The sequence below is a fragment of the Arachis ipaensis genome, chromosome B5 (genome assembly GCF_059453495.1).
Source record: "Arachis ipaensis isolate K30076 ecotype BB chromosome B5, ASM5945349v1, whole genome shotgun sequence".
NCBI classification, from domain to species: Eukaryota; Viridiplantae; Streptophyta; class Magnoliopsida; order Fabales; family Fabaceae; genus Arachis; species Arachis ipaensis.
In genome coordinates, this window is record NC_142440.1 from 145,126,937 (window position 1) to 145,182,494 (window position 55,558).

A 55,558-nucleotide genomic window follows, 5' to 3' on the forward strand; every position below is an offset into this window, starting at 1 on the left:
TATTAAATGTAAAATTTGTTACAATATGGATGTTCATTCAGTGTCTACTCCGCATAATCTATTCTTCCATGCAAGTACTATTGGGAAGTGCAAACATTAAAGAATAAACGGTGCATGTTTTCTAACATTTGAAAAAGTGAAACCTTGCACATGTATAAATAGGGGCATAGGCTGAGGCTTTTGATACAAAATAAAAATATAAAATATTTTCCCTCTCTCTATACGTACAATATATAAAGTTCTTCTTTCACTTCTCTCTTCATATACTACAATATCTAATATTAGTAATATATTAATACATTTCTATTAGCGTGAGATATTGATGTGGTGAATATTAATACTAAAATTTTCTATTTACACTTTCTTATTTTATATTTATTATATCTTCCTTTGGTTATTTATTTTACAACACGTTATCAACACGAGACTCTGATCAAATTTTTGGAAGACTCAGGTAACAAATTTTCATTATGTCGAAACTCTCTCATATTGAATTTAATGCTCTTGATATATCTGAAAATAACTATTTATCATGGATACTAGAGGCTGAAATCCATCTTGATTTAATAGATCTTGGAGATACCATTAAGGCTGAAAATAATACATATCTCGGAAGGATAAAGCCAAAGCCATGATATTCCTTCGTCGTCATCTTGACCAAGGATTGAAAAATGAATATCTCACATTAAAAGATCCTGTAGATCTGTGGAAAGACCTTGAAGAAAGGTATAATCATCAAAAGATGGTGATACTTCCTCAAGCCCAATATGAATGGACGCACTTGCGTCTACAGGATTTTAAATCCATAAATGAATATAATTCAGCAATGTTTTGAATCACCTCATGAATGAAATTATGTGGAAAAAAGATAACTGATAATGATATGTTAAAGAAAATTTTCTCGACCTTCCATGTCTCGAATGTGCTCCTACAGCAGCAATATCAAGAAAAAGGATTTAAAAAATATTTTGAGTTAATTTCTTGCCTTCTTGTTGCTAAACGCAACAATAAGTTGCTTTTAAAAAAATCATGAAGCGCACCTAGCTGGTGCCGCCCCATTCTCTGAAGCAAATGCGGCAAATCATTATCCCAGAAGAGGTAAATGGCAAGGCTTTAGTAACAAAAAAATTATGGAAAGAAAAAGAATTATGTTCACAAGAAAGGATCTCACCAGAAGTGGGATAAAGAAAGAAACTCTGGGCAAAATAAATCAACAGAGGATAAGTGTTTCCGTTGTGGTGAAAAGGGCCATTGGTCGCGTACCTGTCGTACCCCAAGGCACCTAGTCGATCTTTATCAAGTATCTTTGAAAAAGGATGACAAAAGAAAGGAAACAAATGTTGTTTCAAATGATGTTGAAAATTCCACCACTCATTATGATGTATCTGATTTTTTTTTTTGAGGATTATGAAGGAAATATTGGTCATTTGTTTAATGATAGAATAGTTTAATCTGTGAGATTGTTAAGTATTCATGTAAATAAATAATGTAAGAAACTTATTATTAAGTTTTACTTTCTATGTATTTAAATTTCAAATATGATGTATATAAATAATGAAATATTAATATTTATGTTTAAGAAGTTTGAAATTATTAAATGTGTCAAGTTTTAAAAATAATAATAATAATAGTGATAATAATAAAATTTTAGTATATGACATTATGTACAGTGTTTTTAGAAAAATAATCAAGATTTCAATTTGACTGTGCATGTATTTCTACTCATTTTATTATTATTTGTCTTTGAAGAGAATGGCAAGGACATATAGTGGAGATGTTTGCCTTGCGGATAGTGCAAGTTCGCACACCATTCTCAAAAGTAATATATACTTTACCCATCTTGTGCCAAAAGAATAATATGTTAATACTATGAATGAGAGAAGTCATGGGTACTTATGTATCACAACTCATGATTCAAATAAAAAGGTTATATTAGAAAAGTTGCCATCACTTTCATCTGGGTTATATTATACCAAGATTAGTGCATTTGAATCACATGCTGTTGTAAACCAGAAGTTTACTAACCCAAATGAATTCATAATTTGGTACAACCGATTGGGTCATCCGGGAACAACCATGATGCGAAGAATTATTGAAAACTCCCATGGGCATTCACTAAAAAACCAGAATATTCTTAAATCCAGTGAATTTTGTTGTGCTGCATGTTTTCAGGGAAGTTAATTTTAAGACCATCACCAGTAAAGATTGGATTTGAGTCCCCTGAATTCCTAGAAAGGATTCAAGGCGATATATGTGGACCTATTCATCCGCAATGTAGATCTTTTAGATATTTTATGGTTCTAATAGATGCATCTTCGAGATGGTCACATGTGTGCTTATTGTCTTCTCGCAACTTGGCATTTATGAGATTACTGGCTCAAATTATTCGATTAAAAGCACAATTTCCAGAAAATCCAATCAAAGCAATTCGTCTTGATAATGCCGGTGAATTTACTTCCCGAGCTTTTGATACTTATTGTATGGCTAATGGAATAAGTGTTGAACATCCAGTAGCTCATGTTCACACACAAAATGGGTTAGCAGAATCACTTATTAAACGCCTCTAATTAATTGCTAGACCATTACTTATGAGAACAAATCTTCCAACCTTGGTTTAGGGGCTTGCTATTTTACATGCTGCAGCACTTATTCGTTTAAGGCCAACAAGTTACCATCAGTTCTCTCTTATGCAATTTGCTTTTGGCCAGCAGCCAAATGTTTTCCATTTAAGAATATTTAGGTGTGAGATATATGTTCCCATTGCACCACCTTCTCGTACCAAAATGGGACTCCAAAGAAAATTGGGGATATATGTTGGATATAATTCTCCCTCTATAGTGAGGTATCTTGAGATACAAATTGGAGATGTATTAAAGCCCAGTTTACGGATTATCATTTTGATGAATCAAAATTTCTAACATTGGGGGAGAGAATAAGCTTCCTGAAAAGAAACTTAATTGGTATGCATCATCTTTAATGCATTTGGATCCTCGATCAGGGCAATGTGAACTAGAAGTTCAAAAGATTATACATTTGTAAAGAATAATAAATGAATTGCCTGATGCATTTTCTGATACAAAGAGGATAACCAAATCTTATATACCAGCGAAAAATGTCCCAATTCGAATTGATGCCCCAGTCGGACAAATAGCCACTGAAACAAATTCACGCCAGAAGCGTGGTAGGCCTATCGGTTCCAAAGACAAAAAATCCTCGAAAAAAAGAGGTAAATACTATTCCTGTTGAAAAAGACATAGTAAAGACACCTGCAGTTGTCCAGAATTTTGATATAACTTTAACGCCAAAAGACGTTCAGGTACCTGAAAATTGTGAAAATGACGAGATATCGATAAATTATGTCTTTACAGGAGAGAAATGGGACCTAAATAAAACAATTGTCAATGAAATATTTGCATATAATGTGGCATTGAATATCATACATGAAAATAAGGATCTTGAGCCAAGATCAGTCGAAGAATGTCGACAAAGAAATGATTGGCCAAAATGGGAAGAAGCCATGAAGGCTGAGTTAGACTCACTTGCAAAACATGAAGTCTTTGGACCTGTAGTTCGTATACCAGAAGATGTAAAACCTGTTGGATACCGATGGTATTTGTGAGAAAACGAAATGAGAAAAATGAAGTTGTACGCTACAAAGTTCGACTTGTGGTACAAGATTTTTCACAAAAGCCTGGTATAGATTATGAAGAAACATATTCCCCTGTAGTGGATGCAATAACATTTATGTGGCAGTTTATCCGCATATCATAAACTACATATGCATTTAATGGATGTGGTAACAGCCTATTTATACGGATTATTAGATCGTGATATTTATATGAAAGTCACTGAAGGACTAAAGATATCTAAATCATCCAATGAATATTCACAGGGATTATCCTCAGTTAAATTTCAAAGATCTTTATATGGTCTAAAGCAATCTAGACGAATGCGGTATAATCGTCTTACTAAGTATCTGGCCAAAAATGGATTTAAGAATGATGATATCTGCCCATGTGTTTTCATAAAGAAATCTACATCTGGATTCATTATAATTGCTGTGTACGTTGATGATTTAAATATCATTGGGACTCTTGAAGAGATTCCAACAATTATAAAAGCTCTAAAAGAAGAGTTTGAGATGAAAGATCTTGGAAAGACTAAAATTTGTCTCGACCTGCAGATCGAACATACAAAAAATGGGATCTTTATTCATCAAACAACATACACAAAAAAGATCTTGAAGAGATTTTATATGGATAAGTCACATCCATTAAGTATTCCAATGATTGTAAGATCTTTGGATGTGGAAAATGATCAATTCCGTCCTAAAGAAGAAAATGAAGATATTCTTGGTCCTGAAGTACCATATTTTAGTGCCTTTGGAGCACTGATGTATCTTGCTAATAATACACGATCCGATATATCATTTGTTGTGAATTTACTAGCAAGATATAGTTCTTCTCCAACCAGAAGACATTGGAATGGAATCAAACAAATCTTTCGATATCTTCATGGAACGGTTGATATGGGATTGTTTTATCCCTATGAATCCAAGTCACAATTAGTTGGCTATGCAGATGCTAGATACTTGTCTGATCCACATAAAGGGAGATCTCAAACAGAATACCTATTCAGTTATGGTGGTACAACTATATCATGGAGGTCCACGAAACAGACGATTGCGACAACATCCTCTAATCATGCTGAAATACTAGCGATACATGAAGCTAGTCGCGAGTGTTTTTGGCTCAAGAGTTTGATCCAATATATTCTATCATCATGTGGACTGATTGATCATAAGATAGCTCCAATTGTCTTGTTTGAAGATAATACAGCATGTATTGCTCAACTTAAAGGCGGATATATCAAAGGTGATAGAACAAAGCATATTTCTCCCAAATTCTTCTTCACTCATGATCTTCAAAATCAAGAGACAATTGATGTCCAACAGATCCGCTCAAGTGATAATCTGGCAGATTTATTTACAAAGTCACTCCCAAAATCTTCCTTTAAAAGATTGATACATGAGATTGAGATGCGCCGATTTCGAGACATTAAATGACGTCGACAAGAGAGTGAAACTGTACTCTTTTTTCTTGGTCAGGTTTTTTTTTCTATTGGATTTTTCTTGACAAGGTTTTTAATGAGGTAGTCCCCATCACAAAGGATTTTGTACTCTTTTTCCTTCATTAAAGTTTTTTTTTTCTATTGAATTTTTTTTTAGTAAAATTTTAATGAGGCATAATCCTAAATGGACATCCAAAGGGGAGTGTTATAATATGGATATCCCATTCAGTGTCTACTCAACGTAATCTATTCTTCCATTCAAGTACTATTGGGAAGTGCAAACATTAAAGAATAAACGGTGCATATTTTCTAACATTTGAAAAAGTGAAGCCTTACACATGTATAAATAGAGACATAAACTGCAGCTTTTGACACACAATAAAAATATAAAATATTTTTCCTCTTTCTATACGTGCAATATATAGTTTTTCTTTCACTTCTCTCTTTATATATTACAATATCTAATATTAGTAATATATTAATATATTTTTATTAGTGTGAAATATTAATGTGGTGAATATTAATACTAAAATTTTCTATTTACACTTTTATTATATAGTCCTTTGGTTATTTATTTCCCAACAAAATTGGTTTATATTAACAGAGAGAAAAAAGAATTGCCGCAGTTGCAAGCCTTGACAAAATTCCGTGGACCTGCAAGCTCTTGATTCTGTCCCAACTCTGCAATAAAATAAAGCTAACAACTAACAAGAGCTCCAATACAGAATACTTCATCTTTCAGAAAGCGAAACCTCTTCTGTTTATAATTATCCCCTTTTTCATTTTCAATGTTTATCCAACAACACTGAAACCACTCCTCCCTTTTCCTCTTTCTCATGAACCTTAATCCACACTCCGATTCCAACATTCGTAGTTTACATGTGTCTAACACAACCACCTACCCTCTTCTCGCTCTTTCTTCAAATGAGTTAGTTTTTAGTTCACAATCCCCCTTTTCCCCTTTCTCCGTGATCGGTGCTCGGTTTCTTTGAAAAATTCATCACAATTTCAACTTTTCAAGCCACGCCATTTCCCAAAGTTGAGATTTTTCGGGGGGCATTTGAAGGTGGATCTCTTTGGATTTTGGTTACTGCTACTTGTTCGGGTCAGTATTCCTGATTCAATGCCTTTGTTTTGTATCTAATATCTGTTCAAGAGTGTTGGATCATAGTGAGGTTATGATGGGCAAGATTGTTTATTTGCATCTTTGGTTTTGTGAGGGTAATGGCTCGGTGTCACTGTGCTTTGATCCTAATTCTTGTTAGAACTATTGAAATTGTTTCACAAATTTTGTAACTGAAAACTGTTGAAGAGAAAGTTTGATGCCCTTCCTCATGGGGTTTATTGAGATATTGCTTGGGTTTTCTGAAAAAGTATGTGTTCAGTTTGTTCCAATTGCAACACCAACATATCAAGAAGATAAGATTGGACGTGTCATGAGAGTTTGTTGGCCGCTGTTAAGTTGTTAGTATGAAGAGTAAAGACACTAGAAATTTTTTTTTTTAAAGTTACAATTTATATTTTTCCTTAAAAGTCTTTTTTTACTTAAGAAAAAGATGTTTTTAATATAATAAATGAATAAAAAGTATTTTTATATTGTTGTACTTAAATATAATTGTTAAATAAAAAAATATTTTTACATGAAATATCTAAACATGAAATTATTTTTATTTTTCTAAAATATCTTTTAAGAAAAGATCACTTAAAAATTTTTTTTTAGAAACTCACCCAAACAAGTCGAGAGTCTTGAATGATTAGGATTCAGGAATTAGATGATTTGGCTTTGAGGATTCATCTTGATGTGAGTTATTTTATTGGCAACATTTTTAGTTTCAGTGGATGCTAGAACTTTTAGGAAAGCTGGGATATTGAAGTATCTTGTTTGTTTCTTTCAACCTGATAAAGCAGTAGGAAGGAAAAAAGATGGCTGTAGCTAGCAAAACAAGAAATATGCTTGAAGGTTTGGTAAAAGAGGGATCATTTAAATGGCTTCTAGGGAAGAAGAGCTACTTTGATGAAGAGCTTGAGGAGTTGGAAAATTCACCTTCTGCTGGGAAGAATTACATACCAGAGCTCTCTCCAGTTGCAAACCTAGTTGTTCGTAGATGTTCAAAGTAAGTGCATTTCTCAGAATTTGATCTAGTTTGTTTAGGATATATTGCTTCATACTGTCTTTTCACCTACTTTGGTTTAGTTTGTAGATTTGCTATCCTCAGAACCTTCACATTTGTTTGTTTGACATAGTGGCTAATATTTTTTATTGGAAATTCAACTCTAATGAAAACCAAATAATGCAGAATACTTAAGGTTTCTTCAAGTGAGCTTCAAGAGAGCTTTAATCAAGAGGCTTCTGATTCTATAAAACATCCATCACGATATGCGAGGAACTTATTGGAATATTGCTGTTTCAAGGCACTTTCCTTTTCAACACAAATGACTGGCCATCTGTTTGATAAAACATTCCGACGCTTGACATTTGACATGATGATAGCTTGGGAGGCCCCGGCTACAGCCAGCCAACCGTTAACCAATGTATGTTTTTTCGAGTATGAGTGAAATTTTTCTTGGAGTCACGAGTCATGTTCTAATGGATTGATAACATGTTCAGAGTTACTTGGAAACAATTTTGATATTATATAGAGACTTGTCTTACATAATGTTTTTAAGTTGCTTTGATTGGCTGGCAAGCTATAGTGCTATATAATGAAGTGTGGTGGACAACCAAAATATCCTTAAAAGAACATGTTTCTTTCCATGCTATTTATTTCTGTTCATTTCTATGGTTGAACATCTATTTCCTCTTTGCTATTTTCTGAAGTTCTGAACTTTAGATTTCAGTGACTTCCATTGTTGTTATGGTCATATCAAATATACGTAACTTATTAAGTGGACCTAATTTTGTACGCCCTTGTATTATACCTATAATATAGGTTTGTCTGTGCTCATTAGTACTCTGGTCCTTCTTAATATTGACGGACCTCAAATTTTCTAGAAGGTCGAGGAGGAAATGTCTGTTGGTTTAGAAGCTTTCTGTCGAATAGCTCCTGCAATTCCTATCATTGCCAACGTCATCATTAGTGAAAATCTTTTTGAGGTGCTGAGTTCATCAACTGGTGGTCGCCTTCAGTTTCCCATTTATGACAAGTACCTTGGCGGCCTAGAAAGGTATCAATCTTAATCTTTGAATATGCTATTGCTTCCCCCTTCCTTTGATATTGCAATCCTCTAAATTGAGAAGACAATAAAACTGTAAGATAGTTGGCTTTCAAGGATATGGTAGGTACTACTCTGGTTTGCTTTGATTCTTGTGATCTTGTTATAATTTTGACCATTACTTGGGAAGAGAAAGAGAGATAGAGAAGGAACGATGTCAAATGTAATTCACCGAGTGCTTTGGATGGTTAGAACTGCACACTGATGTTGCACCTCTACTTATAATCTGTCTGTGACCATGAAATGGGCAATATGCTGTCTACTTTGGTCATTACTAGCACCTACTTAATCTAGGACAATATTACTAATAACTAAGAAGCTTTATTAATGAGCTGTATTTTAGGAGAACATCCATGTAAGTTGTTACTTTATTTCATATTTCATGAGAAATTTTTCATATTGAGGGGGGAAAAACAGTGCCAAAAGCATAGGCAGCATCGCATCCACTAGAAGTCTTAATTATACTTAATTTCCTGTGGCAAATTTTAGAAAGTAGTTTTAGAGGAATTTACTGAACCCACCCTTGGACTTGATATTTATGATGGTTATTTAGAAGTCGTAGGTTTTATCCAAAAAATAGAATAATTTTCTCACATAAAGAATTCCAAACTTAGTTGCATTTACTAATATTCCTTAACAACAGCAAAAGTGGGACAGTATCATTCTACAACTTAAAGTTATATTAAAAATAATTAAACAATAACTCAACAGTAAAGCTTGTTTACTTAATATGTAAAAATAAAATAAAAGGTAAAGCTAGTCATTAGAGTAGGCCTTCCCCTGTATTTGTGCATGGACCCTTACCAATTGAATGCTGAAGTATCATGTTGTGTGTATATTGGATTGTTATTCTGCCAAATAGGCTTGTGGGCCAAATCCCTGTCTATTTCTTATAATCTCATCCTAGTTAACAAAATTGTTACCGTATCAATACTACATGAGGATGCAAAGTTTCACTATGCCTTTGTATTTTATAGCACTTGTGCTTTGTATCTTATAATTGATAACTTAAATGGACAGATCTTCTTTCCATTTACATATGTATAATTTAAGGGGGTTTCTGATGCCATATTTGTTATATGGACTTTTTTTCGTATTATTTGGTTTTTGTTATTTACAGAGCAATAAGAAAAATGAAGAGCAATTCAGAGTCATCTCTCCTTTCTGCTATAAGATCCTCTAGAGGTGAGAAGATTCTCGAGATTGATGGAACTGTCACCACACAGCCAGTGCTTGAGCATTTGGGAGTATCCGCCTGGCCTGGTGAGTGCATGAAAAACCCGATTTATATTTTGAACGATGAAGTAAATAAAATGTATGGACACTAGTGATCTCTTCTTTGTGGCTTGTATGCAGGAAGATTAATTCTCACAGATCATGCACTCTATTTTGAAGCACTTCGTGTTGTTTCATATGACAAACCAAAAGTATATGACTTATCGGATGATCTGAAACAAGTTGTTAAACCTGAGTTGACTGGACCATGGGGTACTCGGCTTTTCGACAAAGCAGTCTTCTATAGCTCAGCATCCTTGTGAGTACTTGCGGAAATTATTTTTATTGATAATGGATATCTGGTGAAGCTTAAGAGAACTTCCTATCAACTGCCATAAATATTTCTCTTGTAGATCGGAACCAGTTGTACTAGAATTTCCAGAGCTTAAAGGTCATGCTCGTCGTGATTATTGGCTTGCTATCATCCGAGAGATTCTTAATGTTCACAAATTCATTAGCAACTATAGGATCAAAGGGACTGCACGAGATGAAGCACTTTGGAAGGCTGTTCTAGGAGTTTTGCGTCTACAAGCAATCCAAGATATCGGTTCTGTGACCCCTATACAGCATGATGCTCTTCTCTTGTTCAACTTTTGTGATCAGCTTCCAGGTGGTGACTTGATATTAGAAACCCTAGCAAATACGTCAAACCTAAAGGAGTCAGATCGCCAGAATGGTTTCAAGGCTGTAAGTGGAATGTATTCCGTCTCAGCCTTGGACATGGTTTCTAACTTGGGGTTTGTGTTTGGATCAAGCCCAAACAGCTCAAATGAAAACACAATATCTGTTGGTGAAATATCAGTTGGAGCACTGACTCCATTGGAAATAGCAGTTAAAGAGTCTAAGAACAACTATAAGAAGGTTGTATCTGCACAAGCTACAGTCGATGGTGTTAAAGTTGATGGTATTGACACTAATTTGGCTGTCATGAAGGTACTAGTTTATCTTCCTCTTCTACCATTTTAGTCAAGGTCCATAAAAAGTCTTGCATTGTTAGAGTGCCTTTGAATGAGATTTTGAAAAAAGAAAAAGGAGAGAGAAAGGGTTTATATATATATGAAATTTGGTAAGTTATTTAAAAGTCATCAAATTCTCAAAAGAATAAAAATCTGAAAAAAAGTTTTCAGTTTATATATATGAAATTTGGTAAGAGTAACTAAAAAAAAAAAAGAGTTTAGCTATGTCATTTTTATAAAAAGTTTTAGGTTATAAAATCACTTTGTTTAGAATGTGAAACAAACAAACTTTAGTGTTACATTGCAAAACAATCATCCATCTTAATCTTGTCAGGAGCATGTGCTAGGACCTGATTGTTATATGATATGCATGTTTGCAATGCACTATCTTGCTATCTTCTCTTCATTAGTAATGTGAGAATAAATTAATTGAAGTTGTCTAAAACATGCAATTCTCCTAGGAGAGATAATTTGGTTCTAACTTCTATGGCCTTTGCAGCTCCTACATATTTTTCATTCACAATATTCTAAGCTAACTTCCTTGAAATTCCCTATTTTGACTTGGATACTTATCGTGTACCACTTCTTTCAGGAATTACTTTTTCCTCTAAATGAACTTGGGAAGTCTCTTCTGTCTTTGGCATATTGGGATGATCCATTGAAGTCTACTGGGTTTTGTTTGTTCTTCAGTTACATGATCTTCAGGTATAACTTCATAGGCTGATCAATATTCTATTCACATGTTATTTGTTGAGGCAGATAAAAGAAAGTCGAAGTTGAAATATCTTTTATTGGGAGACTAACAAAGTACAACACTTCATAACTAGAAATATTTAGCGTGGAAAAAGCATATGCAACTATAGAATGTTGAGTTCTTTTAAATTTTTCTTGTGTGTATTCTAATGACACATTTGTCGTATTTTGATAATCTTTGATCAACTGATCATTGCAGGGGTTGGCTTGGGTATGCAGTGGCATTAGTGCTTCTTTTACTCTCAGCATTCATGTTAATCACCCGATATTTTAGCGATGGTAGGCCTGCCGAAGTCAAAGTAATAGCCCCTCCACCAATGAATACCATGGAGCAACTTTTGGCTGTTCAGAATGCCGTCACTCAAGTCGAACAGCTTGTACAAGATGTCAACATAATTCTGCTCAAGTTCCGCGGCTTGTTGCTTTCAATTTTTCCTCAGGTTAGATGCTGATTCATATATAAAGAAGCCCGAACAAATGTATGCCTCTTGGTGTTTGCGAGTTTTGATTGTGTAATGGAAGGGTCAGAAGGGGATGGTCTTGAAGCGTAAACTGAAATCTCTTTTACACTTCAAACCCTTCTCTTCCATCTTTTTCCCTCCAAAACTCCAACTACCAAACACATCCCTAGGCCCCGTTTGGTAAATTGTCTTAGGACAATATATTATTGAGAGACCTTGAGACAGTAGAGATGGGTAAAAATGTCTTTTCTAGGCCAATGTCTGTGTCCAAGGCTGCATTTAGTTTTAAGAATAGAACAAAACAGGACACTAAGAACAAGACACAAATAATAGAAACACAAAATTTAGTGTTTTTGTATTTTGTTTGGTGATAAACTAAATATAAGAAATAACATATTAAGAGAAGTCTAATTTACTCTTATTTTCTTCCATGTATAAAATTTATGAAGAAAAATATAATGACAAAAATGTAATTATAAAAATTTGATAGTAGTAATGAAATGAAAAATGAGAAACTAAGTTGTTGTCTCTTATTAGTATCTCGGTGTCTTTCCTATCAAGGACACAAAATACACTAGTTCAGTATCTCAGGACACGATATCTCTATCCATGTCTTATCTGCCGAACATGATTTTGTGTCTTTATGTTCGTGTTTCAGTGTCTCATGGTAGTAAACATACGCAGTCCAAATGCAAGCCTTAGAGAATTACTTGAGATGTTTGTTCTTATATCAATTGCCAACTACTTATGTCACACATTATAAGACTTGGTCCTTTCTATGTGATGAACAGGCCACAGAGAAGTTGGCATTTTCTCTTCTATCAGCAGCATTGATTCTTGCTCTCTTACCCTCTAAATGCTTAGTTCTGCTAGTTTTCTTGGAGATATCTACAAGGTATTCACCTCTAAGGAAAGCTAGCACAGAGAGATGGATGAGGAGATTAAGGGAATGGTGGTTTAGTATACCAGCAGCACCTGTTACACTTGAGAGAGATAAAGAGGAAAAGAAAAAGAAGTGATGTTGGTGAATCTGTTGTGAAATTATGTACATATTTATGTTGAATAATGCTTTTTTTTTTTTCCTCATATACAGAGGTTTTAGGTGTAAAATTCAAGAATGGAGTCAATGGAATTAGAAAAGCACATGAATCAATAAGCTACTGCTAACGACGTTATTTTGACAAATTCTAATCATAAAAGATGTAAATCAATTCCACTAAAGATATGATTAGTTTGACAAAATTATTTAAAATGAGTAAATTGTTAAGTGATTTGTTTAATGTTTAGGATTAAATCTTTCATTCCAAAATTTGACTTGATTTTATGGACATGTTCGTCCAAAATTGTTCTCATTTTTAGCTAAACAAAACTTTTAAATTACGTGAAAGATGTAAAGAACTCTAGGTTCTTGATAACTGATTTTTCTGCAAACAAATATGAACATTTATAATTGGATGGCTTTAGTTTTGATGCATGGAAAGTGTATAACATTTAGTATTGTCCTTCTTTTAATCATATTTATATATTTAGATAATTATTCAAATAATGAGTTGGAGAATTAATACTTCTGTTGTCGTGTAAAATATTTTAACATTGAGTACAAAACTTAAATCCATAATTATATGTGCACGTACTAGAGCATAAAAACAGAATTTCACATAATATTATATGATTTAAATTGAAGTCGAGTTTCATAACTTAGATTTAAAATCTAATCCATGTAGTTTATAAGAAACAAATTGGTTTCATTGAATTGAATTTCAACAGAAATTGTCCAACACTTTGGCGGATTTTTTTATTTAAATTATTTAAATATTTAATTTTACTGAAATATATAATTTATAGTATATTTATGTTTTTACACTCACTTTATACCTCTTAAGTACACGGTGTCAAAAACCGTTAAACATAGAGTTTGAGTATTGTGTACCGGAAATATGTAACAATTAGAAAAAAAATTTGGTTGCACTGGTGCAACTGCGTAGTTATACATATTCAAGATGTTGAGTACCTGAGATATGTGTACAAATTATCTAGGTGTCTACATCTTAAATGACTACATAAAAAAATACTCTATATAAGGAGCTTGAAGGCTCTAAAGCTAATCACAATATAACCATGCCATATTTGCTATTCTCTTTCATAAATATGGCTAGTAATCAATTTTTTTTTGTGGTAGTTTATTTCTATGGGATCATAAGAAACGGTGAAGAGGGAGTGATATTTGAGTGCAATTCACCTGTGATGTGTTGCTCACTTGTCGTCTTAATTTTCTAGATACACTGAAAAATGTTGTTATCTTGAGCAACATGGGGGCAATAAGTTCCAAGAAGGTTGGGAGAGTTGCCTATAAATTCTTATCAGCGGTGCCGAATTGAGGATTTTTTAACATGACATTTTAGGTCAAAGCTGATGAGCATGTAAGGGTAATATTTGACGTATATCCTAGGATAATATCAAAATATGTGTTGGATGAAGTCTATGCATAGTCCCATGGTGGTGGAGTCTGTTGTTGTATGATAGGAGCCATAGATGACCCGGGTCTATAGGGTTCCGTCGACAAAGTGTATGTGGAGACCCAAGATGTATGTAGATTGCTAACCTCCCTGATAAATCAACTGGTCTCTCCTACCACGATACCGATTCGCCAAGTCATCCATGACATCCCCAGGTGCACACATAAGGTCATACAACTCGTCGAATGATACCTTCTGGGGTGTGTTTAGATCAAAGTCATTATGATCCCACTGCGAGATCTCCTTATGCTATTATGCTGCCAAGGAGGATGAATCGTGTTGCTGTGTCCCTGAGGAGGATCCTGGCATGAACTCCCTTGAAATGTCCATATCATGCCCAGCAAAGAAGCTAGGTGATGGTATGTCCTGTTATGTCATCACCGGAGGATCCTCAGGGACACCCTCCTGGCGTGCATACTCGGTTTTCTCATTTAACAACTAATCATCCGCAGGTGCATGCCTCCCTCGCTAATCCTGGACTTTTCAAGCTGGTATCCAGATATCATCTCTGACCTGCTTCCTTGCCCATTGTCTGCGATGTGGAGCATCCCATGGAAGGGCTAAAACATTCCTCTGATCGAGACAGCCAGGAGAATGTTCACAGGTAGGACCACAACTCTCGGATCAGCTCACACGTCCTTCATTGATAAAAACATAACACGACATGCTCTCTGCCATCATGTAAAGTACTTCTGCGTGGGTCAAGGATCAAGGACACTGTCGATGATTACCATGTGCTGCTATTGGCCACGGGCCCTCCATAAGTCATACCAGTCATGGTGTACCTTGAGCCACCACACATCGTTGCCTCAAGTTGTCTTGAACAAAAACTTGTCCATATTGACCGAGTCCTTTGAAGCATGCTGCTGACCCCAAATTGTCTCTTGACTCTATCCATGTGATGAAATTCAACAAAGTGGAAGCACAACAAAGGCACCATGACTCTCCATGTACAAATCTACCCAACACTCCTAATCCAGTTAGGAGCCATGTGATGTAGCTAGAGATCGTCGTAAGGTGTCCACCGAAACTGGTAAAAAAAGGTAACCATGTAATTTGCCATGGAAGAACAATATATATATATATATATATAACACATAAGAAACCTAAACTGATTATACTTTATCAAGTCTAAGAGCATCCAGCCTATGTCGCAAACGTAGTATCCTATCCTGATAGTGGTCTCTACACTGCTGTTCTAGTCCTACCAACCTATTCATGGAGGATAAATTACTTTCAATAATTAATATTGCAAATAGTAACAAATAACAATTCATAACAAGCATTAATTACCTCGCTGCAGGCAAGACTCTGAGTACATCGTAGCCAGCTAGACAGAATGAAGGGAACCTGTGGTAAATCCACGACAACACAAGTACTATGCACCCTGCAATGTTTGTCACATCACGCCTAGATGCATAATGAATGGTAGGTGTGTGCTAGTAATGCAGACCCCAAGACAACCGTCGACAATTGTCAAAATCCTCGAAGAGCAGCAACCACCTAAGAGGGACAAGGTTGACTGACTTGTTCGTAAATAAATATCCCCCAATCAACATCAATAAGTAACACTGAGCATATATCCAGAGAGTATTTGCATGACTGCATCTACCCCTGGTGGAATACATGGGATGGGACACTGTTTTTGAGCCATGTCATCCTCAGACTAAAAAATCCTACTTCTTGTCCTCTAGCTGAGGTGGAGGCCTATCACCGATCAAGTCCTTAACCTACTGTCATGTGGGATGGCCATGATACTGCTGAAAATCTCTAGGCAACCACAATCAGCTCACCAATTGTGTGCAAAGCAAGATGGTAAGCCACATCTTAGAGTGTAATGATAACTTCATCCAACAGAAGGTGGAAGAAAATTATAAGTCTCGAGCCTCCACTGCTCAACAAATGCATAGAGTAAAAGATTCTCGAACATGAAATTCCTCAACTCAACTGCGTGTCCTAATCCGACTTCCCTAATATAAGGTAGCAGGATGTTAGACGATGGGATAGACATCACACGATGTTGCAAGAACAACCGAAGTGTCTATAAAAATACAATTAACTAGTCTTTTTGTAATTGCATATTACAATGCTAACAATAACTAATTCATGAATTTCGAGTATTTAATGTAATTAAATATATATAATCAAGTAATTAAATAATTTAATTAAATAATACTCTAATTTATGAATATAATTATATAACAACATAATTAATAATATCCTAATATAATTAAATTAAATAATCGGTAAAAAAGAGAACTTCATCTAAATTTAAATTATTAATTAATTATCTTTTAATGTTGTCTTTTAACTAATTAAATTTAATTACCCTAATATGTCAACTAATCAATTACCTCAAAATAATCTAAAATATCAATATTCTAGATGGTACTCTAACTACTTAAATCGAATCATCTTAACATGTCAATTAATTAATTAAATTAAGTTAATCTAATATTTTATTATTCTAACATATCTTCTAACTAATTAAAATCAAAATATTCTAACATGAACAACTAAAACTAATTAAATCAAAATATCTTAATATATCAACTAATTAATTACTTAAAATAAGATGTAGACAAACCAATCTCAAAATCCAATGCTCCGATTACATGCCACTTCGTATTGAGTGGTTGATGTCTCCTGAGCACATATATTGTCGGCGAGCTATATGCTTTCATTACTTCACAGCACTTTAAGAAAAGTGTAACCAAACTTTCCAAATTTATAAAATTCTCTAAATGAACGTTGATCTTGGATGCACCCTATATATAGCTCCTAACGTACATATCCCAAATATTGAAACTAAAAAGAATTATTCTCTACATACAAGCATTTTTTCTATACAATTTATAGAAGTCATTTATATTCACGCGCGTACATTTTTTTTTGGTGCCGTTACTGCACGTTCTTCTTCTTTTTCTTCTTCTTCTTCTTCTTATTCTTCTTCTTCTTCTTCGTTATTTTTCTCTCTCATTATCGTCGTCACCAACACCACCACCACCACCTCCTCCTCCTCCTCCTCCTCCTCTTTCTCCTTTTTTCATTGGAATTTCTTCTTCTCCTTCCTTTTACTCTTTCTCCTCCATCATCAGTTATCTCGTTGCTGAAGATAACGAATAATTCAAGTTCAGATTGTCAATTGAACTAAAACGAAATTGATTATTGTTTTGAATCCAAATCAAGTAGCTGACGTGTGGTTCGATTCTAGTTAATTTTTTTGTTGGTAGTTTATGATTCTGTAGGTGAATAATGTTTCATCATTGATGGTTTGAATTGAATGTAATGTAAAAGTTCTGCATTAAAGAAAATATTTTTCTGTATTTGCAACAAATTTGGGTGTAACACGAAGGTATTTGCGTGTAACACGAACATATTTGGGTGTATTCTTTAAGAATTTTCGGTGTATGTGTCCTGAAATTCTGCATAATTCAAAACTCTTCTTCTCCCTCCTCCTGATCTTCTGCTACTTCTTCTTCTTTTTCATCATCATCATCACCATTTTCTTTTCCTATTCATCTTTTTTTCTTGTTTTATCTTCTCAAGTTTTTTTTTTGTTTTACTCTTTTAACAAGAATAAAAACAAAAAAATCAAACAAAGAAGAAGAAGAAATACATAACGGTACAAAATTACTTGGAAGAGGATGAACTTACATTCATTCAATTAAAAGAAAGAAAGAAATAAAGAAAAAAATACAGCATTAGAGAAAATATTTTTCTGTATTTGCAGCAAATTTGAGTGTAACACGAAGATATTTGGGTGTATTGTTCAAGAATTTTTGGTCTATGTGTGCTGATAAGTTCTGCATAATTCAAAACTCTTCTTCTTCTTCTTCTTTTATCTTCTCAAGTTTCTTCTTGTTTTACTCTTTTAATAAGAATAAAAACAAAAAAATCAAACAAAGAAGAAGAAAAAACACATAATGGTATGATGAACTTACATTCGTTCAACTAAAAGAAAGAAAGAAACAAGAAAAAAAAGAAGAACAAAAAAAATGCAGCATTAGAGGAAACAATTTTCTATATTTGCAGCAAATTCGAGTGTAACACGAAAATATTTGGGTGTATTGTTTAAGAATTTTCAGTGTATGTATGCTGATAAGTTCTGCATAATTCAAAACTCTTCCTCTTCTTCCTTCTCATCTTCTGCTGCTTCTTTTTCTTCATCTTCTTATTTCATATTCTTATAATTCGTCTTGGGGGGAAAAATCAAACAAAGAAGAAAAAATACATAATGTTGCAAAATCAATAGAAAGAAAAGGAGGGAAAAAATGCAACAACAACAACAGTAATAAAAAAATAACGATGAAGATGAAACACGCAAAGAAAAGGAGGAGAAACGCAAAGAAAAAAGAGAAGAAGAAGGAAGAGGAGGAGGAGGAGGAGGAGGAGGAGGAACATGAAGAAAAAACGACGGTTGTAGTTTTGATCGAGAAAGAAGAAGAAGCATCTTTCGTAATAGTGAGTGAGCGCGCTATGGAAACCATTGAGTAACACGCTCGTATGGGTGAGCGTCCTTTTTGTTGGATTTGGCCCAACTTGTATGACTTGTAAACCAAAAAGACTTATATGTATAGCAGGTCTGATTCAAAAATATTTTGAAGCATATCCCGAGTGCACTCCATCCGATTTCAACATTTATTACATAACCTGAGTGCATTAAGAATCTGTAACATTTGATTCTCATGTTTCGATTACTGAATACTCAATATATTATTTTTTCTTGGTTTGACTCTCAATATCCGAAATGTGTAGCATGCACTACATAAAACCAGAAATTAATTTAAGAATGGAAGTAATAATGGAGATGTGCAAGTATATTGTGATTTAGCGTGTATTCCATAATGTGGATCTGTTGAAGTCAGTAACCTGCAAAATGCAGGTTACGTTTTGCCAAACCAAAAACCAAAAAGCTGAGTCACCTGCAAAATGCAGGATATGTTTTGCATGATCCAAAATCAGAAAGCTGCAACAACCTGCAAAATGCAGCTTCCAATTGGCAGAGAAGCAGATCGACGGCTCAAAAATGTGTCCCTGTCCCCTGCATGCAGACCGGACCTGCTTTGTTGACCATCTTGGAAGTCCAAAAACGGAAGCTGTGTTTGGCAGCTGGCCAGGCCAAAACACAGGTTGCGTTTGGCAGTCTTCCCAGTTGCATGCACGCCACGTGTTGGAGAAGAGTGTTGAGGGGGGTGTTTAAAACGCAAGATGCAACGAGAGGGGGGGTGTTGCTGAAGAGTGAAGAGTGTTGTGTGAGGGTTGTGCAGATAGGGGTTTGTAAAGGTGTGAGGAAGCTTGTGGGAGGAAGAAAAAGGGTATTAAGCTTAGGTTCATTTGGTTCTTAAATAAAAAATGGTTCGTGATTTTACTAGACCTGAAGATCACATTATTGAGTACTTGGATCATCTTGAATGGGTAAGTAAATTTTTTTAAAAATTTTATGATAAATAAATATATTTATTTGAATTTTGTTTATTTATCTTTTAACAAACAATTTATTTTCGTTATTATTATTATTATTATTATTATTATTATTAGTTAATAGTCAATTTCGTCCCTGAAAGATATCTCGATCTCCATTTTCGTCCCTGAAAGTCAAAATTAATCAAAATCGTCCTCCAAAGATACCTTACCTGATCACGTTCGTCCTTCCGTCATCTCCTTAGCTGAGTTGGCAAACGTCCGTTGACGTGGGCCGTTAACTGCCAAGGTGGCAGAGAACAAAAACGACGTCGTTTCGGTAGAAAGCGCTCCTAGGGTTGAAACGTCGCCGTTTTGTCTTCAGAGGAGGGATTCAAACGTTGCAATGCGTTACCCCCGTGTCATATCAACCATCGCTCTGTCTTTCACCATGGCAGCACCTTCACCTTAACCTTCTCCTTCTTCTCCTTCAATATGCCCACATCGACTTCAACTATGTTAAGAGAGTTCCATGGAACCCTTCAGCATGTGAGAATTTCCACTCTTTATCGTCAAACTTGAGCAACTGTTGCACCTTGCTCTTATCTCTAATCAGAATAAGGTTCGCGCAGTATCTTAAAGAAACTACAAATTTCAACCTCCCAAACCTTGAAATCTCAACCTCATGCGTCCATGATTTCCAGTCTCAGCTCAATTTCTTGTCTCTCCAAAACAACCTCGTTGACTTGTGCTTTGACCCTCACTAGTTCGTCATGTCCCGAAACGTCTGCGCAGGAATTGAAACCCTAACTAAAAGATTGGGACAAGAAGCTTGGTCAAATCACGCCTCTTGATACTAGTTGCAAACAAGACCTCACTGATCTTTTGCTATGTGATGTGTGTCTTACTGCGGGGTTTCAGGTGCAGCATAAACTTGTCTCCATTGATGGTAATGCTTCTCACTCTGAAAATTGTTTCAAATTTACTATTCTATATGCTGCTGCGTTTGGGAATCAGTATGGACCTGAAAGCAATGGTGCCATGAGTTGCATCTTTGGTATGTCACTTTACCCACAGGATGGTGGTTCTGGTGGAAAAAGTCACCAGGGTTTGGTTTTTGGGTTAACTGGTGTTGGTGTTGCTTTGTTAGTTATGTCTTGTTTGTTAGGGGTTTATGTTTGGTATGATAGGAAGGTTAGGAGGAAGAAGTTTAATGATGATGAATTTGATTTTGATCCTGAGGAACAAAGGTCTAGGCGTAGGTTGAGGCTAAATACGAGATCTATTTGGTTCAAGATTGATGAGCTTGAGAAGGCTACTGATAATTTCTCAACCAAGAATTTCATTAGCAGGGGTGGATTTGGGCTTGTTTTCAAGGGGATTTTGTCCAATGGTTCGGTCGTGGCAGTTAAGAGGATCTTGGAATCTGATTTTCAAGGGGATGTGGAGTTTTGTAATGAGGTGGAGATTATTAGCAACCTGAAGCACTGGAATTTGGTGCCACTTCGAGGCTATTGTGTAGTGGATGATGATGATAAAAAATTTAATGACAGGGGAAGCCAGAGGTTTTTGGTTTATGATTAGATGCCGAATGGAAACCTTGAAGACCATCTGTTTCTGGTGAGTGAGCAGCAAAAGTTGAAGAAATCGCTGACTTGGCCTCAAAAGAAGAGCATAATCTTGGATGTGGCAAAGGGGCTGGCTTATCGATGCATGTGTTCACGGCGATGTATTTATCGTTCATATTGGGATTAGGGTTTATCCACTCCAAGGACTAATTTGACGTCTTAAACAAGAGTTATCTTGTCATCAACAACATGCTACAGCCTGGTGTCTGCCACCTTGGCAGTTAACGGCCCACGTCAGCGGACGTTTGCTAACTCAGCTAGGGAGATGATGGAAGGACAAACGTGATCAAGTAAGGTATTTTTGGAGGACGATTTTAATTAATTTTGACTTTCGGGGATGAAATGGAGATCGAGGTATCTTTTAGGGACGAAATTGACTATTAACTCTTATTATTATTATTATTATTATTATTATTATTATTATTATTATTATTATGATTGTTAGCTATTATAGAATACTGTATAATATTTATTATTATTTTCTAATAATAAATAATAAATAAATATTTATTAATTTTAATAATTTATTATTATTTTTTAAGATAATAATAGTAATAATATTGTTTAGTTACCGTTTTTATTATTATTATTATTATTATTATTATTATTATTATTATTATTATTATTATTATTATTATTATTATTATGATTGTTCGCTATTATAGAATACTGTATAATATTTATTATTTTTTTTAAGATAATAATAGTAATAATATTGTTTAGAGTTTAATAATTATCATTTTTCTTTTTGCAGGCTAACAGGAATTTGTTGCCCAGAAAACTCGATCCGCTAGATACCTTTAACGAGGTAGCTGCAGCGACACTGGCATTGACTGGGTTTCAACACGTTTCGCGTGTAGGCAAAATGAGAGGTCATTCTGCACTACTGAGTGCCTTGGTGGAACGCTGGAGGTCGAAGACTCACACATTTCATCTTCCGGTCAGTGAAGTGACGGTGACGCTGGAAAATGTGAGCTATATTCTTGGTCTCCCGATTAATGGAGAGGCCGTTACGGGTAGATCAGACAGCAGTCACCAATTTTGGTGTGAACTGCATTGCGTATTTTGGTCGAGAGTCCGGTCCGCAAGATCACGTGTTGGGGAATGTTAATCTTACATGGGTCCGGCAGTGCAGAGATACTGAGCCGTGTGACACTCAAGAGTCTGTTGAGCAGTAAGTCCGGGCACACATTTTCTACGTGCTCGGTTCAGTTGTTTTTTCGGATAAGTCGACGACTTCATTGAACTCGAAATTTCTACCGCTACTTCAGGATTTCCATCGGATTTCAGCATACAGTTGCGGGGCAGCCAGTCTGGCACACCTATACAGATCGTTGTGTCGTGCATCATAATAGAACTGTAAAGAGATGAATGGCCCACTGATACTGCTTTTTGTTTGGGCGTGGGAGCGTATGCCGCTTCTGGCACCTATACCCCGCGATCAGCTCGGCGATGTTGGTATTCCACTTGCGTGACGGTATTGTTTTTATTATTATTATTATTATTATTATTATTATTATTATTATTATTATTATTATTATTATTATTATTATTATTATTATTATTATTATTATTATTATTATTAATAATTTGTTATTCTTATTGTTATTATTATCCTGTTTTTGTTTAGGTGGAGTCATTGGCACCGACATACAAGATATATACGGAGGCCTACTGTGCATTTTAGGCAAGGACTCGATGACATGGGAGTTGACGATGTAAGTTGTAACCATCAATGTCCAATGTTTTTATTCAAAAGAATAATTTTTCTAATCAGCCTCTTGGTAACTAATGTGCAGTTTATATGGCGGCCGTATATGGGAGTGGGGGTTCCCAATGACCTCACTGCCCAGTTGGTTATGTGCTCCACCCAATCGCCGCTATTGTCATTCGAGTGCATAGAATGGTACCCAACAGACCGGGTTAGACGACAGTTTGGGATGCAACAACTTCCACCAGGCCCGGCATTCGACCTTGGTCGTGATCATTGCAAGCGGTTGACAAGAGCACAGAACCATGAATGGAGAGAGATTTACAGTCAATGGGTTCACAGGTGGAGATCTGACCACTATAACACATTGCACTTAAGCGAGGAGATTATTGACTTTCATCCTCTCCCAGTGTACTACGAGTGGTACATATAGTAGTATGGGATTCACCTACGACTGTCAAATAGAGTTGCAGGTGAACATATTAGCGCCAATGAACCACAGCAGCAACAGGAAGAACCAGCTGGACCTCAGCAACAAGTCTTGCCTCATGAGCACCACTATCAGGTATTATTATTATTATTATTATTATTAATTTTTACCGTTTTAAATTATAATTAATTATTATTGTTTAGATTTGTCTATTATCATTAATTACTATTAATTGTAATTAATTGTTAACTAGGTTCTGGTATATGAGCACCACTATCAGGTCCCGGCATATGAGCACCAGTATCAGATACCAGCATATGCCCAGCAGTTTCAGTATCCGGCATATGCCCAGCAGCTTTAGGATCCGGCCTACGGCCAATAGCAACAGCAGTGGCCGGCATATGAGCAACAGGCACCATATATACCAGAACCACAACCACATCAGGACCCTGAGCCCTACATACCACAGCTGATAATTCCAGCCGAGGGTCACTTTAATCCGTTGGGTGGATCTGACACCATCAGCTTCTCTCAGGTCTTGAGAGATACAGATTATCTATTTCCGACGCCACCACAGGAAGGGCCTACTCCATCTCAGCAGTCTGGAGGTTGTCGCGCCATAGCAGGTCATGCTAGTGACTTCGACTTTGATCAATCGACGGGTCATGTAGATTCGTTCGGTCCTTCCGCACCATCGCGTACCCAGTTGTTTGATTTGAATGAGTACCCGCAGTAGAAAGAGGGAGATTTGGGACATGACTTGCAGCACTGGTATGATCTTGGTGGAGCGAGTGGTCCGGGGATGAGTGGTTCCGGTTTGTATGACACTGGTGGTGCCAGCATGACAGATTTCGGTGGTCCTAACGTTGGCAGTGGTCTGGATGCCGGTGTGTCTCAGGGTCATCCGTATAACTTACGGACACAGACTGCGCCTCCAGACAAATACACCCCATCCTTGTATTCGAAGAAGGCGCCGAGGAAGTAGTCTGTTGCAATTGATCTTATATTCAGTGTTGTATTCAGAGTGTATTCAGTGTTGTATCTTATATTTAGATTATTTTGTTTAGTATTCTTATCATTATATATTTAGCTTTGTTCTCGTATAACTCTGTTTGAGACGATCATATTGCACTTTTGTAACGAAATATTTATTTGTTAAAAACTTTATTTATTATAAATTGTTAACTAGGTTAACAAACATGACGAGATTACATAAAGAGTTACATATAATTGTGAAGTAAGATACCAAGGTTACATTGAAAAAGTTAACCACTAATGACCTCCAGCGGTGCTTGGACCTGCATGCTGAGGACATCGACTGCGGCTATGTCCCTCGCGTCCACATACAGTACACCGGCGAGGACCACGCATATCCCGCGAATCCATCTCATTCAAGTAGCGGGTTGACTTCGGTCTTTCTTTTGTTGCGCGCCTCAATGTCCAGTTGGCGATCACCTTCGCTCTTTCATATCTATCCCACGTAGATGGGTCACCCATCAGAATAAACTTGCCTCTGTACACCTTGCAAATATCAGACATCTTGTACACGTCGTGCACATATACTTGCCAATCAAGACGCTGGTTAGCGCAACATGCAAGAACGTGGCGACATGGGAGTCGCTCGACCTGGAAATGGCCACAGTCGCAGTGCCGTTGCGCAAGGTTAACAGTGTAAACGGAACCATCTTGCATTTTGTGAACCTCAAACATCTCATTCCGCCTGTCAAACCAGTTGACCACAATATTTTCTGCACGTCGAAAGCTTTCTTCAACTCTCTTCGTTGCAAATTCTAAATACGTGAATCCGTTGCAGACACGCTCATGAGCCTCGGCGCTCTTCCGAGTAAACAATTCATTCAACTGATAGAAAGTAGACCTAACAATGGCAGCCACAACAAGGTTGCATCACGTGTACCCTTCACACTACAAGAAAAAGCGTGTTTTTCGACGCCAAAAATCGACGGCTATTTCTGCCGTCGATAATTTTCGACGGCCTGCTGTCGATATTACTAAAAAAATAATTAAAAATAAAAATATTAAAATTGACAGTCTGGTCGTCGATATTTTTATAATGCATTAATTTATTTCCTTATTATTGTCATATTATAGGCGAACCAGAAGTCGAAAATAAAATCGACGAATATGGCGTCGATTTTATTATTTTAAATATCAACAATTTTGTCGTCGATAAATTTGAACGGTCTAGATTACTTTCTAAAATAGAATGAACGGTCTAAATTTAATCTATATAATAGACGCTATATGTGTTATTTTTTTTATATTAAAATCGACGAATATGGCGTCTATTTTATTATTTAAAATATCGACACCTTTGCCGTCGATAAATTTGAACGGTCTTGATTGCTTTCTAAAATGGAATGGACGATATAAATTTAATCTATAAAATAGACGCTATATGTGTTGTTTTTTTTAAATTAAAATCGACAAATATGCCGTCGATTTTTATCATTAAAAAAACATGTTCTCGCGTGAGCTCCCGTTTCCAAAGTTCAGAAACGCAAACTTCCCCAAATTCAAGCTAGGTATTCTTCAAGCTAGGTATTCTTCAAGCTAGGTATCCTTTGGTTGACTTCGCTTCCTTTTCACCACCGCCTCCGTCCGACACCACCACCGGCGACCACCATCACCTACCCTCTCTCTCTTCCTTTTTCTCTTTCTTCCCCATTTCTCCATTTCTTCGTTCCTGCGTGCGACACCCCTGTTCGTGGAGTCACCTCTGTCCGCGTCTTCAAGAACCGACAAGCAACCACCAGCGGCGGCGACCTTCTGTGCCACCGCGACATCACCACCACCCCACCGCCTCTCCTTTCTTCTTCCTCCTTTCATCAATGCAGGTTCCCTTCCCCTGTTCCCTGTCTTTCTTTTCTTTATTTTTATTGTTTTTTAATTCTATTTTTAGAAATTTTGGTTAGGCTTAGGTTTGTTAACACTTGTGTTTCTGGACTGAAATTGTTGTTGGTTGTATCTTTCTAAAATTACTAGGTTGAATGCTGCTTAGATTGGACTGAAATTTACTCTTTTGAACTCTGCACACCACATGTTCGGAGAAATGCCTGAATAGAATTTTTTATTTAATTTCTATGTCTGATCAGCATAGGCTTTACATTATGGAACACTTAGCTTAATTAAAGTAAATGTAATATTGCTGGTGACTTATGTAAGCTAAAGTTTCTTTTGAAAGTTTTCAACACTTTGATAAGTAAGCGTGGATAACTTATTAGGACATATACCAAACAAACAAAGGCGAGTGACCTAAAAATTTAATTTATGTGAACTTTTTTCTAACAAATGATTGGTATAATGTATGCACAATTAACTTGTATTGTGCCTTGGTATTCTGTTGTATTTGTATTGTGTCTTGGTCCTTTTGGGGTTATAGTGACTAAAATCTTTTTTTTTCTGACAACTAATTTGTATGTCTTTAGGTGTGTATTTTGTTGGAACAAAACAAATAAATAAAAGATAGAAAGTAAAATCCGATCCATGAAAAAAAATATCATTCAATAAACCTAGAAAGTATATATTTCATCGTTTAAAAGTATTGATAAGAACTAAAAAGGTTATCGGTTTAACAACATGGAACAGTTTATTTTCTCTTTGTAGCTTAAACATGTAATGAGTTGATGAGATAATTTCATTATGATTTTAGAATTTGTATATGTGAACATTTATTCTGTTTCTTCTTTGTATATTTATTATCTATTTGATCTTAAGAAAATTGAGGTCATTGAGTTTGAAAGATTTGTTCGATTATTGAGTATAACTTTTTCAAATATACTCATGAAAAATAATCAAATGTAAGATACAACTCCTAAGACATTATTATTTGCACTACTTTTATAAGAATGATTAGTTGTATAAATTTTTATTTTTACGTTGATATTTATTTTATTTTTTTAAAGAAAAATCAAGATGTTTCTTCAATATGTGAAGAGAGTTTATATTAATAGTATTTTAAATTTTAAATTTTTTAGTTATAATAATTGAAAAAGCTTTCGAATCTTCTAGTTATACTTATGTGATTTCTGATTCTCTCTTTTAAATACAAAAAACAAAAGTTTTTGCATATATCTTCTAGTCTATTTTAAATTTTAAATTTTTTAGTTATACTTATGTGATTTCTGATTCTCTCTTTTCTTTTTTTCTAAACAAAAATAGTATTCATATTGTTATAATAATAAAAATAAATATTTCAGTGTATACCCATTGCTATTGCCATTGCCATATTTTAAAAAAAAGTAGTACTTGTCTTAGTCTCAGGCCTTCTTTTTTGGTTTTGCTTCTATTCTTTGCACTTCATTTGCTTTACCCTTCCTTTTTTTTCCAATTGCTTCCCCTTTATTTTATTTCTGACATGCTTTCTATCGTGTGCCCATATAGGCCAACACCATGCATTCACAAGGTAAGAGAGATTATTTGACAGGGGACCTTGACACAATTTCACTTATATTACCTCTTCCCACATTAAATTCACCCTATCCACCTCTTCATATCCATCTCTAGATTTAATTTTATTTGAATCAAGATAACATACTTTAAGACACATTAAAATGGCAATACCTTATATATTTTTCATGGTATTATTGAAACTAACTATGCCCTATTTCAAATGGCAATACCTTATAGTTTATATAGTATTTAAGACACATTAAAATTAAAATGAGCTATTGTACCTTATCAGATTTTGGAATTAGTTTTCTTAGACTTGTAAGCTGTGCATTGATCCGGTCATTGCGCCGCTTCTCGGCCTGGCTATGGCTCTTGGAAGCACTAGCAGCTCTGTCTCCGGCCACCATTTCGACCGGTGCCGGCCATGAATGAAAACTATTATTGTTATCATTATGATCATGACATTGTGGTTAGAATTGTGATGATGAACCATTTTGCAGCTTCAAGTTCATACCATTTTAGAAGACTATTATGTATTGTTTTTAGTGTTGATGTGCCTGTATATATTTTTTTTTGGCAGAGTTGACATAGTCACAAATATTATCAAAGTTCCAGTGGCATCCATTTACACTATCACAAGTATTGGTAGAGTTTAAGACTCCCAGAAAAGCTATTCAAGGTTTAACCTTCTACTTTTTTGTTTATTTATTATCTCTGTTAAACTATTGAGTTTTATTTTATCTTTATCTTTATTATCTCTATTAAATTATTATGCATGCTTATCTATACTTACTTATGTATGCTTGTTTGTGTAAAGCATTCATGGTGAAAGTATAAATTATATTGATGATAAGATTTTTATTTGTTGTGGTTTCTCGTTGAATAAAAAAATTAAAAAGTGAATATTATCCCTTTGATATGTAGGAAATTAAATTCATTAATAATGGAAAACCAGAACCGAAGTTGGATGTACGATAGAACGTATGATCATAGGCAGGGTCTTAAACCCAGTTTTATTAAAGGGGTAAATGAATTTGTGGATGTGTGTACTAGAACTCATGAATTTCTCAGAGGAGGTTTAGTTAGGTGTCCATGTGCCAGATGTCAATGTGGGACGTTTAAACAGTTGATCGACATTAAGATTGATCTATATACTCATGGGTTTAAACCTAATTATTGGGTTTGGACAGAGCATGGAGAAGAGATACCCACAGAGAATCATATTAGGATAGAAGAAGATATTGAAAGTAGCTCTGAATTAGGTGGTGTTACATGGGAATAAAATTTTGATCGTTATCATCAGATGGTTGTTGATGCTTTGCAACCTGAGTTTCACATGTACATGCAACCAACAGTGGAGGAACCAAATCGAGATGCTAAGAGATTTTATAACCTCTTAGATTCAGTTAGTAAATCCTTGTGGGAAAATTGTATTCATTCACGATTGTCACTTGCTAGTAGGATGCTGAGTATAAAATCAGAGGGAAACCAATCCCAGGGATCTTTTGACCAGTGGGAAACTTTGTTTAGAGAAATGCAAACAACTCCAAATGAAATTCCTGCTAATTACTATGAAGCTAAGAAAATTGTTTCCCAACTTGGGTTTAAGGAGGTTAAGATAGATTGTTGTGTCAATGGTTGTATGATATATTACAAAGAAGACAAAAATCTTAGACAATGTAAATTATGTGGGGAGCAGCGATTTAAGCCTAGGAAGGAAAAAAATAAAGAGGTGCCATATAAAAGAATGCATTATTTGCCATTGATTCCAATAATACAAAGGTTGTATGCATCAATTAGTACTGCCCCTCATATGTTGTGGCATCACCAAAATCGCAGAAATGACGACGTGATGACACATCCTTCCCATGGTGAAGCATGGAAATATTTTGATACCAAGCATCCTCATTTTGCAAGTGAACCACGTAATGTTAGACTTGGACTTTGTTCTTATGGATTTTCTCCTAATGTTCATTTTAGCACACCGTACTCTTGTTGGCCTGTTATAGTTACCCCTTATAACCTTCCACCTCATATGTGTATGAAAGACCCTTTTTTGTTCCTAACGTGCATCATACCCGGAAAAGAAAATCCCAAAGCAAAAATTGATGTTTATCTTCAACCATTGATAGATGAACTTAAAGAGTTATGGGATGAAGGCATCCTAACATACGACATTCATAGCAAGAGGAATTTTCAGTTAAAGGCTGCATTAATGTGGACAATTAACGATTTTTCTGCTTATGGAATGTTGTTTGGTTGGAGTACGGGGGGAAGATTAGCGTGTCCAGTATGCATGGAGGATACCAAGGCCTTTTGGTTAGATTATGGCGGAAAGAATTCGTGGTTTGACTATCACAGGAGATATTTACCTGAAGGTCATCCTTATAGGCGTAATAAAGTTGGTGTTAAGAAGAATGTTGAGGAGGATGAAGAACCTCCTATTAGGCTTAGTGGCGAACAGGTCTGGGAAAGAGTTAGACACTATCCTAAAATAGTTGACACAGTAGGACAAGTGAGATTGAGCGGATATGGGGTGGAACACAATTGGACCAAAAGGAGTATATTTTGGGATCTCCCATATTGGAAAGATCATTTGGTTCGTCATTGTTTGGATCTAATGCATATTGAGAAGAATATTTTTTATAACATAATGAATACCGTTATGGATACTGAAAGAATAAAAGACAATGAAAAGGCAAGGTTAGACATGGCTGTACTTTGTAAGCGACCAGATTTGAATTTGGTGCAGGTACGCGAAGGTCATTGGGCAAAGCCTAAGAGCAACTATGTCTTGACACTCCAACAATAAAAAAATATTTGTAAATGGGTACAAGAGTTGAAAATGCCAGATGGATATGCTTCAAATTTACAAAGGTGTGTCGATGTCAAGGGAGGAAAATTGTTTGGGATGAAAACTCATGATTGTCATGTATTTATGGAGTGTTTGCTTCCATTAGCCTTCAAAGAGTTTCCAGACCACGTGTGGAAACCGTTGGCCGAAATAAGTCAATATTTTAGGGACCTTTGTTCATCTACTCTTCGGGTTAGCGATCTTGTACAAATGGAAGCTAATATTCTTGTATTTTGTGCAAGTTAGAAAGAATTTTTCCACCTGCCTTTTTCGACGTAATGGAGCATCTACCAGTTCACTTGGCATATGAGGCACGTGTTTGTGGACCAACTCAGTATAGGTGGATGTATCCATTTGAACGTGAAATAGGCACGTATAAGAGATCAATGAAGAATCGGGCTAGAGTAAAGGGTTCAATTTGTCAAGCATACCTAGCTAGAGAGACATCAAGTTATTGTTCTTATTACTTTGAGAACAGGAGCCTCAGATACATATGATGCCTACTCCGGTGTGCCAGGATCATGCACTCAACAAGCCAATGAACCTTCCAACACTGCCTCACATGGTGTGCAGAGTGATACAGCTATTGTAGCTCCCAGTCGAGCAGGATCTTGTGAAGAAAGACAAACCACATCTAATAGTACCCAAGATGCTCAGGGTCAAGGAACATCCACTGCCACTGGTCACTCCAGCACAAGTGCTCCGAAGCTCAGATATGATGGTGCCAAATGGTTTGTTATTTTCTTTAAATTTTATGAACTAAGCATGCACTTTAAATGGTGTGCTTTTATTTGTTTAGTTGGATATTTGTTAATGAAAATATTTGCTTAACTATTTGCTTTGATTCGATATGCTATCTTCTTAGTTCCTTTAGTTGTTATCAAAGCTAGCTTAACTATTTGCTTCCTGTGTCCAAGATCCATATATTTAAATGGTGTGCTTTTATTTGTTTCTTTGAATCGTCATTCCTGCACATTCACCTTTTCTGTTTGCTTCTCTATTTGTACTGTTTGAGGTAACTGGTAGCAGTGCGTGCAGTATTATTTTGACTTGTTAGTATCTGATGTAGTTTTGCCGTGCATGATTAGGCTGATGTTATTTTGTTTTTTCGTGGTTTGTAATAAAAATCTCATGCTTTAGTTCTTTGAGATTTTAGCTACACTTTTTCTTTTGGTAGTTTGGACATAGATTTCATATATTAAGATATTTTGAGCCCACAAAATAGAGCATGTTTGCTTCTTTCATGTCAGTTTTAAATTTTATAAATGGTGTCATTTGGTTTTTGATGTAGTTAGCACCCACCTAAGCCTGGATTGAAGCGTATTTCTCAGGTTTTTAGGAAAAACTACAACAAGCCTTGGCTGAGTTTTGATGAGGCAGATGATGATACTCGAAAAATATGGTGGACTAAGTGGAGGGTAAATTCTATCTCCTTATGCTCCTTATGAATAGCATTCATTGCTCATTATGTTCTATATATTCTGCCTTCTTGTTATTCTCTTTTTCTTTTTTAATCAAATAAAGTGTTGTTATTCCCAATGAAAAATTGTTACGAGCTTGACTCTACAGGATTCTCATTTTGTTTAATTACTATAGCTGTTTAAGTAAACAGAAATTAATAATTAAAAACTACCCTACATAACTAGTTAACGTTTTCTTTATTAGAAAGAAAGAGAGGAAAACATTATCATTGTGCATAATATTCTTTATGATATCTACCAAAAAAATCTCTATAAAAACTGTAGTCAGTAAGAAGCTTCCAATTGGCAAATATTTTAGTAGATTTTGGTGATTTAAAAAACTGTTTAATTATACTGCATATTCTGCACTCCTTGAGCTAGTCTTTCTTGACATTTTGGGACCCTCTAGATCAGGATTTAAATATTATCTTAGTATAGTTGATGCTGACACAATGTATACTTGTCTATATTTACTTTACTCTAAATCTCAGTTCTTGCAAATCTTAATGCAATATAAGAATCTCATGGAAACTGAAACTAGTTGTAAACTCAAGCGTATACAAATAGATAAATGCTAAAGAATTTACTTCTACTGCTATTAAAGAATTTTTGCATCTCCATAGCATTAGTCACAGGCTTTCATGCCCTTATACACACCAACAGCAGGGTGTAGTTTAAAGAAAACATCGCCATATAACTAAAACTGGCCTTGCTTTACTTGCAACTGCTGATTTACCTAAACAATTTTGGGAAGATACCTTCCTCACTGCCACATTTTTAATTAATAGATTACCAACTCCTACATTGAACATGAAGTCACCTTTTGAAATGCTAAACAATGTTAAACCTAATTATACTATTCATAAGGTTTAATTCATACTCTACAATCTATATCTTAGCATATGTCGATGATATTCTCATTACATGTGATAATGATTCTACAATCTACACTCTCATTGCTGATATAAAGTCTTTTTTTTTTTGCATTAAAAGATCTAGGCAGTGTTAATTTCTTCTTAGGCTTAGAATTTAATATCTTATCTGATCATGATATTCACATCACTCAATCTAAGTATGTTAGGGACTTACTTGAGAGAGCAGGACAATTATGGTATGTGATATACTACTAGTAGTATACTTACTAGTTAGTTTAGCAGTGTTTTTGTCTCAACAATTTTAACATTTATTTTAAGTGATATTGTAAAATATGATTTTTTTAAAAATAGAAATGCTTTGACATTATTGATACGGAGGAGGATGATATGTATCAAGCTTGGAGGTTTAGGGCTGCCAAGCACTTGCGAGGTATGCTCCATGCCATTCGCAAAAAAGGTGCCCGTCCATCTTGGATCCCACCAGAAGTTCTTGGTGAATTGATGAGACGTTGGAACACTGATGCCAATAGACAATTACAGGCGAGAAATACAGCTGCCAGAAAATCGACTCGAGGTACTTCCCTTCACACTGCAGGAGGCACCACCTTTCCAGAAGCGAGATTACGCTTGGTAAGTTGCTTATAGAACCCTCTTTTTTACTTAAAGACAATCTTTACTATGATATTTGCTGTTCTAAAAATTTCTTAAGGCCAAACAAGTAAGAAAAAACTCACAACAATTCTAATATGTTTGTTTACCTTATTTATTTCATTTATAATTTTTCTTATTGGAATATCTGAGTTTTGAAGGTCATGGTTCATCAATTATAATCCCTTGTCCATACCCTGCATGTTGTTATTTGTGCTTGTGTTATGATTTATTGAAACAAAATGAGCTTGATGGATTATTAAGTTGCAACTAAATGTGAGTTTTGACCACTGATTGTGACCTTGAAGTCCATTAAACCATGTCTAGCTTCTTATTGTCACGTCTCCCATTGAGGTTCTAAATAAAATGAGCTTGTTCTATTCTGCTTTTGCTTTTATTTTGCTTTTTAATTATTTTTAATAATTTTTTAATTACTAAAATCTTATTACTAAAATATAGACACAACAAAACTAATCATATCTCAACAGTACTATATGCAATTTTTTTCCTTAATCAGTGACAATGTGTCATATTGTTTCTCTCATTATGTAGAATCATTCGCTTGGAAGACCATCATGTATGGATGAGTTTTTTTAGTATACTCATACTCGCAAAGAGGATAGGACTCAATGGGTTGATGAACACTCCCGAAAGACAAAGGTAACTTACCTTTATTAATTGTAACTATTTTGTTATCTAATTGTTATGCCTTATTAATACTTATAGTAGTTTATCAATCATTTCTCCTCATTGTAGGATATATTTCAAGAGCGTATGCTTCAGGCTGAGCAAGAACGGAAGGCTACTATAGAGGCTGGTGTAACGGATCCACCGCCTGTCTCTGAGGAAAGCATATGGATTGAGACAGTGGGTGGAAAACAAAGAGGTAGGGTATATGGTATGGGTGAGGTAAGGGACTCTTCCATGGTGCGGCCTCGAGTTGATGGGCCAACCACGACCACCAGCGCTGATGTTTTGGATCTTAGAGAACGAATCATAATACTCAATAGGAAAGTTAAACAACATGCCGCTAAATATAGAGAGCTTGAAGACCGCTACCAAAGGGAGAAAAGAGAGTGGCAATAGACAGTTGAATCCTTGCGTGAGGATCTCAACACCAGTAACTCACAGATGGATCAGTTTAGTCATCAATTGAGCAGCTTGACTGAGTATGTGAGAGCCATGGGTCTTAGTAATTTTGGATCACGTGTTCCCCCACCTCCTCCTTTTACTTTTCCAAGTTCTCAGAAAAGCACAGCTCCAGCCCAGTCCCAACCCCAACTTCAGGTAGAAAACTTCCATCTATTCTGCAGCGACCAGGAAAACCACAGAGTTCTCAAAGGGAGGATGATTCTGATGATTTTGATGACTCGGATAATTATTTAGACGAGTATGAGTAGGTTATTTAATTACTTTACTTGGAATATTTTGTATTATTAGTAGATTGCAATTTAAACGAATATAAGTCTAAGTTTAGTTATTTATCTTGTCTAGAGTCTTTATGTTAGAGGATTATTTATTATTTTGATAAGTTTGTAAACTTATTATCTAATATTTAGTATAAATTTTATTTTTATATTTAAAAGTTTATTTGTCTTGTTATCTATATTCTGTATAAATTTTATTTTTATATTTATTTGCATTAATTGTTTATTATTTTTCAAATAAAAAAATAATTAAAACATATCTATTAAAATTGACGGAATAGTTGTCGCTTTTTAAGTTTAAAATAGACAAGCAAACCCAAATACAGACATAGAATTGTCGGTATATGAATAATAAAATCGACGGCAACCGCGTCGATTTTATTGGATCCAATATCGACAGCAAAGTTGTCGATTTTAGTAAACATATTATAGACAAAGGTATCGTCGATTTTATTTGTATCAAATATCGACAGTAGAGGCGTCAATTTTATATAATAATATCGACGCCCTTGTTGTAAAATTTTAGTAAGAATATAAAATTATCAAACTCATAATATCGCGGTCTTGCTGTCGATTTTTTTAAATTATTATCGACGGCTAGGCTAGCAGTCGATTTTATTAGCATTTTGAAAAATCGACAAGCTTTATAGCGACCAACTCCGCCGTCTATTTTGCCGTCAAATTTCAATATTATAGACGGCTTAGCCGTCGATTAGCCGTCGATTTTAACAACGTTTCTTGTAGTGTCGGGACAGAATTTATATACTCTACCAAGTTTGTCATCATATGTCCCCAACGATGACCCCCATCAAATGCCAACACCCATCTCTCAACACCGATGTCATCACACCATTGATTATATGCCTCACCCCACTCTTTAAGCCTCTGGTAGTTTTTGTTGTACTCTTGTTCCGTCCTAGAATAGCCTGCTCAACAATTCATTTAATCGTAAGCAGATGTCACAAAATTACTATGAATAGAACCATAACAGTGAAATGAAATACCTGTCTTCACCATGAGTTTATGCAAATACGAAGCCTTGAACCTCCTTAAGAAGTTGAACCCAATGTGCCTAATGCAGTACATGTGCCACGCTCTTGGTGGTGACCATGCACCGTTACTGCGAGCTATTGCAGCGTCGATGGAGGTATGGTGGTCAGAAATAATACCCACACCATCCATGGTAACAACATATCTCCGCAAATTGGTTAGGAAAAACTCCCATGCGTCTGCCGTCTCGCCCTCGACTATCGCAAATGCAATTGGTACAATATTTTGGTTCCTATCTTATGCAACCGCAACCAGAATTGCACTTTTATATTTTCCGTACAGGTGCGTGCCATCAACCTGCATTAGTGGCTTACAGTGTCTGAATGCTACAATACACGGATAGAACGAAACTCCAAAAAATGCGGTGCAGAACTCTTACAACTTGAACCTCCTCACTCTCACGATAAACGGAGAGCGTTTTTATTTTAACACGAGACCTCGGCATTTTTACAGTCATTGCTTTCAACCATACTGGCAGAGTTTGGTAAGAAACTTTCCAATCATAGAAAACCTTTGCGACAGCTTTCTGCTTTGCCAACCAAGCCTTGCGGTAACTCACAGTGTAGTTGAACCTGGATTGAACTTCTGTAATAATAGATTTCACCTTTATCGAGGGGCCTGCTTCGACCAACGGCCTAATGGTATCTGCAACTGTGTCTAAGTCCAACTTCGAATGGTCTTGTGAAATCGTGCCCATGGTGCACGTGTGCTTGCCATTGTATCTCTTGATCTCCCAACATACTTTCTTTCTAATCAAGCTAGCTCGGATAAGCCAATTGCACCTGCACCATACCCTTTGCATTTCGCATAGAATGTCTGCGGCTCAGACTCATAAACAATGTAATCAACTCGTCTAGAGATAGTGTAGCTTTTGATTGTAGATATCACCGACTCTCTCGAACCAAATTCCATTCCGACACTAAACTCGACATCCTCCGCCGCAGCGTTGCCTTCACCTACGACATGCGCACCACCATAAGTCAGACAAGGCAAATAAAATAAACACTATAGGAAACTTGAGTTAATAATCATAACATACCCGTATTCGCATACTCAGAAAATTCCGGGGCATGCATGACTTCGAGATCTAGAGTCCGCATAAAAGACGGAACACCAAACGGGTGCTGGCTTACAATCGCATCCGCTTCATTTTGCACCGCCGGATTGCCTGCCAAATCTCCGTCATCATTTTCGTCATCGACTTTATAGTTGGCTTCAAACTTCTCTTTACTGTCATTATTATCTTCTTCCCAATCTATATCCCCAAGCTCATCAATATTGACCTTCTCGCCGACCGCGCCCAACCCTAACTGCTATTCAAACTCAACATACAGCTCTATCATCGGCACGTGAAATCGGGTTTGTTGATAAATACACAATGTCTGCTGCATACTCGCATCGTTAGTGATGAGCATTATTTGAAACTGTATCAACCCACCAAATACTTGCACAGGATTTCTGTATAAAAGGTTGCTCACCCTTTTCAAAATGTGGCTTTGAATGTTACTACAAAGCCCATTTTGCAACTCGACAAAACTCATGGTACATGGAATAGCAAATGACAACAGACATTCACAAACAAAAGTCACTCCTTCATGTGTGTTTGGTATAACTTCACCGTTATAATACACTCGCAAATTTGCAGTATTTTCCATAACTTCAACCTCACCTAATCCGACTTTTTGGACACACCTAACTGCCAAACAAAATTTAGAATTATCAGATATGTGCAACAAAGAAGAATAGGAGGAGGTTGAAGTGGAATGAGTCATTTTGAACGAGTGTTGCTTCGTATTTATAGGCAGGCTTCTCAAATAAAATATATTTTTTAAACAAAACGCAACGTGCGTTTTATGTTTTCCAACAAAAATTCTAATATCTTTAAAACGCAACCTGCGTTTTGGGTCTTCCAAAAATAAAACTGGCGCAAAAAGTAAAACGCATCCTGTATTTTGTTATCTCGAAAAAAAAAAATAAAAATGCTCATCACTAAATCTAACCTGCGTTTGGCCTTTAATGAAATAAAAAAATTAAAAAACTTTCAACAATTAAAATGCACCTTGCATTTGTTTCGATATGCTGAAAAAAATAAAAATAAAGAAAAAAGTAAAACACAGGTTATGTTTTGTGCTGACACCATAACAGTAGATATTTTGTCCATTAGTCCATTTCAACGCACTACACCAAAACCTTTCCCATAAAAAAAAATGAGCCACATAAAACGATAAATATTTTATGCATTACATATTTCGATAAATATAATATTTTAATAATTTAAATAAAAATTTTCACTTTGGCCTCTGATAAAAAGTAAAAATGACATCCTAACACTAAAAAGAAATGTCTCAACCTCCTTTAGCAGTGTTAATAAAAAATGAGTTTTAACATATGATTAAAAAAAACTTCTAAGTCTATCAGAATTTATTTTTTTGTTATCACTTTTAATTATTAATTCAATTTATTTAATCTAATAATTTAATAATATATTTTTAGACCATATTTTTAAATATTAATGACTAATTATTAATAAAAAACAATAAATTCTACCATTTTTCAAAATAAAAAAGAAATACTTAATATAAAAAAGAACCGAAAAAAGGAGAATATAAAATATATTAATTGTTGAGAAGTGGAGCAATCATAGATATTTTGCCCCTTGAAGCACCCTCATTCTATCTCTCCAACACTTCTGCATATTGTTTGACATATGGTTTGAAATTGCCATCTATAATTATTGATAATTGTAACTGCAATATTATTGTTACAATTATTAGTATTTTAAACCACATATCACATCATTTGATTTTGCCATAATCTTGTAAAGGTAAAAACAAATTGTATCAGGATCTGAGGATTATCATAGCAGCATGATGACTCCAATTTCAAGTTGCAAATATACAAAAAAGGGAGCTACTCAAATGAAGATGCAAAAAACATCTTTTTATAAAGATGCTTTGTATAAAAGTGTGATTTATTAATTTGGCCACACTTTAAATAAAAACAACACTTTTATAACATATCAAAATCTAACCCTACATTCCATCATCTAAGGGTCAAAAAGAAAAATCATCATATAAAGACAATTATAATATCTTCATGGGAGTACCCACCTACAAAAAATATTAACACTGCAACGATCCCAATACCTAGTTGGATGGCTGTAATACTCGGCAATCACAACACAAACAACAAGAGTCCTGCTAGGGAGTCAATGAAATATTTGTATAATGTGTATAATGAGTTATATGAGTTACAAAATGAACATTATTCATACATAATATCCAGAATAATCATCCGAATACTAGAAAAAATAAACATCTTATATTATAAAACCCCTCATCCCAAAAGTTTAAAATAATTTTGGAATTCACTAAGAATCGAAAATAGTAAATGAAACACAAACTAACAAGAACCACAATTATCAAAAAAATATTTATATATATTGTTTCACACCCTTTAATATAGGTGGAAGCTGATTGATAGCTAAACCATTAAGTAATAATTTAATTAAATCTATCAAATTATTTAACGTTATCAACTATTAACTTTATATAAAATTAACTACATTTAAATTTCACATTCAACATATATTTTGTATTTAAATATTATTTTATACGAGTGTTGATTGAATTTTGGTATAGGTATAACATGATTGATTAATTAACATAATCATATATAAAGATATAATAAATATATTCTTTCTTTATTGTTTTGAATTACAAATCTATATAAATCTCTACCTTTATAGCTTCCTTGCTAGCTGATAGCCTCATACAATTTTTTTCTTACAACATCAACCCCAAAGCCTAAATCATTATTCCTTACAAGGTTGTTTATAAAAAAATTCTACACCTTGGAAAACTAACTCTTATTTGGTCTCTCAGGATTGAAACCGGAGAAAAACTTTGAAAACAATCAATACTCACGAAACTCATTCACCGCTTCCAAAGAATCTAAGGTCCTCATGTTATTGTTATTATTATCATCAGAAAAGAACAAAGAATCTGAATAATTCAGAAATGACTGATGATGATGGAACTTTGCGGTGCTCGGCGCCATCGTGAACATCGGCAAGTTCGCCAGGTAAGGGTTCACCGGCGGCGGAGGCTCCATAATCGGCGGCACAAAGCACGAGTTTACTTGATTATTTTCCCCAATGCTACTACAGCAATTGTTATCCTCTGTGATCACGGAGGATGTCTCGTTGTCCTCGCTTCCGACCACCGTATTTGCCGCCGCAGCCGCCAACTCTTGTTTCGCTTCTTGTTGACACGATGTCACGTTATTATTTTTATTGTTTTCACTGTTTTCTTCTTCTGAACGCGAAAGCCCTGTGAGCTTTTGCACCAATGCCATAAAGTCTTTAGGATGAGTATGGATTATTTTTGGAGAATGTGTGTATATTATCACCGGGTGGCGCTGCGGCGGCGAAGACTTGTTGGATGTGCATGCCATGGCGTGGGAGGAGGAGGACGACGTGGACCACGATGTTGAAGAAGAAGATAACGACGACGGCGGTGACGACGAAGAGGATGATTTTTGAATGAAATGAGATTCCTGGTTGATTTTCAAAGGTGGTGGCAACAATGCATTGTTGATTTCATTCTTTGCATAGAGTTGTGAGGGGCTCATGGCTTTTTCGGTTATGATGAAAACAAAATGGGGAAACAAATTACCGCAATGAAGAGAAACGAAGGAAGATAGGTTAAGGAGTTATATGGGTTTGCTTTAAATGGATAAGAGGCCAAAAAACAGGAATGTAGAAAGGTTGTTATGAAACAAAAAGGGAGGAAATGAATCTTTCAATTTTTTGTAAGTGATTGAAATATGGTGGAAACGAGTTAGATTTTACGATAAATTTAACTAAATCATCGTTTAACCATTTTTAATTATCAATTTTATAAGTCAATTGTATATAAAATTAATTGTAAGTGAGCCTTTATTTAGAAGTATTATATATATTATTTTATATCTATTTTTAATTTTTGTACTAAAAATAATTTAAAAATAAGAAAATAAAAAACTTATCTTCCTATTATCAAAAATATATTAAAAAATATGAAAAAAGACAAATTGATCTTTGATTTTTTTTAGACATTTAAGTTCTTGAAGATTTAAAAATATATTTTAATTTTTGACATCTTCAAAAAATCTGGACACATCGATTTTTGGATTTAATTTCTTCCATTTTAAAAATTTTCTGACATGTGCATCCGTATTAACCAGATCAATACAACGAAAGTCACGTTTGGAAAAGATTTCAAATTCTCGAAGATTTAAATGTCTGCGAATCAAAAAGTCAAAAACCTATTTGTTATTTTCTCAAAAAATATATACGGTAATTAAATGATATAAAATGTTATTTTTTATTATTAAATATGATATTTTACTTTATATTCTTAAACAAGAAAAAAAAATAATATGGTTATGCATGTACCTGTTAAACTAGTGGATATTATATATTTTAACATTATTTTAAAAGAATAATCTATTTTTTATTTTATTAATTAAAAATAATTTAAATACATTATTAATTTATAATAAATATTTTTATGAAAAAAAGTTAAGAATTAACAATTTTAATTTATATTGATCTGTATATTTTTAATTTAATATTCTATTATTATACTTTAATTAATATTTTTAAATATTATTAATTAACTGTTAATTAAAAATAATAAATTATACAGATTTTATAATATTATCTTATTTTTATAAAAAATATTAAGAATATTTAGTATATAAGTATGAGAAAAAATAATAAATTGTACAGATTTTATAGCATTATCTTACAAATAGAGGTGAAGTGTTATATCTGAAGATCTTAACCACTTAATCAGCCGACACTTATGACATACACGAACGCCTAGATACCTGTTTAGACCTAAACAGTTTCATGTTAAAGACATGCGTAATAAACACGTCAACCTCCTTAAAGAATTCAGGTTTTAAACTCCTCTTCTGTCCACCGTTATTCCTATCATACATTCATAGACGATAATTTAAAATCATATTGCAACATACACCTTAAAATTCAACCAATAATACAACTTATTAAAATTTTTAGAAAATTCGACAGAGTGTACCCTATAATTAGAATCTCCTACCAAATATAATTATTATTTTTTAACAAACTAAATATGTTTTAAATAATTTAAACGATAATTCGGCAAAACTTTTCTTTAATTCAGAGATATCTATCAAATAAATATAACACTTTTCACAGAAAAACTAGCTCCAGACAGAAATTATAACATACACGCATTCAATAAAACATCAAATCTTAACCGTTCTAGTGCGCAACCCCTTATAACTCCACAATTTTCTGGCAAAGAAGGGTTTCGAGAAGGCGTCCCTATACGACCTTCTCCCACTTTCATCCTAAAACTCTATCATAGGAAAAGTAAGTCCAACATAAAATTTAAACAATTCATTATATTCAGAGATAGATAACCAATATGAAATATTACTCCACAGACAACAAAATAAGCAAACTCCAACTAATCTCAGAGAAAATAGCACCATCCTAATAAAAAAGACAACTTATTAAATTCACAAGTTGAAATTAATTCAATCAGAATAAGTAAAATTAATTATTTCAATTAATTAAAACCCAATTCTAATTTCACCAAACTTACAACAGACATTACAAAAATAAGAGGTATAAGTTTAATACAATTGAAAAAAAACTCATTTACTAAACTCAACTAAAATATTTCAACAACTCAAGTATTCTTAATCTCAACGTACTTAAACCTACCCTAATATTATTTAATTTTTACTTACATTAAATTAACACAACAACTCCTAATCATCTACTTCATTAAACAAATTTAACCACTGATTTAAAAAATTCTAACAAAATACTAAACTTACAAAATAATCTAAAAAAATACAACAACCATACAACCAATAAATCTGATATTAGTGACTGCAGAGTCTCTTTAACGTGGTAGTGACAGAGGCGGCAGTGATAACGACGTGAACAGCAATCGTAACATTCTTCACGGCGGGGACAGCAGCAACAAAATTGACGACGATGTGCAGAGGCAAAAACAGGTGCTCCAGGCGATGGCGACGACGACGACATGCTCCCGGTAGTTGCGACGATGACAGCTTCGACGACGAGAGAGATAAGATGAAAAGAGAGAAGAGAGACAGTGTTCGCAAAAGTGAGAGAAAAGGGTTTTGTGTTTGAATTTAATTACCGTCAGATTTACTGTGAATTTAACCCCAATTTTATCAAAACGACATGTTTCACTAAATTGTGATACCGGCAAAATATACCGACGAAGAATCCAACAGTAAAATTGGCACGGATGAGTTACGTTTTTGCACCAATAATTATCGATGGATTTAGCGATGAAAAAGCTGTTCTGACGGTAATTTTTTTATGACGACAAATTTCTCCTCATTTTTATCAAAAAATCCGACGCTAAATCTGTCAGTACAAGTCGATAGAGCGCTTGCTTTTTTTAGTGTGACTTTAGAACCGATTAATCTATAACAATATATAATGGCAATACATAGGTTTGGTGTCCAAGATTTCTTTCTAGTATTACCTTTTCTAATTAACTTCTCCACTTAATGTCAGTTATTCATCTCTGAAAAAACTCTCATTACTCCACTTGGCCACTAACTTTCACCTGTTATCTTTCACCTCTTACCCATTTTTTCTCTTCTGATTTCATCTCTTATCTATAACAATATATAATGGCAATACATAAGTTTGGTGTCCAAGATTTCTTTCCAGTATTACCCTTTCTAATTAACTTCTCCACTTAATGTCAGTTATTCATCTCTGAAAAAACTCTCATTACTCCACTTGGCCACTAACTTTCACCTGTTATCTTTCACCTCTTACCCATTCTTTCTCTTCTGATTTCATCTCTTATTAATATTATTGAATACCGTAATAGATTTTAAAAATACATTAATCTCATGCCAATATTAGATTTGCTTTTAAACATTCAGATGCTCATAATAATAATAATAATAATAACATTAGTCTAAATCCAAGTAATAGATAGAACGGTGATTATATTAGTGGTATAAATTATCATTTTTTAAAAGCTTTAATTCATACTTAGTAAACTTTTAATTATTTCTAATATACTATGTTACATATATCTATAATACAGTGTATTATGATTATTATTTATTAATCTTTCACTATTATGATTGTTAATTGTTACACTATTAATTTAATATTTAAATTTTTTTTATTATGGTACTATTTTAATGTACTCTAAATTTTTATTAAAAGAAATATTAATCTTATTTTTTAATTTTTTTTGTCCAGCCAATATTAAATCATTTTTTTGGTGACTGAACATAACACAAAGAAAAAAGACCTAAGAAAAAGAGTAGTACTCCTCTCTAATAATAATGTCTAAATTATTAGGAGGCAGTAACCACTCTAAATACACCTGCTTGTTTAAAACAGCAGTCTTAGCCATTAAATCAGCCGCTCTGTTTGCTGTTCGCTGGATGAGCACTAAAGTAGCTGTCCAATTGCGCTGGAGCATCTCTTTGATTTTGTCAAGCAGATCAGAGTCATTCCTAATCATGCTGGTTGTGCCTCGCGAAACAAGAAGAAACGCATCAAGATTATCAGTTTCACATATGACCTCTTTGCACTCGCAATCCCAAGCCATAACAAGCCCTCTCCAAATAGCATGAAGCTCACAACAGAGAACACTAGAAAGAGGTATACTGGCAGAACAACCTTTTATCCAAATTCCCATGCTATCTCTAATAATACATCCAAAGCCAGCTAATTGCTCATTTTAAAAAACGCTTGCATCGCAGTTCACTTTACAGACATTTATTGGAGATGGTTCCCAGTTATATTTCAAAGAAGAAGGAATAATATGTTTTTGGTAGATAACAACATTAGAGAAATCTCGAGCAGCATGTTTAACTAAGTGAACAATTTTCTCCTTACTCCATGGATCATCTTGGTGGAAGATGTCATTGTTCCTATCCCTCCAAATCCACCAAAAGGCCACTGCAAAGAGAAACTCATTTTTGTTGAGGTTAGAACGAATCCAAGACACAAAATCCAAATTAGAGTCCTCAACGGTCATTCCCAAATTTAAGCTAATCCAAATCTGATGAGCTTTTTGGCAAGTCCTAAAGCAGTGGTTAATATCCTCTAGAGCAAGATAACATCTCTAACAAGAATCAGAAGTAGAAATACCTCTTTGAAACCAGTAACTAGATGTGGAAACTCCGTTGTTGAGGCAAAGCCAGAGCAGACACTTTATCTTCTCCGGTATTCTCAAGCGCCAAAGCCAAAGCCAATTTTCATTATCATTCCAGCCAAATTTCTTCTTCAATAGCCATTCATACCCGCTTTTAGTCGAGTAGGTGAGAGTATTTGAGTTTATCCAAAACCAACCTGTTTTATCTCCTGCCTGCTTGATAGGATCAAAGAGCATCAAATCAAGTTTAACTTCTTCCGGAATCATTGTGCAAAGAATATCCCACCGCCAATGCCCAAGGTGCCAAACATCTTCTAACTTCAAGTGAGAATCAGAAATGTGCACAAAAGGAACCAAAGGAGCTAGCGTTCCACATGGTCGCCAAGCATGATACCAAAAGGATTGAGACATCCTGCCTGTACACCAATCAAAACCATCACGAAGCTTTTCTATTGTCTTATAAATCGCTCGCCAAGTGCTTGAAACATTATTAGAAAATTTGGGTGAAAAGCAAGAACTCCCAGATAAATATTTTGCCAACATAATTCTTACCCAAAGCTTATCTTTATTATGCAATAATTGCCAAACAAGCTTTCCGAGTAAAGCAAAATTTACGCATTGAGTATCTCTAATTCCCAAGCCTCCATATTTTCTTGGAGTGACAACTTTGCTCCACTTGACCAAATTTAAGCAACGCTCCCCCACCTTTTCCTTCCACAAGAATTGTCTAAGCACAGAATCAATCTTTTGACAAACCGAAGTAGGAAAAAGAGTCACTTGCATCTGATAAATAGGAAGAGAAGAAGCAACAGATTTAATTAAGCAAAGCCTGCCTGCTCTGTTAAGGAGCCGACCTTTCCAACTAGCCAGCCTATTCTTGATCTTCTCTAAAGAGTCCGAAAAAATAGATCTAGCAGCTCGAGGATGATTAAGGTTCACCCCCAAGTATTTTTCTAGGTCACTAGTAAAAGGAATATGAGAAACACCAGACAACATTTCCTTCCTTCTATTAGAGATATTTCTAGAACAAATAGCTTTAGATTTTTCAATGTTAACCTTCATACCTGAAGCTTTACAAAACAACTCCAAGGTGTGCACAACATTCTGAACTTGACTTTTCTTTGCTTTACAAAAAAGGAGGAGGTCATCTGCAAACATCAAGTGAGAAACTCTAGGTCCCCCTCTAGAAACAGCCACACCATCCCAAATACCCTCGTCAACTTGTTTGGAAATGAAGCACGCCAATCTCTCCATGCACAAAACAAATAAATACGGAGAAATTGGATCTCCTTGCCTGAGCCCTCTGCGAGGTTGGAAGCTGTCCAATCTATTCCCATTCCAAAGGATGGAAAGATTTGAGGCCTGAACATAATTCATTACAAGCCGAATAATTAGAGAAGGAAAGCCAAAAGATTCAAGAGTGTGCTCAAGAAAATTCCAATCAACTCTATCATAAGCCTTTTCTAAATCAATCTTAAAAGCCATAGCTCCTTTTCTAGACTTTGTCCGCTTAAGAAAGTGAAGAACTTCTTGGGCGACAATAATATTATCAGGTGCTCCTCTACCATGAATAAACCCTCCCTGAGTTGGGCTAACAATCTCATCCAAAAATGGTTGTAATCTATTAACCAGCACTTTAGTCACTAGCTTATAAATTACATTACAAAGGCTTATTGGCCGAAAATCCTTCAATCTAGTTGGAGGGTCGCACTTAGGGATAAGAACAATCAAAGTTTCTAACAAAGAATGGCTTAACGTCTCCCCTAAGAATGATTTCTGAACAGTACGCCATACCTCATGACCCACCACATCCCAATATTCCTTGAAGAAAAAAACTTGAAAACCATCCGGCCCAGGAGCTTTGAACGAGCTCATATTATCCAGAGCTTCTTTAACCTCCAACATTGTTACTGGTTTAGACAAATTATCACAAGCATCCTGGCTAAGAGATGGCATAGGAATTTCTCCCATACAATTAACCTCAACAGGCTCAGTAGAACAAAAAATATTTTTGAAGAAATGAACAACCTCCCTTTGCAAAACTTCCAGATCATCAGACCAAGACCCATCACTGACTAGCAACCCATGAACCTTGTTAGATTTTCTTCTAAGGATGGTTTGCATATGGAAAAAGCTAGTATTTCTATCACCATACTGAACCCATTGATCCCTTGACTTATGGTACCAAAGCAATTCTTCCTGGGCCAAAACTATATTATACTCAGCTCTCAATTCTTCCTCTTTGTGCTTCAGAATTAGCTCATCGTCAGCTTCCATTTTCCGTTGAATACGATTCAAATAACCCTCCAATTCCCTCTTTTTAATAAAAATATTGCCGAAGACCGTAGAGTTGAATTCCAACGAAGCTTCTTGGACCCCCAGCAACTTCCTATGGATGCCAAAGTCTGTACTATTCCAAGATTTCTGAACAATGGCCTTGTAATCAGGATGTGTTGCCCATGCCTCTTGGAATCTAAAAGGCCAATTTTCTTTCTTGATAGGAACTCCTTGACATCGGATAAGTAGGGGACAATAATCAGAGTGGGAACGACTGAGAACTTCAACAAAAGCTTCTGGAAAAAGAAGGCGCCATTCTGTAGTACAGCAAGCTCTATCCAATCTCTTTGCAATTTCTTTGTTTCCTTGAATTTTACGGAACCAAGTAAACCGTCTTCCAGAGGTTGTTAGATCAAAAAGACCACAAGAATCTAGAGTACTTGCAAAGATACTACTGCGATTTGAATAAAAATTACCCCCCTTCACCTCATGAACACTCAAAATATCATTAAAATCCCCAACCACCACCCACGGGTCCTGAATGCACAAACCAATATCAAGCAGATGACTCCATAATTCTACTCTATTAGTGGCTTGAGGGTTGCCATAAACCGCACTGCAGATCCATCTTCGCCCACCACCATCAATTTCCAAAGTTACACATTGATTCATAGCCCAAAGAATTTTACAAGAAAATTTTAAATTAATAGAGAGGAACCAAATTCCTCCCTTGTGCCCAACAGCATCTACAATTCCTACAGAATAATAGCCTAATCTCCCCCAAAATTCTTTCATAGTTTCAAACCCAATATGAGTTTCCACCAAAATAAAAAAAGTTGGGTGAAATTTTCGTACCAACTCCTTACAGTGCACCCGAGACATCTTATTTGACGCCCCCTAACATTCCAACTAATAATATTTAAATGGTCACAATCCATAAAAAATAAATTAAATAATTGGAATGTTTAATCATTCTACCTCATGTTGATGGACCTCTGTCTCCAAGTGTCTCTTTGTGGACTTGCACCGCAGAACCATCATTCTTCTGTTGAGGTTGGGTCTCCAAGTTTGTTGTTGCACTAACTTTATCAAGTTCTTTTTGTACTCGAGAATCCATTGACAATGCTTCAGTAGGTGAGTTTTGAAGCGAAATAGGACGCTGTCTTTTGTGCCTTGCTTTAAAAAAGAGAGTACTCTGATCCTTGAAAGCCACCTGAGTTGTTCCCAAAGAGCCAAGCATGGATGGAGGATCTTTCTTTTCCTTAGGCCCCACCTTTGCATTTGATAAGGGCTTCACCTTTGCATTTGATGAGGATCCAGCATGCATGTTATTAGACTCAAAAGAAAATTTCTTACTCACCAAATTGGAGCATATTGCTACATTGGCTTTTTTTGGCACCACATTGTGGCCTTTACCCACTTTTTCCTTGCCTTTTCTACTAACTGTAACCCATTCACCCTCTTTTGCACGAGTATCCCTTTCCATACGTGAGTCTTGCAAATTATCATGCACAAGATCTGCTGCACCATGCTTCTCCATAATTGGAATTGATTCGGCATTAATTCCAAATTCAAAAGATAAATTTTGATTTTTTACTGGGATTTGACTACCTTCCACCGTTTTCTCGTTGTTATCTACAGGAAAAAGTGACGGCAAATTTTTCTCCTTCACCGTGCTTTTCTTCCCAATGCCATTGTTGTTCTCTTTCACACATTCTCTTGTGACATGCCCAAAGCAGCTACATTTTTCACAAATTAAATTCAAGTGCTCATATTCTATGTCATACATATGACCATCAACTTGAATTTTTTTTTATAACTGGAAGTCCCAAGTTAATTTGCACACATGCTCTTGCATACTTTCCCCTCTCTGCAGACTTGGTGGCTAAGTCGATGCGGATCGGTTTGCCAACAGCTGACGCAATCATTTTCATGGCTCTCTCTTGATAATAGTTAATGTTTAAACCTGTGATTCTTATCCAAACCATGGTAGACCCAAAAGTGTTTTCACAAGGTCTGAATGAAGAACTCCAAGGTTTAACCGCAACATAGCTTCCAGTAATCATCCACGGTCCTCCAAGGAGAATTTTCTCTCTATCCTCCAAGAGATCAAATTTGACTAAGAAATAGCCAAAACCGACATCTAGTACCTCATATCCTCCTTTGGTTCTCCAGACGCCTTTAAGCCTGTGCGTGATCGCTGTATAGCTAAAATTTTTTCCAAGAACTTTGATAACGATGGTATCTTTGTAGGGCTCTGTCAATATCTCTTTTGCTTCCTCAGTGAACGTCACAGTTGGTATCTCCGAATCACCTTGCTTACCAACTACGGTAGTCATCTTATCCCCATCAAGAGAATCAGCAACCTCCAAAGCTCTCCTTGCTGAGGCACCAACAACTTTATCTCTGAACGATATCCGCTGACTTTGAGTCTTGTTACCATCTCCTTTAATCCCTCCTTTTCACCTGATGCATGCCCCCTCCGCTCTCCCCCTTATTGCTTCCGCCGACATGGCCGGCTGCCTCGCTATGTGCCACCCTCGAAGACTCTCCCCCGCTCTCCCCACTCTCCATCTCTCTCGTACTAGGGTTTTCTAAGAGAATATTTTTATATTAAATCATTTATATTAAAAGATTTACGTAATTCAAAAAATATTATTTATATGTTAAAAATTTATTTTTAAATATTTAAGTATTAGAATTTGTCCAAATAATATACTGAATGATGATAACATTAGTTAATTGTGTATATATATACCATTAGTTTGTTAATTTTATCTTTTGAATTATTTTTTATTATGGTAGTATTTTAATGTACTCTAATTTCTTATTGTGTATTTATAATTTTAAAAAGAATCATTCTTAGAAGAAATATTAATTTTATCTCTTAATTTTTTACCTCTAACAATATTAAATAATTTATATTAAAATATTTAGATAATTCCAAAATTATTATTTATACTATAACAAAATAACAATATACAAAGAAAATATAGGAGTTTGATGTTCAATTCTTTTTTTCTATTCAACGAGTTCTGCTCAACAGTTATTGTATAAAATATTTATTTAAAAATATTGATAATTTTTTATTTAATTTATACGGTAAATAATAACGTTTTATATAATTTTATTTTGTTTAATATCTAATAAATTTAGATTCGAATTTTCTTTTATTCTTTTCCAATTGAAATAGTCCTATTGTATAATTGACAACTTTAATTTCTATCATAATAACTATTTTTTTTACTATTTTTTATTTATTATTTTTTTATTTTTGTCATAATAACTATTTTTTATTCTAATAATAATTGTTTCATATAGAGAAGTGCATCCTGAATTGAAAATAGAAGTAAGAAAAATTGAAAAAAAAAAGGTAAAACAAATTAAAAGGTAAATTAATAGAGTAAAAGAATTGAAGAATAAGTTACATATGATTTTTTTATAGCTGATATTGAAATAGAGATGAAAATGAGATAGAGAAGATGAGTTATTGTGTTGGAAGTGGTTTCTTTATGTAACGTAACGGAGAAGTTCTATCATGAAAGATAATATTAAAACATAAATTTGGACACTAAAATTTTGAAGTGAGTTATACTCTGCAAAGTACAAACTATGTGCAATCACTCTCCTTACAATAGTAGTTGTGGTTATTTAATACCTAATAAATTTAGATTCAATTTTTTTTCCACAAAGTTGAATTGAAATAGTGCTATTGTACCATTGACAATTTTAATTTTTTTTATAATAACTATTTTTTTTCTACTATAAAGTTACAGGTTAAATATTTTTTAATTTAATTTATACTGTAATAGTAATATTTTATTTCATTGGTTACCCGATAAATTAAAAGAGATATAAGAGTTTGATATCCAATTATTTTTTTCATTTTACTCCTATCACTGTAACCTAAAACAATCGATACAATTATCATTATTTCTACTATCATAAGAGCAGTCCAAAATAACCCATATGTAGTTATCATTATTTCTACTATCATAAGAGCAGTTTGTTAGTACTATCTCATATATATTGTTCCGTACTCTTTTATTATATTATTATCGTTATTTATTTTTCATTTTTATTATCACTCTTTTCTGATTTTTTTTTTTCTATTTATATTGATATGGACGTTTATTATAAAAATAAAATTTTCAAAACCAATAAAAGGTAAAAGTATATCTTAGTTGGGATGTATTATTATTTAATGCTAAACTAATATATAAAATACTATTAAGATATATTGTGATACATATATACAATAAATTATAGGAAGAAGGATTCTAACCGGTATAGAGTATATAAAAGGATGATCAATTCATTGTATTAATGAGACCAATAAACAATAAATTAAGTATTACTATATTAACGACAGTGACATTGTATTGATGATATGTATTTTTATTTTAATATTAATAATTAAACGTGATATTAAATTACTCAAAATTTATTCTATTGGTTCGAGAGATACAGTTAAAGCAAACAAAACTCATCATGAAGATAATAAAAAGAGAAATATTGGATCAAAAGAATAAAAAGTAATGAAATAAATTTTTATTATATAATAATAATATTATCTATTTAGACGTATATACTAATTATGTTAAAAATTTAACTTTTTTTTTCAGCCATAAACTCAGAAGAACACAACTAGCTCATTTTGGTGACAAATAATAATATAAATTTTTAATAAATAAGATGTAATGTCATTTAATTTACATGTTGTCATATATAAACTAAGACTAATGTCATTTTTTTTTGTCTTTTCAAAAAATTCAGTGCAAAACAAGATATCTCAATTCTACGGATTTTAATTGAATTAATTGAATTTGTCTTTGTAATAAGGAATCAATTTAATTGAATAATCTTAAATCGTTTATATAATTATTTTTATGGTAAAAAAATGTGACAAATTTTCAAGACTCAAGAAATTATTAATAAGGAGATGTATGATGAATTACAAAATTTTTTGTTCAGATACACAATTTTTATATTCTCCTATTTTGTTTATTAATTATTCTTATAATTTTATATTCAAAAACAAAAAAGACAAGCATTCTTATTTCTTTTATTTTTTCACTTGCTTCTTTTGTTTTTTCACTATTGATAGGAAAATGAATCTCTTCAGATCCAAATTCATATTTTGGCCTACCACTTAAAAAAAATGAAGACAAATATAAATATCCATGATATTTAAGCAAAATTATCTTTTGTAAATAACTAACATGTATTTTGATTTATATATACTCTTTTTGAATCAGGATAATATTATTATCATTATTTTTTTAACTATGTTTTTCTCATAATATATATATATATATATATCTTTATTTGGTGCTTTTATAATTTAACATTTTAAAATTTTTTATAGTAATTTTAAGGTAAAAAAATGATATAAATAAGGTTACGGTAATATTAAAATAATGACAAAAATATTTATCTAATAAATTTAAAAAATAAATAATATATTAATAAAAAAATTAATTTCTTAAAAAATAATAGAAAAGCGGCTGAGCCGTTGAGCCGCTAGTGTTATTAATACAAATAGAGAATAAGAGAAAGGAAGAAGAATACATAGATGTAGATATCCGTGAGTTCATGAAGCAAATGATATGAGCAATCAAAGTAAAAGGTACAGGTGCCCAGTAATATATGGTATCTTCATGTAATGTATGCTTGTTGTGGCTGGTGTTTCATGAAATTGTGTTGGTTTGTAATGTTAGGTGGTACAAAATTTTTGAAAAATTACCTCCATTGTCAAAGTATATTTTACTAGAGTTACGCAAAGTCTCACCTGAATTAGATTGTATCAAACCTATTACATGTTGCAACAACAACTAAACCACTTCACATAGGTAGATTTCAAAATCTATGCTGAGAGCAGTCTTCGAAGATGAATTTATTTTTTGACTTTTAGATTTGTCAACACAGTATTCTTAGCATATGAAAATTGCGATTGTTGCTCTTACTCTTCTTTAGCTTTTCGATGTTGTCCTTCCATACCTGCCAGAAGGAGAGAGTTTTCATCTCTAGAAATCATCCTAGATGATGAACTTCTTGCCCATGCTTTCATTGATTTGGAGCAAAAGAATAAGCAATGGCTAGTGGTTTCGGGAATGAGGTTGTAGCGACGGGAAATGGCGAGGATGCACCAGTGGAGATTTTGAAGGACCGGTAATTTGTCATGCAAGCATCGTTAGAAGAAGAATTTGATTTTGGAGATTAGAGACAATTTTTTTTTGGATTCCGCTAGGGAGACAATGGACTATTTGTACAATGTGTACAATTACAAAATGAACATCTTCATACTATCTAGAATAACAAGTACTAGAAATAATAAACATTTTTCTAAAAGCTTAAACTGATTTTGGGGTTCACCAAGGATCAAATTTTTGACCTTTCGAATCTAGAGTTCTAATACCATGTTATGATACCACTCATCCCAAAAGTTTCAACTGATGGAAAAAGGTAACACTAATGGTTATATTTTTAATACTCCTTAAACCTCTATTGTACACATTATACAAATATTCCATTAGCTTCTCATACTTTCCCTTTTTTAAAATACCGTCCAAGTTTGTTTGTGTTGCAGTAATTCTGAGCAGAGTTCAATTAGAGAATGGTAAAAATTTTAAAGAATGAAATAGAAGTATATTATTTAAAAATAAATTAAAATTTTAAAATTTAAAATAAATAAATAATTTTTAAAAATTATTTCTATTTATTTACCGATAAAATAGCATAAGTTTTTCAACTAGTTGAGACACAAAAGAATATCATTAAATTATTATAAAATAAATATCAGAATTGTATTTAAATGTTCAGAGTTAATCTAAAGAATAATATCATTTTTTTTTTCGAAGTTAATACTTTTATTGCAATCAAATAGTTCAATTATAATATCTACTGCACACAATCAGGATAAACATATATAGAAATAAAAAATTTGGAAAAATTTCTAAAAAGAACAATACCAAGCTATAGCATTAGGGATTCAAAACAAAAAGGTCAAGCTATTCCTTCCTCTTCATTTCGATTGTTATGCCTCCCAAGTCGCCCAAATTCTTCCGCTAATGTCAGAGCTTGGGATAGAATTTTCCCAACCTCAACTTTGTAATTTTAAAAAATGAGAGAGTTCTTGAACAACTAGATTTGTCATAGCAGGTAACTTACTTGACTGAGTTTTTCTTTTGAATCTCCTCTTCTTCTCACCGCTTCCATCAACTGACACCACCATTCTCATGGTTCCATAGTCAGATCTCTAGGAATCACACTTGTTACTGGTGATTTATTCCAAACTTGTGCAACTCTCTTACAGAAGATCAGGACTTGGAGATGCATTTCCAACAGTGAAAAACATCGCGGGTACAAATTGGGGATATGAGGTATTCTCTTATGAAGAATCGTTTTCATCGCTACCTCTTCATGAGCAAATTTTCATAAAAAGGCATTGATTTTTGGTTAACATCGAACCTCCCAGATGCATTTCTAACAGTGAAAAACATCGCGGGTACAAATTGGGGATATGAGGTATTCTCTTATGAAGAATCGTTTTCATCGCTACCTCTTCATGAGCAAATTTTCATAAAAAGGCATTGATTTTTGGTTAACATCGAACCTCCCAGATGCTCCTCCATAGTTGTCTACTTTAAAATCTGATGTAAAGAATAATATCATTATTTGTTTGTAAATAATAAATATCATATCGGATACTTGTATTTATAATTTTAATATTTTTAAAAGATAATTTATATTTATTAAAATTAAAAAATTTAATATAATTTCATATCATTTGAAAAAGATATAGATTTATGTTTATTTATTTATTTTTTGTTAGTTTATGTCTTTTAAAAGTATTTTAAATTTTAAAAATAATTTTGTCAAACACATTGTTATAATTTGTATATATTGAAAATAAATTTTTATTTTTATTTTTTG

At 34.2% G+C, this 55,558-nt stretch overlaps 2 protein-coding genes and 2 pseudogenes across 10 annotated transcripts; 3 read left to right on the forward strand and 1 right to left on the reverse strand.

The window, feature by feature from the left end:
* The first annotated feature begins 5,653 nt into the window (after positions 1 to 5,653).
* LOC107644290 (uncharacterized) lies at positions 5,654 to 12,913 on the forward strand. Of its 9 annotated transcripts, none has more exons than XM_088486121.1 (11): positions 5,794 to 6,175; positions 6,791 to 6,871; positions 6,976 to 7,184; positions 7,368 to 7,602; positions 8,063 to 8,235; positions 9,404 to 9,546; positions 9,640 to 9,817; positions 9,912 to 10,491; positions 11,107 to 11,219; positions 11,467 to 11,707; positions 12,520 to 12,913. In XM_088486121.1, exons 3-11 carry the CDS (start codon positions 6,994 to 6,996, stop codon positions 12,745 to 12,747), a joined length of 2,082 nt encoding a protein of 693 aa, XP_088342247.1. In that variant the 5' UTR covers positions 5,794 to 6,175; positions 6,791 to 6,871; positions 6,976 to 6,993; the 3' UTR covers positions 12,748 to 12,913. The 9 variants fall into 9 exon arrangements, with proteins under 9 accessions (XP_016203615.1, XP_016203616.1, XP_088342248.1 ...); XM_088486124.1 differs by having other exon boundaries at positions 8,066 to 8,235; XM_016348129.3 differs by lacking the exon at positions 6,791 to 6,871 and having other exon boundaries at positions 5,654 to 6,175; positions 6,979 to 7,184.
* A 4,326-nt stretch (positions 12,914 to 17,239) lies between these two features.
* LOC107641209 (putative receptor-like protein kinase At1g11050 pseudogene) lies at positions 17,240 to 21,402 on the forward strand (annotated as a pseudogene).
* Positions 21,403 to 28,769: 7,367 nt separating this feature from the next.
* Positions 28,770 to 34,749, forward strand: LOC148566096 (uncharacterized; annotated as a pseudogene).
* Positions 34,750 to 34,891: 142 nt separating this feature from the next.
* Positions 34,892 to 36,837, reverse strand: LOC148566097 (uncharacterized). The gene is made up of 4 exons (XM_088487375.1): positions 36,455 to 36,837; positions 36,095 to 36,372; positions 35,857 to 36,016; positions 34,892 to 34,970 (listed from the first exon to the last, which is right to left on the reverse strand). The coding sequence occupies exons 1-4, from the start codon at positions 36,835 to 36,837 to the stop codon at positions 34,892 to 34,894; spliced, it is 900 nt and encodes a 299-aa protein (XP_088343501.1).
* Between the last annotated feature and the right edge of the window lie 18,721 nt (positions 36,838 to 55,558).

What these genes read in the sequence shown, in the direction of transcription:
- LOC107644290 (XM_016348129.3), top strand. Translation starts at nt 6,994, where the DNA reads ATGGCTGTAGCTAGCAAAACAAGAAATATGCTTGAAGGTTTGGTAAAA. An exon ending in TACCTTGGCGGCCTAGAAAG is followed by an intron (nt 8,236 to 9,403) that starts GTATCAATCTTA and finishes TGTTATTTACAG; the next exon opens with AGCAATAAGAAAAATGAAGA. An exon ending in TGCTTTCAATTTTTCCTCAG is followed by an intron (nt 11,708 to 12,519) that starts GTTAGATGCTGA and finishes TGTGATGAACAG; the next exon opens with GCCACAGAGAAGTTGGCATT.
- LOC148566097 (XM_088487375.1), bottom strand. Translation starts at nt 36,837, where the DNA reads ATGGGCACGATTTCACAAGACCATTCGAAGTTGGACTTAGACACAGTT. An exon ending in TATTGTAGCATTCAGACACT is followed by an intron (nt 36,373 to 36,454) that starts GTAAGCCACTAA and finishes TGCATAAGATAG; the next exon opens with GAACCAAAATATTGTACCAA. An exon ending in ATGATGACAAACTTGGTAGA is followed by an intron (nt 34,971 to 35,856) that starts GTATATAAATTC and finishes TGGTCGCTGCAG; the next exon opens with AATAGATGGAAGTTTTCTAC.